Genomic DNA, 72,089 nt, shown 5'->3' with positions numbered 1-72,089 from the left:
CTCGTTTGTTTAATCTATCTCTTTTAAACAAAGTGCGCAGTAAACACGCATCGTGAACCGAATAAGGAGCTGCGAATAAGTAGCCAAACGAATCTGAAACTGCGAATAAGTAACCAACTTCAGCGTTGTCTCTGCGGCAACGTCCAACCTAGGCCGACCTCGCACTGGGCGGTTTTCCATGGTCCCCGATCCAGACCCTAAGCGTTCTACCACTTCACATATATTTCGACATACAACACTATTAACCTGCAAGATTACTTCACATCTAAGCAATATATAATCTGGCAATTCGCCAACCTCACAATCTCATTTGCCGTTTCTAGTAAAACGTCAGCCATGTCGCTGTGTGCTGCCCTCTCTGGATTTCACGGGAGGTACTGTAGTTGTAGCTCCACCTACTGTTCATTTACATGTATTTGCATGCTGGTGAAGTTGAAAACGAAAATGAAAAGTGGAAAAAGAAAATGAAAAGTGGAAAATGAAAAAGAAAATCACCAGCAGGTAGCGCCAATCCTCCTTTTTAATTTTCATTTTATATTTGTCACATATGACCTGTGCTCGAGTGAAAAATTAAATTGCAAATTAAGTGATTTCATTTTATTTTTAATTTTGTCATAATATTTTCACACATGTATGGAAAAAGAAATGGCAAAACGGTATTTTCATTTTCATTTTAGTGTTTTCATTTTAGTTTTATTATTGGCAGGAAATACCTCCCATACTCTGAAACGATATGTGGTAGTATAAAGAAACACTCCTCAAAAACAGGGGAATGAACATTTACTTGACGAATTTTAATGTTGCTTTGTGTTTCAGGTTTGAAAGTGCTGGAATTTAGGCTAAAGTACTTGGAAATGCTTGAAAGTGTAACTACTTCGTTTAACAACAAATAACTGTCTGACTGAACAGTTCTCTTGTATTACAGTAATTCCAGGACGATACATGAGAGAACGTGAAGACGTTAAGATTGGGCGTTTTGAAAATAAACCACCATTAAATAATGTGATTAAAACCCCGCGAATCGACAGCACTCAATGGACATGATGACATTTTCGGTCAAACAGCATTTGTGCAATATATTATACCACCCCTTGGAATTTTACTGTTAATTACTGTAAATACAACTGTACAACTGTTCATAGCATATTTATTACATATCTATTCTGTATATATCTCTTGTATAGTCTGTGTGTTGTCTTGTCGTCTAGTATGTGTCAAGTCTTACTTGTGGGCCAACACCAAGACAAATTCCTTGTATGTGCCACATACTTGGCGAAATAAAGTGATTCTGATTCATAACCAGAGGTGGGTAGGAACGCGTTACATTTACTCTGTTACATTTACTCAAGTAGCTTTTTGGACAAAAATGTGCTTGTAAGAGTAGTTTTAATATGAACGACTTCTACTTTTACTTGAGTAAATATGTGCTGAGAAAAACGCGACTTTTGCTCCGTTACAATCGGATTTGTGCCGCGCGCTACCGTTACTTTCGTTTTGTAAATAATTCGTCTTTTCAGTGAGAAGACTGACCAACGTCTCCGCACCGGAGTATGAGTGACCAATCAAATGAAGCCGGTCAGTCACGTGATCACATACGCAAACTTTCTCCACAGTAGCAAGACAGTATGGTGACAGAAAAACCTCCCGAGCATCCCTGACCTCATACAGCCAATGTTCACATTACAAACGTGTAAAGTTGTGTCTGCCAAATGTGTGGACATTTCAGCCTACAAGAACTCGACATCAAATTTGAGGAAACACGATGTGATAAGTTTGCCGAATGTATAATTTTGTGTAATGCTATATCTCTGAGGCATAACGCTTGTATGATGTAATTATTAAATGTAACGCAGTGCAATACTAAAAACCAGTTCACACTCCGAGTGTACACACTAGCAATATATGATGACTAAGTTTGCTACAAATTGATTCAGTTGGCGTCAATTTGTAGCTACACGTATTGGCTGACAGTCTCATCAGTTAGTGCCTTTGTGGAACACATTAAAGTTACACAGGTCTAATAATTAGGAACAAACAAAAATACATATTATTTATAATATTTTTTTTTATATATTATATTTATTTATAATACATTCTTTTTGTTATCATTAAGTCATTGTTTCCAGTAATTCAATTTCCCATGATGTAATTTATTGACACGAGACAGTACTCATGCATTTACTCACTACTTGAGTAGCTTTTAATCAAAGTACTTTTTTACTTTTACTCAAGTAAATTTTTGGATGCATACTTTTACCTTTACTTGAGTAACATTTGGTTCAAGTAACAGTACTTTTACTTGAGTAAAATTGTTGAATACTCTACCCACCTCTGTTCATAACCCGTCAACATGCTACCCATGCAATGTGCAAACTTTAGCGAATATGATTAGATTGTAACTGCAATTAATATTCTATTTAGTTATTTCTAACAGTGAATGTTTCTAAGGAAGCTGTAGGTTATCAAGAGGACAGAAAATCTGTATATGAACTTCTTAAATATGAAAACATCATGAAACAGGGTAATAGTGGTATTAATGTATATACTGCCACCTACAGGTAAGCCATGTTGAACTACATTGATATACTGTATACCAGACATGTCCAAAGTCGGGCCACGGGCCAAATATGTCCAGCGTTCAAGCTTCCACCATACCGCAGCCGGTGCCATAAAATCAGTAATATGCAGCCCGCCAGCACCCGCTATTTTCTAAATAAAATAATAAAAAAATAAAATACCTGCTATTTTATATTTCACCAGAAGATGGCAGTAGACCTGGTACACACAAGTAGACCTCGCCACAATGTCCCATTCACCCATATACCCATATACTGTACTGGAGCATTTACTTGATGTAACACATAGTACATATTTACTGTTTTCATATGTAAAAGGAAAGCATTATCCCCAGGTTTACAGAAAGTAGAAAATTGTGAGAATTTAATTCAACAACTGGTTTATATGTCACAGAAAGTCATATGGCTGGGTTGGTGTTTACTTGTGTCATGGGCAGAGTCACTTACAACATGCACAAACCACTGAGCTGTAATCAACGTCATAAGAAATACAGCAAATGTAAAGAAAAACACATGAAGGCAGGCACAGGGGCATCTTTTCACATCATCTGAAGTGATCGTTTACATCCACAACAGAAAGCAGCAGCAGCTTCCTTTAGCTGTGGTGAAAGGGAAACTACATCACATGAGGTCTTTGTGGCTGTCATCAGGTCTTCATGACCAACCTTACAAACCTGCACACTTGCACACATGCAAGCCAGGAGCAACATTGACTGTTTCAAAGGTTCCTGCTGATCTGGGTATAACAGATACAGGTAAGTCATGCTGTCATCCATAATAACATTATTTTTTATCCACTGCAACACTATGGGTGGTCAAGTAAAAAGATTTTTAAATATTGTTTTTACAATTTTTTGCACACTCTGCATGGCAGTATTCAAAAGGGACTTTAAAGTTGACTTGGACTAATAACAATGTACTATAGTTAAAGATGGAGTAGAAAAATGGAAGTGTAGTAAAAACTAGGTTTTGGACAGAGGTCCAAGAACTGTGCAGCTTTGCTTGATGAAGCATCTCTGGCTGAAATGTCCTGTTTAACAATGTTCCCAGGTGATAACACCTATTATATACAGGGCAACATCACATTAATTAATCTCAACAAAGAGGCACATTTAGTAACAACACGTCTAGGAGAGAAGTCACAAACTAGTTTATAATTGCCTGACATTCAGCCAATGAGAATTTCATTTAGAATCAGTAACAATTTGAGACCCCCTGTGTTCAAATCACAAACTGAACTCTCTATGAGGATTTTACAAGAAACATGAAGAGACATGTCATAAGAGAATGATGAACCACAGGAAGCCCAAACCACAGTAAAGTTTGCAAAGAGCTTTGATATGTGCACAATGTAAACACTGCAAAACACTCTCCACTAACACCACAAACAGCCCCTGATAACACTGCAAGCAGATAAAATTCAAAACTCTTTAAAACATCAAAGAAGGTGCAGAATCAGGACTGCATATTTCCATAACATCACCTACTGATTTATCTAGTAAAGTTTTGTCCATTTCCTGATATTCATGTACCTTTTTAAAATTATAGTACGCATTCACTCTCACACCCACATCCAAGCACTGCTCCCACTCATACCCTTCATATTTCAACTCTTAAAAAACAGTCTGCAGATCTACAGGAACAGGTTGACAGCATCAGAGAGAAGCTTCCTCTCACAGCTCACCTGCAGTGGTGCCACAGGGGGCCGCAGCATTCCACAGTTTACTGTTCATTCTTTAACACCTCTGATTAAGAAATCCTTTTGGAACCGAAGCAGGTGAATTGGAGCGTGTGTGTGAGGTGTGTGTGAGCATTCTTTTGGACCCTGACTGTAGGTGCGTTAAACATGTGCTGTGCATAACTCCCATTTTCTTCCTGCGTTTGGTGCTGTCCAGGATGGTGTCCATTCCTGAGCTCCTGCTCAGAACTTTAGAGGAGCTGCTCAGTAAGGACCTGAAGAGGTTTCGGTGGCATCTTCAGCACACTCAGCTTCCAGACTTTCCTCCCATACCCAAGGCTCGCCTGGAAAGCACAAGCTCTGAAAGTATCGTGGACACCATGTGTGAAAGCTACAGTGAAACAGGCGCTTTAGAAATGATGGTACACATTCTGACAAAAATGAACCAGAACAAACTTGCAGACCAACTAAGGAGCTCTGGGAAGTCCACAACCAGCATTTGCAAGGGAAAAGGTCTAAGTCTTCACAGCTGTGATGTAATTTAATGCTTGTTACTTGCAAATTTGCAACACCTGGGAATCACTTGATTAGAAACCCGAACGTTAGCTTACTCTGTCTTCTCCATCATAAATGACTTGTCAGCGTTATACCTATCAACTTAATCTGACATTTGTTGATATGTTTAAGCACTTGACCATCAAATAGATGTCATGTCAGTCTGTAATGACTAATTTATCAATTCTAACATACAAATTAAATGTACATTCTAAACAATTATGAGTTTAGCCTTTTTTACAATGAGGTACAAAAAATTTAATGAATATGATTTTTTTTTTGCTATTTCAGCTGCAGATCACAAGCGAGTCCGTGAGAAGTTAAAATCCTCACTCAAGATAAAACATGGCTTGATTCATGAAGAGCCCTCATTGGACAACCCTTCCTTATATCTGGATGACATTTACACAGATCTCTACATCATAAAGGGTGGCACTGGTGGGGTCTGCAATGAGCATGAAGTGAGACATATTCAATCAATGTATAGGGTCTCTGCCACAACACAGAGAGCCATCAAACACTGTGACATTTTCAAGGCACGTCCTGAAGACAGGACAGATATCAGAAAGGTGCTGACTCTGGGCATTGCTGGTGTGGGAAAGACCGTCTCTGTGGACAAGTTCGTCTTAGACTGGGCTGAGGGGAAGGCCAATCTGGACATTGATTACATATTCCCTCTCACCTTTCGCAAGCTAAACCTTCTGAGTGGCAAATACAGCCTGATGCAGCTGCTCCGTCACCTCTTTCTGGATGTGAAGTACACAAACACACTTCCCTTTGATGAAAGTAAGGTCCTTTTTATTCTTGATGGGCTTGATGAGAGCCACTTTCCTCTGAACTTCACCAAGAATGAGATTGTGAATGATGTTCAGCACCAAACGTCGTCCTAATTGCAGGAGAGCTCATTCCTGCTGCTCTGGTTTGGGTCACGTCTCGACCGTCTGCGATCAGTCGGGTTCCCCTTGAGTGTTTCAACCAGATCACAGAAATCCAGGGATTTTCCAATGAACAGAAGGAGGAGTACTTTAGGAAGAGGATCAGTGATCCACATGAAGCCAACAAAATCATTGCCCACATGAAGACATCCCAAAGCCTCCACATAATGTGCCACATACCTGTCTTTTGTAGGATCCTTGCAACTGTACTTCACGAAATGCTCAATCAACAAGATGATCAGGAGATCCCCTCGACATTGACTGGAATGTATACTCGCTTCTTGATCTTTCAGAACAAGCAGACTGAGAAGAAGTACCATGAAAAGAATAACGTAGTACTGAAACTGGGCCGGCTGGCATTTCTGCAGTTGCAGAAAGGTAATGTGATCTTTTATGAGGAGGACTTAAAGGCGTCTGGCATTGATGTCCAAGAAGCATCTGTGTATTCTGGCATCTGCACAGAAATGTTCAAGCTGGACTTTGAAATGCAGGAAAAGAAGTGTTTTAGCTTTGTGCATCTCAGCATTCAGGAGTTCCTTGCTGCTCTCTATGTGTTTTATGTGCACAGAAACAACAGCAGAAATCCAGTCCTGAGGAGGATTACTGAGAAGTTCAAATGGGTTGTCCATCACACGATTCTAGATCTGCACAAGAGTGTGATCAATGAGGCCCTGGAAAGTAAGACAGGCCGTCTGGACTTATTCCTACGCTTCCTGCTAGGGTTGTCAATCAAATCTAACGAGAAACAAATCAAGAAGCTCCTGCCAGAAATGAGAGTTTGTGACATGAACATCAATGACACCATAAAGCACCTTAAAGAGAAAATCAGGTCCAACCTCTCACCTGAGAGAAGCATTAATCTGTTTTACTGCCTGAATGAGCTGAGAGACAACTCCCTTGTGGAAGAAGTTCAGAGCTATGTGAAGTTTGGGACTCTTTCTTCTGAGGTACTGTCTCCCACACAATGGTCAGCCCTCGTCTTTCTGTTAATGACTTCAGAGGATACTCAGAAGCTGTTTGACTTGAAGAAATACACACAAACTGATGAAGGGCTGATGAGACTACTTCCTGTTGTGGGACATTCAAACCACTCTTTGTAAGTAAAATGTACTGTCAAATCATTCATTTTCTCATTATAAAAATAATTCATAAAAAAAAGAAAATACTGTAGCGCCTGCCAATGGGTGACCATTGGGCGGGGTCTGTGAGGCCCCAGATGGCAGCGTACAGTTAGTTAATGCCACCCTGAATGTGTGTTGTGTGTGTGAGTACTCCCCCTAGTGGGGGTGCTTCCTCTCTTTCCTCTTACACCTATTTGAGGTAAGCAAAGTTTCTTTAATAAAATAAACTCTTACTCTCTGTCCCATTCCTCACTGTTGCTACAATACATTTTGTATATAGTCTCCCTAAGAAAATTAGAAAAAATATCTTACATATATCAATATGAATAATTCAATAATTATTCTTTCATTTCATTTCATCGATATAAGCTCTTGAAAGTCACTTAAAGTGCATTTAACTGGTAAATAATGTGTCCATGTTTTTTTTCCCCTAAATGTACCCTGGATGACTAACTTCTGCATGCCAAAATTTAGAACTGCACTCTTAAATGTTTTAACCAGACTGGACAGGTGCAACCTCACTGAAGCAAGTTGTGAGGGACTTGCCTCTGTAATCTCCACCTCTTCATATCTGCGGCACCTGGACCTCACTAACAATGACCTGGGGGACTCAGGAGTAAAAAAGCTCTCTGATGGTCTCAAGAGCCCACAATGTAAATTAGAAATGCTGAGGTAAATACTACTGCAGTCTGAAAGATTATTTCATCTAGTAAAATATTATGAAGGAAATGTATTAATGAATTATTATTAGACACTTCAAGAGCCCACAGAGCTTTTATATTTTTGCAGGTTGTCTGGGTGTTTGATCACAGAAGAAGGCTGTTCTGCTTTGGCTGAAGCCCTAGTATCAAACCCCTCACATCTGAAAGAGCTTGATCTAAGTTACAATAACCCAGGAGAGTTTGGGGTGCAGTTGCTGAGTGCTAGGCAGCATGACCCAAATTGTAAACTTGAAAAGCTGAGGTGAGTAAAGCTGAAATTGCTGTGGTTTCTGTCATTTAGTAATTCCTTTACAAAATCTTTGAGATTTGTAATTCCATTATGTTTTAAGACAAGGGTGGCCAAGTCCAATTCTGGAGATCTGTGTCTTGTTTCATTCCTCGTTTAGTCTGTGTTTATAATCCCATTGTCAGTTATTGTAAGTTGATTTCCATGTTTGTCGGGGATCTCCCGCTACCTTGTGTTAAAGTTTATTTTGGAATTATTTTTCAGATGTACATCAAAACCATCAGGGTTCATAATCAGGATTATAAATTTGCTCAGCTCTCAGTGTTCCGTAGCCCAGCGCTGGGAGAACAGATTCACAACACATGGGTGTCAGGAAAGAGTACTAAAGTTTAATAATAATACATATAGTTAAATACAGAATAAAGATGTGTCTTAACACAATTGGGTAAGAATAATAAAACATATGTATGATTGGTGTTCTCCTTATCAGGACTGGATATAAGGGTTGTGGAAAAATACAGGGAGATAGATAGATAGATAGAGAGGTTCTAACTGAGGAGCACACACAGATAAGGGAGTGAATTGAATTTCATAGTGTTCTGACTGAGGGTCACAGACAGTAAATCACAAATTCCCTTACATCTTGTATTCCGTGTATGTTGTTGTTGTTGTTGTTTTCCCTGCGCTCTGTTCCCCCCACGAATCCAGTACCCTAGTAAATCCTATGTTTCTTGGTTAGTTTCATGTAAGTTCGCATGTTCTTTGATCTTGCTGTGTGTCTTGTGAATCCTGTTACTGGTTTGTTCTGTGTTAGTTATATCTGCCTGTCTTGGTTCTCGTTCCTTCACTGTCATGTTTCTGCTGGTTAGTGTAGGTATTTAAGTCTCGATCTAGACCGTTTGTTTTTCCCTCATGTTTGTTAGCCCTGGTTCATGTTAGGTTATCCCCAGTGTTGGGAACGTTACTTTAAAAAAGTAATTAGTTATAGTTACTCACTACTTGTTCAAAACTGAGTTAGTAACTGAATTACTCTATAATAAAAGTAACTCGTTACCAGGGAAAGTAACTATTTGCGTTACAGTTAAAAAAAAGTTATATGCCAATGAATAAGGATTTTTTTTTTGAAAAAGCAGTTTTTACAGTCAGTTGAAATGAGTAGATCAGGAAGGTGTTTAACGTTTGATATTTATTGCACATCCACAGACCAGTGCAGGACAGGGGCGGACTGGGGAGAAAAAGTGGCCCGGGAGTTCCTGACAGACTGGCCCACTATATATATATATATATATATATATATATATATATATATATATATATATATATATATATATATATATATATATAGCTTGAGCAAAATAAAATCCTGGTGAGAACTTTAGTGCTGTGAATTCCAGGTGCCGCGATTAAAAGTCCTCACCAGGATTTTACTTTGCTCAAGCTAATTAGCAATCCAGGTAAAATTAGTGGAATCAACACAATCCAGGAAGCCTGAGCAAAATCCTGGTGAGGACTTTTAATCGCGGCACCTGGAATTGACAGCACTTATATATATATATATATATAAGTGCTGTCAATATATATACAGCACTTATATATATATATATGAATCTATACATGGCACGTAGTGTATATGACGGCGTTTATTGTCATATGGACAATATTAATTCCAGCAATAATATGATTACAAAGCCACATAGTGGCTTTTAACTAGTCCATCATAAGACCACCAAACAAGTTGTTTTACGCAAAGTGCATCCTAAAGAACAACCTACAACTCTAACATGGGTATTTCTTCCTCTTACCTATTTGTGGTGGTTAGTGGTAATCTAAGAATTTCAATAGCTTTGAAAAAAAAAACAGTGCCTTTAAGACCGCCAATTGTGTCCGTGTTAACCGTGTTAAGGTAATTTGTAGATGGTGCCTTAGACGTTGCAGAGGCGACAGCAGTACGTTTAAAATAAAGTTATCTACAATTTAAACTGCTGTATGTTTTCTGGGACAAGTTGGTTTTTTTTCTGATCTCCGCTGCATACCATCAGCCCTCATCAGCTGGCCCAGTCCGCGGCCGCGGTCCAACTCGTTCATGTGTTTACAGGCCCAGTCCGCGGCCGCGCTGAGCAGGTTAGTCTGACTGGAGCGGGGGAGGTAATAGACACCGTTAAACAGCAGCGTGACTACGGGCCGGGGCCGCAGTGTGTGGCAGTGGCTCCTCCACGGGCTGAGTTAAACCACTGGCGGCCCACTAACCCATCGGAGGTAATAACACCGGGCTGAGTTAAACAGGCATGAAAATGGGTCAGGGGCTAAAAAGGTGAGAAGACCGGGGGGCGGGGCATGTGACGTCATGGAGATACGGGGCGTTAACATGTGACGTCATGGGTATATGGCGACGGGGGGGGGGGGGGGGGTTATTATTACTTTATATAAAGCCAGGTTTACCTTCCTTGGGCAGTCAGTTCGCGAACATCCCTGGGATCTGCTTGCTTTGCTGTGAAAAAATAAACTTTGTTGCCGCGTGTGAAAGGCGACATTAGTATCTCGTTCCCACGCGTTAGTAAGTCGTGGCCACGCGTTATTTTTTTTTTTACATGATGTCACCTTACGGGCTCCGTAAAATATAGTAAAATCCATTAAATTTTTTTTTTTGACTGTCTTGTCAATGGATTCAATGTATGGAGCCAGATCCTTAAACGCGAGAGGCCGCTTTCGCCATTCCAGATGGCTCAGTCAAAACCATTACGTCTTAATGAACCAATAAATACATCAGCAGCAAAAATGAGTGTAAAAATACCAGGTTCACGTGTTTTTATTTTCTAACATGGGCTAAAGCACAGGGTAGACTCAAACGACAAGAGTTTATAACTTCATCTTCAACCTTTTCAGCCCTGGCGTGAATGTTATCCTCACCCGTCCCTGGATTCACCAGTTACAACTACAGACACACTAGAAAAAAAATCTCGTTTCTTATTTTATGTCACCGTTAACTACACGGGGTTTACGCAAACTTAATAGGTCTATCTATCTACCTATTTATCACAAGAGCTTGTGGCTCTGACAGTATTCAACGCAGTAATGGCAGTAACTTTGTTTTACCGCAAAATATGAAAACGATTGAAACCATTAATAACCCAATTAAATCCACTGGGAAATGTACGATCTGGTAAATGTGGTAAATGTACGATCTGGTAAATGTAGTGGTAAATGTACGCTCTTCTGACTTGTCTGCGGTGTAGCACTAGGTCCTGCTTCTCGTCCCGCTTAGCAGTAAATGAATAACATGAATGAAGAGCGTTGGTATGATTGAAACGCTATTTGGCCTCTATGATGGTTCGGGGCGGAAACTGCTGGCCACTGTGTCATTGAAATTGCCGATTTCGGAAGTGCTCTGTTTGCTTATTAAGTCAATGATAATTAAAATATATACATATAATCTCCCGCACCCCCCCCCCCCCCCCCCCCCAACAAAAAACTCATCGGATCTACACGATTCATGCAGGCCACCCGTTTCAACTTCAAAACGGCGAATTTCGCCGAAAGGTGACAGATTTTCATGCCTGGTTAAACCACCGGCGGCCCACCGGCCCACTAACCCATCGGCCCACCGGGGAAATCCCCGGTAGCAATGTATGCCAGTCCGCCCCTGGTGCAGGATAAAATCCTTTAAAATCCCAAATCTTTGTAAAAAATAAAAGTAAAAGTAAACAGTTACACTATATAAAGTGCATTTACATCTATCAAATTAAATTAAATTCTCTCAACCTGAGACAACTGGTTTGTTCACAATAGAAGTAAACTTAACAATAAAGCCTCTATTCTTAATTAAATAAATCAAATACCCAGTCTGGTAGACATTCAGGAACTTCAAGTATTTTCTTAAATGTTTATATCACCTTGAAAATGTTAATTTTTCCTCGGCTTGCTCCTGACTTGCCATTTCTGCCTCTTCTCCGTTTGCGTGTGTAAAAACACTGGCTCTGATTGGCTACCATAACGCTGCATTAGCCAATCGCTTACTGACTTGTTAAGTTAAACAGGTGTTACACCGAGAACTGTGACCTATCGAGATCTGTTACTCCTCACTAGCCTGGGCAGCGGTGCGCTCGGATTACTGTTAGTATATCAATATAGTAACGCACCACTTCTAATGACCAGTAACGTCAACGGCGTTGTAACGACAGGAAAAGTAATTAATTATATTATCCCGTTACTGACAAAATGACGCCGTTATTTTTAACGGCATTATTCGCAACACTGGTTATCCCAGTCTCGTTTTATGTTTCTCCCTGCTTGGTTTATTGTTTGTTACCATTTTGTTAATTATCCTGATTAAAACCCAATTCTCCTGCATGTGCGTCTATTTTGCTTGTTCTGGTCATTACGAACCAGCTCTAATCTAACACACCTGACCAGGGCCGGCGCCAGAACATAATTTTCGGAACGTAAGTTGTTGAGCGGGGGGGGGGGGGGGGGGGGAGCCAACATAAGTTGTTGAGGGGGGGGGGGGTGCGTGTAACGATTGTCGAGTGGCCGAGGGGGCAACATGTAGCGATTGTTGTAAAATAAATGGGTCTTATTTTTTACATTGAAGTTATGAATATGTGAATTTAATCCTTTGAACTTAATGCATAATCTTGTATATACAAAAATATGTCGAAAGTCTGAAGTCTGTGTTTTGTGGAGACCTAGAGGCACACTCTTATAGCTCAGTCTCTCAGGTTGCCTTTATGGGCTCAGACAACAGTTCAGGTGCCAGTTCTCACTTCCAAAATGCTCATTAAGAGCAAATCCTTTTCCACAATGTGCCCTATACAGTCATTTCTGCACAGAATGTTTGAAGAACATGTTGACCAGGCTGATACATGGTCATGAGAAGAACAAGACATGATCTGAGATCTGATTCCTAGAACAAACAATGGTAATCCTGTTTTATATAGCTGGTCCTAGCCCGTCTAACCTGTGTGTTTTATATCGCTGGTCCTAGTGTGTTTTATATAGCTGGTTTTAGCCTGTCGCCTGTTCATAGTACTCTGTTGTACTAGCCTGTGTTCATCCTTAGCCTGTTTTCTCATGTGTTTTGTTGTTTCATAGTTTCTTGTTCATAGTTTTCATGGTCTGTTTATTATGTATTCTGGATCCGTGTCTGGAAATGTGTTGTCTCTGTGACCCTGGACTATTGTTATGACCCTGAGTCTGGATTATGCTCCTCTCAGCATTTATGAATATGGGTTTAGGGTCTTACGGTTAATACATCTCATGGATAATACATCTCAGATGTGCCACCAGGATTTATGTACTCTGCTCTGTGAACAAGTGCATAGCAAATGGATTTGTGTGCGAGTGCTGAACATACCAGGCCAGTTTGGGTATAATCCGTCTTACATTTCTGCATTATGCTCTTCATGAGCGTCCTCTCAAACATGACATTGGTGGGAAATCTGCTTGCTTATTCTTTTGAAGGATTCTCAGCTCACAGCTCTTTGTGTCCCATGTAATTGTACTATGCATTGCTGATGCCTTGTCTTAAAGCCTTTACTGTTTTTCCCCTCCTATGAATTCTAACATTCTTGTGAAGGGCAGGACCATAGCATCTTACTTGAACCACTACTGTGTCAGGCAAAAATTGAATCATGAGCCGGGCTCACTGAGGGGTGGCAGTAATGACGCCCACCCTTTGGAGGATATAATGTAAAACAATGCTTGACACTGAAATGTTGTGTTTTGTGTTACTTTAGTGGTTCACTAGCATTTTAAAGTCATTATATAAAACAAGTCACAATGCTGACTTTGAATGCAATCCCATTTCTGTTTGAACTTTTGAATGGTGAAGCAAGGTGTCAGTAATGCCACACAACGACTGGACATCAAATGTAACATAAATCCTACTTCATATAAATGTTCAAAACATTGCCAGAGAATGAGATGGAATCAGGGATCAGTAATTTCTGATGATGTTCTTATATATAGTTCATACACGACTGAAGCTGGACAAAGAATACAGCCAATTTTGAGCTACTTCATATTAACATCTATAATCCAGAGAAGAAAATAGTAATAGTAATACCTCAGGCTCTCTACGGAGTGCTGTTCTCTGTGTTGTTTCAGCAGATACATGCACTATTGCTGTTTTATATGTAGCAGTGATTTTCAGCCTGAGGGCTATTGCCCCCCAGTGGGCTGCAGTGGTACTGCTAGAGTGCTGTGAGCCAACACAAATGCGTGATTCCACACACAAATGACTGTTTGCTAATTGCTATGTATGCTAGCAACTTAATCATCTTACAACTGCACTTTTAGTAAATTTATTAACATGGGTAGGAAACATCTGATAAAGGTAAAAAAATGGTTAATGTTGATTAATATTCCATCCATCCATTTTCATCCGCTTTAGCCGGGTTCGGGTTGTGGGGGCAGTAGCCTAAGAAAAGAGGCCCAGGTTTCCTTCTCCCCAGCCACCTCTTCAAGCTCTTCTGGGAGGATACCGAGGCATTCCCAGGACAGTCGAGAGATATAATCTCTCCAGCATGTCCTGGGTCTTCCCCGGGGTCTCCTCCAAGTTGATCAGTACCCAGAGCTTGTGACTATAGGTAAGAGTCGAAACGTAGCTTGACCAGTAAATTGAGAGCTTTGCCTTTTGGCTCAGCTCTCTCTTCATAACAATGTTGCCAACAGGACCACATCACCCGCAAAAAGGAGACATGGAATCCTGAGGCCACCATTCCGAACCCCCTCTGCCACTTGGCTACGCTGAGAAATTCTGTCCATAAAAGTTATGAACAGAATCGGTGACAAAGGGCAGCCCTGGCAGAGTCCAATTCCCCCCGGGAACCAGTCTGACTTACTGCTGGCCATGTGAACCAAGCTCCTGCTCCGTTTGTACAGGGACTGGATAGTCCGTAGAAGCGTGCCCCATACCCTATACTCCCGGAGCACCCCCAAGAAGAATCCCTGAGGGACACGGTCGAATGCCTTCTCCAAATCCACAAAACACATGTGCACTTGTGTTTGCACCCTCCAGGACCCTCACAAGGGTGAAAAGCTGATCCAGTGTTCCACTACCAGGACAAAACCCACATTGTTCCTCTTGTAACTGAGACTCGACTATCGACCGGACTCTCTTCTCCAGTACCCCTGCATAGACTTTACCGGAGAGGCTGAGAAGTGTGATCCCCCGATAGTTGGAGCACACCCTCCGGTCCCCTTTCTTAAAAAGGGGAACCACCACCCCGGTTTGCCAGTCCAGAGGCACTGCCCCCGATGTACACGCGATGTTGCAAAGACGTGTCAGCCAGGACAGTCCCACAACATCCATAGCCTTAAGGAACTCAGGGCGGATCTCATCCACCTCTGGAGCCTTGCCTCCAAGGTGTTTCACAACTACCCTGGTCAGCTCATCCTGAGTGACAGGTAAACACCCGTCCGAGTCCCCTAGGTCTGCTTCCTCTATGGAAGACATGATTGTGGGATTGAGAAGATCCTCGAAGTATTCCTTCCACTACCTAATGACATCCCCATTCGAGGTGTTTCCGGCCTCCCTCGGGATGCAGTCAAAGCTCTGCCAGATGTGGGAGTTAAAGAGCTTTCTGACAGGTTCCTCTGCCAGACGTTCCCAGCAAATGATACGTATGGGTCTTCCAGATCTGTCCGGCATCCTCGCCCGCCATCTGATCTTATCGGTTGACAGCTCAGCTCCTCTATTCACCCGAGTGTCCAAGACACACGGTCGCAAGTACGATGACACAATTACAAAATTGATCATTGAGCTGCGACCTAAGGTGTCCTGGTGCCATGTGCTCTTATGGACACCTCTGTGCTTGAACATGATGTTCGGTATGGACAGATTGTGACAAGCACAGAAGTCCAATAACAAAACACCACTTGGGTTCAGATCGGAAAGGCCATTCCTCCCAATCACATCCTTCCAGGTCTTACTGTCATTGCCCACGTGAACATTGACGTCCCCCGCAGAACAATGGGATCCCCAGAGGGACACCTTCCAGTATCGCCTCCAAGGACTCCAAGAAGGCCGGGTACTCCGAACTGCCATTTGGTGCATAAGCACAAACAACAGTCAGAGCCCATTCCCCAACCTATTCTCCAAATTTTGTTTTGCAAAATTAATCTTATTATAGCAGGGTGACCTCACAGTTAGGTCTAGTTTCTTGAAGCTTCTGGAAGCTGCTTTGTTTGTCAGGTGAGAGTTTCTGGGTCCAACATTAATGGTATCAGTTGACCCAGTCAACTAATGTCATTTCTAACATTACTGTTGGTTTAAACTGATATCAGTGTAAAGACAGTTAAAGAAAAACAGTTAAATGGAGTATTGCTATGCGTAGAGCACACAGCATCATTAGGGACCCCTCCCACCCCAACCACAGCATCATTAGAGACCCCTCACACCCCACACAGCATCATTAGGGACCCCTCCCACCCCACACAGCATCATTAGAGACCCCTCCCACCCCACACAGCATCATTAGAGACCCCTCACACCCTACACACCATCATTAAAGACCCCTCCCACCCCACACAGCATCATTAGAGACCCCTCCCACCCCACACAGCATCATTAGGGACCCCTCCCACCACACACAGCATCATTAGAGACCCCTCCCACCCCACACAGCATCATTAGAGACCCCTCTCACCCCACACAGCATCATTAGGGACCCCTCCCACCCCACACAGCATCATTAGAGACCCCTCACACCCCACACAGCATCATTAGGGACCCCTCCCACCCCACACAGCATCATTAGGGACCCCTCCCACCCCACACAGCATCATTAGGGACCCCTCCCACCCCACACAGCATCATTAGAGACCCCTCCCACCCTACACAGCATCATTAGGGACCCCTCCCACCCCACACACCATCATTAGGGACCCCTCCCACCCCACACAGCATCATTAGAGACCCCTCTCACCCCACACACCATCATTAGGGACCCCTCCCACCCCACACAGCATCATTAGGGACCCCTCCCACCCCAACCACAAACTGTTCAACCTACTTCCATATCGGGAGGAGATATAGGAGCATCCGTGCCAGAACCAGTCGGCTCAGGTCCAGCTTCTTTCCCTCCTCAATCACTCTGCTGAACTCCACACCTCACCGATAACACTACCACTCTTACTGCACACCTCACCGATAACACTACCACTCATACTGCACACCTCACGGATAACACTACCACTCATACTGCACACCTCACCGATAACACTACCACTCATACTGCACACCTCACCGATAACACTACCACTCATACTGCACACCTCACCGATAACACTACCACTCATACTCCACACCTCACCGATAACACTACCACTCATACTGCACACCTCACCGATAACACTACCACTCATACTGCACACAGCGCACTACCAACTCTGCCTCCATACTACTCTCAGCAATCAGGGCTGTTGTTATTACAACTATTATTATTACCACCGCATAATTGTACATTCAGCTGACATGTAAATAACACATCACAATAGTTGATCAATACAGTTGCAATACAGTCTCCAACATGTTCATGTACATATCTACATACCCATATCCATAGTGAATCTATTTTTGTAATAGTAACTTATTCTATTCTTATCTATTCTTATCTATCTATCTATCTATCTATCTATCTATCTATCTATCTTTTTGTATATGGTTATTTAACGAGCTCCAGAACACACCATTCATAAACAAACATACAAATTTTATAAATTCAAAAAGTTGCGATTACTAATTTATAATGCCACCTGAACATAGTGTTTTAGAACATAAAATCTGACCTGTTTTCTTCAAACTTTATTTGTTTGGTAATCTGTTTACAAATATTCTTTTGAACAAGATAATGAAATTATTGTAAAATTTTTATGTTGACTATCAAGTTTAGTGTGTCTTCCATACTTATGCTAATTATTTATTTGATTAGAATGTTGCACAAGTCATAGCATAAGATTAGCATTTGGTTTGCATCATGACAACAGCCTCTTCTGTTTTATGTAATAGATATAAATTGATAACTAAAATTTTGAATAATTATTGATGTAATATAGCCACAGCATCATACATACACATGAAAAGGAAAATGAAACATCATGCATTCAGACTGAAATCTGGGTTGATTATTTAAATGCAGTGGATATACATGGAAGAACTGACAAAGGTAACATAGTACAAGTCACATCACTTCCCTGAACTTTGTGACATCAACATACTATCAACTTTTTTCTTGAGCAACGATCGCCATATCCTTCTGTACTCTTGTCTCACCTGGAAATCACAAAGGTTAAAGGTTAAAAAGATATTGAGGTCAGTGATGGACAATATAAAGTAATGAAATTATATATATATATATATATATATATATATATATATATATATATATATATATATATATATATATATATATATATATATATATATATAACTATATATGTATGTATGTATGTACGTATATGTATTGTGGAAATTTGTTTTAAAGGACGTCGTTCCTTGAGGGGGAAGTTGGTTTAGCCAGGGTCGGAGCTTTACGTATAAGACTCATCAGGTGTACGGAGGGAGATCCCTCCTCGCTCATGATGTGAACACTATGACCACCACCTGTGCCTGCTAAGAGGACTGTGGTTAACTGCAGGCAACCGTTGGTATTACTAAAGAGTAATGCATTGAGTAGATCATATGTTGGAAGTGTGATCTGGTGAAAGCTTAACGACCCTCATTTTGAAGTGTAACTTGTCTGATTTGTCCAAAAATGTAGTGAGTTAATAAAACACAGTGCACAGTAATGCTGGACTACCTTTTTAGTATCATCCACCTCTATAATCCACATCCACCCCTACAGTCTTGCTACCCGCCCATGTGTAATTCCCGGGGTATTGCCCTTGACTGCCCTTACTACGATAAAGAACTACGTTGTTTTATGTCATTTTAGTCAAATTTGCTTTCATTCATCTAGCCTTTTAAAGTTGTTTTACTTGCATTTCACTCAGTTAAATTAAAGTTGGAGTATGGTATTTAAATCAGGATGGTGCCCCATTTTATAATTCATAATTATTAATCAATATATCCACAGTCCATCAGGTTCCACAGAGCTGGAGAGAAGCCCAATATTCAAGCAGGGGCCAGTTCAGGTTCAGTCCAGTACCACTGCCACAGATTGGCAGCTGGAAGTGGACCTGGGCAAGCAGCTAAAGATTCCAGCAAGAATAACATTGATTCGCCTCCGACCAGATATGCTCATTGTGTCTGATTCCACCAAGCAGTTGATCATTCTGGAACTGACAGTGCCCTGGGAAGAACGCATGGAGGAGGCAAATGAAAGGAAGCGTGCCAAGTACCAGGAGCTGGTGGAGGAGTGTAGGAGCAAAGGCTGGAGGACATACTGTGAACCTCTGGAGGTGGGATGCCGAGGATTTGCAGGGCGGTCCCTTTGTAAAGTCCTCACCATGCTGGGCCTCACCAGTGAGGCAAAGAGGAAAGCCATCAGGTCTGCAACTGAAGCTGCAGAAAGAGCCACAAGATGGCTTTGGATCAAGAGGGCTGATCCGTGGACGAATGCTGCTGGGACACAGACCGGAGTCTGATCAACTCCGGTCGGGTCGCCTGGGTGAGGGTGTCTGATGTTGAAAGACCCGAAACACCCAGTGACCCCAGGATACATCACTGATGATGTGTCCCAGCGCATCAGCAAGATGTATCTTTCACCTGTCAATCTGGCTTAGCCAGTGACACTCAGGAACAGACTGGGTGACAACCAGGGAGAGTCTGGTGACAACTGGAGAGACAGTTGACAGCTCGGAAAGACGGCAAACAGGGCAGGGAGTGTTAGCACCCCAACCTGTGTCTCCCGTGAGGGAGGAACACAATTTCTGCTACGGATAAGCCTTCTGAGATATACCCCCAGGGGAGCCCGAGAGGGGGGAAGAATGAGAGCCAGTATCACACGGTATCGACATATGGCAATGGAAACTCAACTACGAATGTGCAATGCATCTGCAGAAGTGTGCAAGAACTTGCGTGGCCTCAAGATACATCTGGCCAGGATGAAATGTAGGGACCAGGGGAACTTATTGCAATGCACAGGATTTGATCCTGGTGAGATGCAGGAGGAGCTCGGCCAGGAAGCACCCCATAGTGCCCAGTCTCTCCAAGCAGTAGAGCCTCTAAACCCCTGCAAATCATTCCATCAGAAGCGGATCAAGTGGCCTTCAGCCATTAGCCGGGCAGTATGGGCACAGTTCGACACAGACGTAAGCCAGATCTTGGAAAACACCACGAAGGGAGAAGTGGACAGATGCCTTGAGACCATGACATCCATCATAGTCAGCTATGCAGCAGAGAGGTTTGGCCTCAGTGAGGGCAGGAACCCGAGGACCAAATTCACACTAAACCGTGATGCTGTTGAGATCCAAAAATTGCGGAAAGAACTGCAGATCCTTAAGAAGCAGTAAAAGATGGAAGGTAAAGAAGAACAACAACCCCTAGCAGACCTTAGAAACATTCTGAGGAAAAAGCTCATGATGCTGCGACGTGCAGAAGGGGACCGAAGGTGAAGAAAGGAGAGAGCAAGGAAGCGTGCTGCGTTCATCTCTAATCCCTTTATCTTCACCAAGAAACTGGGGATAAACAGAGTGGCAACCTTATGTGCTCAATGGCAGAGGTAAACATCTTTCTGCACAACACCCTCAGCGACCCAGAGAGGGAACAAGAGCTTGGACCACAGAGGTCCCTCATTAGCCTGCAGGCGCCAGCAGTGGAGTTTGTGATGAAGGAGCCCAGCTTGGCTGAGATACAGGAGGTTGTGAAGGGAGCCAGATCAGCATCAGCACCAGGCCCCAGCGATGTTTCATACACTGTGTATAAACGTTGTCCACAACTACAGCGATATTTGTGGAAGCTGTTGAGGGTGATCTGGCGCAGGGGACAAGTGGCAGGCCAATGGAGATGTGCAGAGGGTGTGTGGATCTCGAAGGAAGAGGACTCAAAGGACATCAGTCAGTTTAGGACGATTTCACTGTTAAGTGTCGAAGGCAAGATTTTCTTCAGCGTCTTGTCACGACGACTAACAGAGTTCCTTCTGAAGAACAGTTATATTGACACAACGGTTCAGAAGGGTGGGATTTCTGGAGTGCCTGGATGCCTGGAACATACAGGAGTGGTAACGCAACTCATCAGAGAGGCGCATGAAGGGAAAGGAGATTTGACCGTACTGTGGCTGGACCTAGCCAATGCGTATGGCTCCATACCTCACAAGCTTGTTGAGGTTACTCTCCTGCAACATCACGTTCCCACCAAAGTCATAGACCTTATCCTGGACTATTACAGCAATTTCAGGCTAAGAGTCACTGCTGTGTCGGGCACATCAGACTGGCATCGACTTGAAAAGGGCATCATAACGGGCTGCACAATCTTAGTCATCTTGTTCGCACTCGCCATGAACATGATCGTGAAGTCAGCAGAGGTGGAGTGCAGGGGACCCCTGACAAAATCTGGAGTACGTCAGCCCCCTATAAGAGCATTCATGGATGACCTAACTGTCACCACTACATCTGTCCCGGGCAGCAGATGGATTTTGCTAGGACTTGAGAAGCTCATCACATGGGCAAGGATGAGCTTTAAGCCAACAAAATCAAGATCTATGGTGCTCAAGAAAGGAAAGGTGACAGACAGGTACCGCTTCTCTCTGGCTGGAGCCACTATCCCATCCATTACAGAACAGCCAGTCAAGAGTCTTGGGAAGCTTTTTCATTGCAGCCTAAAAGACTCATCATCTATCCAGAGAACCAGCAAGGAGCTTGAGAGCTGGTTGAGATGTGTCAACAGATCTGGCTTGCCAGGGAGATTCAAGGCCTGGATGTACCAGCACTCCATCCTGCCTCGCATCCTGTGGCCTCTGCTAGTGTATGCAATACCTATTACAACTGTAGAGGCCATGGAGAGAAAGATCAGCAGCTACTTACGAAGATGGCTTGGCATACCCTGAAGCCTGAGCAGTGCTGCCTTGTATGGCAGTAGTAATATCTTGCAGCTTCCATTCAGGGGGCTCACTGAGGAGTTTATGGTGACCAGAACTCGAGAAGCTCTGCAGTACAGGGAATCTAGGGATGAGAAGGTGGCGTTAGCTGGCATCCAGGTGCGGACAGGCTGAAAATGGAGGGTGGACGAGGCTCTGGAAATGGCAGTCACGTCTGAGGCAGAAGGCGATGGTTGGGTCCATAGCATCAGGGCGTGCAGGTATTGGCTATTTCCCATCTATCAGGGTGGACAAGGCCCAGGGAAAACAGCGGCAACAGCTCATCCAGGAAGAAGTGAGGGCAGGCAAGGAGCCTGGACTAAACGGGAGAATGTTCTGCAAAGGAAGATCACCTGGTCCAACATTTGGAGAGCAGACTCCCTTAACATCAGGATCTTAGTCCAGGCGGTTGATGATGTCCTACCTAGTCCATCCAACCTCCATGTCTGGGGCAAAGTAGAGTCACCATCCTGCCCCCAGTGCCCAGGACGGGGATCCCTGGAACATCTCCTCAGTAGTTGCCCGAAAGCACTTGGAGAGGGGCATTATCGCTGGCGCCACGACCAGGTGCTAAAGGCGGTTGATGAGAGTATAGCCAAGGCCATTAAGAGCACCAAGGGACACTGCAAGCCCAAGTCCATCAGGTTTCACAGAGCTGGAGAGAAGCCCAATATTCAAGCAGGGGCCAGTTCAGGTCTCCTTACCACTGCCACAGATTGGCAGCTGGAAGTGGACCTGGGCAAACAGCTAAAGATTCCAGCAAGAATAACATCGATTCGCCTCCAACCAGATATGCTCATTGTGTCTGATTCCACCAAGCAGTTGATCATTCTGGAACTGACAGTGCCCTGGGAAGAACGCATGGAGGAGGCAAATGAAAGGAAGCGTGCCAAGTACCAGGAGCTGGTGGAGGAGTGTAGGAGCAAATGCTGGAGGACATACTGTGAACCTCTGGAGGTGGGATGCCGAGGATTTGCAGGGCGGTCCCTTTGTAAAGTCCTCACCATGCTGGGCCTCACCAGTGAGGCAAAGAGGAAAGCCATCAGGTCTGCAACTGAAGCTGCAGAAAGAGCCACAAGATGGCTTTGGATCAAGAGGGCTGATCCGTGGACGAATGCTGCTGGGACAGACCGGAGTCTGATCGATTCCGGTCGGGTCGCCTGGGCGAGGGTGTCTGATGTTGAAAGACCCGAAACACCCAGAGACCCCAGGATACATCACTGATGATGTATCCCAGCGCATCAGCAAGATATATCTTTCACCACACACAGAAAAAAAATGTTTTCATTATTTATTCAATAAAAGTAAAAAGTACAAAAGTATGTGAGCTTTTAGTTTGTAGCTTGTGGCACCTTGTTTTGCAGCCATTACTTCAACCAAATGTCTTCTGTAACTATGAAAAAGTGTCTCACACCTGCTTTTTGGGATTTTTGCCCGCTCCTCCTTGCAGATCTCAATCACCTGAGAGAGGTTAGAGGGACATCTGGCATGTACCCTAATACTCTAAATGTAAATGTACCGCCCACTTCAGATCTTGCCACAGTATTTCTATGGGATTGAAATCCAGACTTTGACTGGGCCAATCAAGAGTACAAATTCTCTTTCTCATAAGTCATTACTTGATAGTTTTGCTGGAATGCTGTGGGTCGTTGTCTTGTTGCATAATTCATTTCCATCACAGCTTCAACTGACTGATGGCATGTGGTTATGGTCAAGAATTTGTTCATATGCCTGGGAATTGATGGTTCCCTAGGCAATATGGAGTCATCCAGGTCTGGAGGCAGAAGAGTAGGCCCAGACTGTCACATTTCCACCAACTTGCTTCACTGATTGGAGGCTCTTCTCTTTATATCCATATCCATTTATCGTCCAAGTGCTCTCCGGCAAAGTTTAAATGAGCAACTTTGTTCTTTCTTGAGAGCAGAGAATTCATTCTAGCAGCTTTCCCATGAATGCAAAGTCATACCATTTTGTAGACTTGAAACTAGAAACTCATCCCTAATGACTCAACTCGACTCATCCAAAATAATTTGTGGATAACAATAAGTGAGTCCATTTTCCAGCCACTGTGTGCGAAAGTGATATTAAAATGCTATCTTTGTGTGTTTGTATCTATAATTCATTATTTTTGTTTCAGTGATTTGGAGCACAGTTCCTTTTCTTATCACAACGTCCATTGTGAGCAGGAATACAGAGAGAAGCATCAAATGTAAACAAACGAGGGTGGCATGGTTTTTATTTTTTTCTCCCTTTCTCCCTGTACAAAGTACAGTTACCAATACTTTCATTTCTATGCTCTCCTTATCAATCAGTATTCTGTTACACGTCAATCCACGCAAGCTGTTTAGTATTTTTTCTTCTCTCCTTAACCATCCCCCTTCTCCTCCTCCATCCTCTCTTACTTCTAAGGATTTTGTCACCTTGATTGCAGCATTCCATCAGTCCTTTTTCACTGTGCCCACTCTTCCTACCAGTATTTCTAGCCCAACTACCTGGCTTGTTTCTCCCCTCTCTCCTCAAACAAGATCAATCAACTGCTGACATCCAGAAATCCAACTACATGGCTGCATGATCCAATTCCTTCCACTGTGTTCCAGAAAATTTCAAGAGATCTCCTTGCCTTTATTTGGGCCATCATCAGCAATTCCTTAGTTTCAGTACCTACTGTTTTCAAGACAGCCAGGATGGTACCACTCTTGAATATGTCAACACTTCGACTACAGACCTGTTGTCACATTGGGGTCCCCCCACCTGTTAATCTTGTCTCGGGTTGTAAGTTTAGCTCCTCCTGTCTGTGTTTTATTTCCTTGTTTTGGTATTCTTTTTGTTTTGGTATGACATTTCGGATGTCATACTCTTGTCATTTGAATCTCCGCCCTTTGTCATTGTGTTCAGCTGTATATAGTTTAGTTCTTTGTTTTGTTAGGTATTTATACCCTGTGCTTTGTCCTCACAATTGCTTGTCATTGAAAGTAACCTTGATTTACTTCTACCTGCCTGAATTTTCCTGGTGTGTGTGTAAGTTCTCATTCAGTTTGTTTAAGCATTTCTTGTATTAATAACTCTTCTGTGCCTGATTGCCTGCCTGTTATGACCATGGACTGTTTAAAGGACTCTGATTATGGATTTACCCACAATAACCCTTGCCGATCTCTGTGAATACGTTCCCCTCTTTCTCATTCAAAGTCCCAGGCATTAAACTTTTACCATCTCTCTTTCTGTAAAAACTGGGACGAGCAGACTCTGGATAAAATGTAATGTAAAAATGATGGATGATAATGTAGTTCCACAGTAAGCTTTTAAATATGGATAAATTTGTTATTTTATTACATTTTATTAAATATTTTACTTAATATGATAGAATATAGTAAATTAAAATTACGATAAATATAAAGGCATAATTTAGTAGGCTATAATTTTCATAATGAGGCATATATTTACAAAAGGTAAACATCTAACAACTACTGATAAACAGTAGACCAGGTTGCCAGGTTGGATTCTTGCTCTGGCTAGGTTCAGGGTTGTTATCCGCACATTTTGGTGCTCACTCTGTGGGTCAGCAACAGTCTAGATTAGGTGAATGACTAAATGACAGTTGAAAAGTGAAAGCTAGTTCTGCTCATTGGCAGTTTGAGGGAAATGCTCTGCATGTTCTCACTGCAAATGTAGGTACACATCATAGAGCGCCCGTGCTCTCACAGATGAGAAGACCCCAACAGTAAAGACAAGTGAAAGCCGTCATATTGCCTCCTACATCCCTTCTACATCCACCAGTTTGCTACCCTGATTTGCCTTACAGGTTTACTAACCACCGGCCACACACGTCTGTGTTGTTGTGAACTGACTTGTGTTTTTTGTAGTGTGTTGGTTTTGACAGCCCTGTTCTTGTTATTTGGTTTCTTCATTGTGGTAACATTTATTCTGTGTTGTATTTTGTGATTGTCGTCTAAGTCTTTATTTGTTGGTTTTGTCTTTTTGTTGGACACCTCTCAAGGTATTCTCTCGGAACATTTATCTAACACTGATTATGGATTTGTGCATAAATAATAAATATTAATAAATCACACTCTTCTCACATCTATCTACACCGAAAGAACTCTGTAAAACTCACATTTTCAGCCTCTTCAGTGTGAAGTTACTGTGTTTATGCCAAGGTATCCTGGGTAACTTATTCCTGTTTTGTCCCCCTTCTATAGACTCTAGACTGGATCTAGTCTAGAGTCTATAGATTATTTACATTTATGGCATTTGGCAGACTATTATTAGACTCTACTATTTTCTTTACTTGTTTACCACTGTTGAAGCTGGACTGTGTTTGACCCTCTGCTTGCCCCAGTTCCAGTGTGATCTGGCTGACTTTCATTTTTGCTTCATAGCTTTTGGAGTAGCATACTACATGTTTGGTACACTTTCCTTGAATATTCTTTCTATGAAATGTTACACAGGTCTGCATTGGGAGGATGAGATTGGGAGGATATGGTTCATGTTCACTGATTTTTTTTCTGCTTGTTAGCACTATTTTAGATCTTGTAATAGTCTTTCAGAATACTGATACAATGGCCTCTGATTTAGTTGCCTAAATGTGAAGATTGTAATTTCCTTTGCTGAATAAATAAACCACGTGGTAAATGCCTTAGTTCACTGAAGTGATTTAGCTATGGGATGACTTTTATAAAAGGTAACCTCAGGTAAGTGTTTGATTATTTTGGCTTGGTGTTTGCTTACCTCTTGGTTGAAGACACAGTGGACCAGGAAGATGAAGGTGCCCTGCTGGGAGTTGAGAATCAAGAAGAGGATCTCCACCACTTTACTTCTGTCTGTGAAGAAACCCAGTATCCAGGAGCAACCAATAATATAAAACTGAGCCAAAGCTTTAAGGATGACATTTCTTAAATAATGCTGATTACTCATAGGCTCTTTGACTTTCAAAAAGTCACTTTTTATTCGTTTCAAAGTTGAGGTTAAGATGAGTAGAATGATGAAGAACAGGATCAGGTTTGACTGCAGATAAAAGGAAATTGCAATAATTGTGATTAACTATAGGCTACTTATTGACAAAGCAATATTATTTCCCAAATCTAAGAGTGTTGAACTTACTGCAAGAATTAAACTAACAGGACCCAGGAAGCTCCAAATAAAGCCTTTGTCCATCTTAAGCCAGCATCTACAGAGAAACATGAATGAAGAAACCAGACTTGCCATTGACTCCAGTATATTCACATACATACTGCACACTTGAGCCACACTTGTCAGCTCTACACTCACTGTTCACTGCCATATCCTTCAGGGACAAGTCCAGCAGACACGCTAACCACAATCATGGGAATAAGGTATCCAATGATACTCAGACATTTCCAGTTTAGCACCTCCACATGCTTTGATCTGATCTTTGTTAGGTTCTTCACAACGATGAAAATCAGACCAGCATCAATGAACATCCACACAAAAGAGGAGAGAAAGAGGAAGTGTAGGATACCTGCTATTATTGCACAAGCCGCCTGGTGAGAAACATAGAAAGGAAAAAGAAAAGAAAGGAAAAGAAAATAATCTTCATGTATTCTAACATGACACATACCATTATTTAATTGTTTTATTCTTTAATCTAAATAATACTCATTATTTTACTAGTTAGATATCTGGCTATCACCTGTTGGGACCAAATAGAGTAAAACCTAAAAAAAAAGTAAAGATGTGTGTAGCTCTATAAACTGACCTGAATAGGTTGGAGATACTGCAGGAATTGTTGTGTGAGCAGGAAGAGGAGATGCGCTAGCAGCAGGCTTACACACAAGTTGATCTGAGCTACATTTGTCACTCTCATGTTTCGCAGGCAAAGGGCAAAGGTTAGTAGATTCAAACTAAGGAACACCAGTCCCACTGTCATAGCCACTGTGTTTAATAGCAACAGAGGGCTACTCTGCAAAGCAAAAGAACATTTCACATCTTTGACAGTTAGATACATTAATTAATTAGATTCATTCTTAAACATTTGGACTGATTTACTTTATATGACCAGTACAGTTTGATAGGAGGAATAGTGGGTTTAAGTGCATTTATTAGAAAAATTGTTTGTGGTTAAAGGTTATACTTGGGTAAAGTTTATAATGTTTTGTATCTACATGTAATTAATCTTTAATTGACCTTACATTGTCTCCCATTGAAGGATTGGTCAGCATTAAGAGAGCGAAGGTTGACGGGTGAACATAGGAGCACACACTGTAACTGGAGTGGGACTCAATAATTGTACAACCATCTACCGTCCATCCAGTTTCTTTCCATTCCACACAGATGAGAGCACTATTAGGGGCGACGTTCTAAGGACATAAGAAGGGTGGTGATTTATTTGTTTCTTGAGAACGTTGGAGTTCATAGCATGCACTGTTAAAAGGCAGTAGGTCTGTTTGTTGAGACTAGGGTTGCAACGGTATGAGATTTTCACGGTATGATAACCATCTCAGAAAATACCGCGGTATCACGGTTATCACGGTATCACAGTTTGTTACATATATTATTAAAAGATACACTGAACCTTAAAGAAATGACAACAAAAGTTTTTTTTTTTGTTCAGTTAACTATTTATTGTAGAAACAGAAAACTATTTATTGTAAAAACAGTGAGAGTACAGTTGGAGTGGTAGAGCCACGCGTACAAACACAGTAACATACCTAACACAAAATAATAACGCGCAAAACAAAATGCGTACAAAGGAAAAACTCGACTGTGACAACACGGGAGGAAAGCCAATACAAAACAACGCGGAATAACACGTAAAAAGAAAAATCAACCGTAAGAGATGGGAGAAAAAATAACAAAGAAAACTCAGAGAACATGAAAAACTCAATGCGTAAAACAAAACAGAACTAAGAATGCCAGGGGAAGTAACCACTTTCCTCCTGTGTTGGCATTTTGTTGGAGTCAACCTCACCACCACCACAGACATTTACACCTCCAGATGCAGGAGGAGGGCCGCCTGCATCATGAAGGACCCCACCCACCCAGCACGCTCAATTTTTGTCCCGCTCCCCTCAGGCAGGAGGCTGCGGAGCATTAAGTGCAGAACTTCCCATCTGAGGAACAGCTTCATCCCGGAAGCTGTCAGACTCTCAAACTCTAAATGAGAACCAGCACTCAATTGGTCTCTCTGACAATGTGCACTTTACACAAGGACACTTTACCCACAGTCACTTTAAAAAATAACTTGAAAGTACTCAGATTTATTTATTTGTTACAGATTTATTTTTACTTCACTTATTCTATTTTATTTTTATTTTACTTATTTCTTTCTATTCTATTAATTTTTTTTATTATATTGCTGCTATTGGGGTAAAAACTGGGACCCTGGATTCTTAATTTCATTCCACCTCATGTACCACATGTGATGTGAATGACAATAGTGTAGGGGTTTCACCTACTAATCCTTTAAAGTAGATATAATTTGTTTTACCTTAATTATTAATCAGTCTCATTAATTTAGAATCAGTCTCATATTCTAATTATACCAGAACCACAAGTTTAGTTATCAACTAAAGGTAATTAATGGTTTGGTATCTGAAGGATATAACTATGAATTCTTTGGAGGTTTTGCTAACAACCACTTTTGAATGACATCAACACAGACAATTTGGTGAAAATAAATGATACATTTATTTAAAACCAACAGAACAAAGAGTAATGGCGCTGGCTAAATAACTAAAAATTAATGTGGTGTGTGAGAATGGGGAAGACTACAAGTTGTCCATTAATCAGATAAATAAACGATGGTGGCATGCACAGCAAAGAGAACTTTGTATATACAAATCTTGATGAAGACTATCTAAACAAAGTTGAACACAAAACACTGAGAAGGTTTTAGTTAAACTTAGATAAGTCTGCAGTTCAAATAACTTTGCCCTTTGATAAACTATGCCCAGCGGTAAGAGTCTCACATGTTGAGGGTTTGGGGTAGTGTCGTCGTCCTCCCTGAATTAGGAGGGAATTTCCACCACAGGCACCTCGTTGATAAAGCGATGTCGTCCAGGTGTGCTGGGAATCGTCCTTCTAGATATGAAGTCCAGGAATGAGAGTCTCGTTCACGGTTTAACAGGGAATTGATCGCCTTTGTTTCAGTCCGTGTGGCCGTGTCAGCAAGTAGGATTGAAGTCGTTTGGTGAATCTGTTGTCGCGGTAACGTTGATCAGTATGTTGGTAGATTACACCGTAACTCGGGCTCGTTAATTAAGTAGTACGACTTTCAGCTGTTTGCTGTTAGTCGTATCAAAGGTTGTGTGCTCTCAATAAAGAAAACCGGTGAGAGAGAAATGGCGGAGCCTCTCTTTAATATGTCTAACTAGAGGTGTGCCAAAAAATCGATTCATATATCAAAAATCGATTCTCATTTACTACGATTCAGAATCGATTTTAAGTCGCGTTACGTAATTACAAAATTACGCGAGACTTTACGCAGCAGGTTCTGGGACACACTGCGGAAAGGTTTCAAGACAGATGGAGGAAAGAGATATTCAACCTGTTCCGTCTTCATTTAAGGCAAAAATATGGGTTCATTTTGGTATTTACGAATGCTAGGGAAGACCGAACTTGACACAATGTAGCTCGTGTGCAAGGTGTGTGTAACGCGGTGAGCACGGGAACGTACACACAGCGTGAAATAATATAGAGAAGGGTGGACACGAGTGCCGGCTCGCAAAAGCAATACGTTTGACACACGTCACATGTATTAGCGAGAGGGAAACGCGCACAGCGATCCAGAACGAACAAACAAAACAACACGGGAGACTCAAAGCGCAAGCGAATAGAAATCAAAACCGTGAGGGCATGGAGCAAATAGAAACAAAAAAACAACGCGCAAAATACAACGCGGGAAAACTAACAGTTAACCGTAGTGAGACGGGAGAAAGAAACAAAATAACAACAGTAACTAAAAAACAGCGCGGATATATGCAACGCGAAAACGAAACCAAGGACACCAGAAGAAGTAATTGGCAAAAAACACCGCAGCAAAATAAAACCCTTCACAAAAATAAAGGCAAAACGGATAGGAAGAAATGCAGGATTGGGAAAACTTGAGATGGGTCAGGAAGCGACGCAGGAGATAGATACTCGAATAAGTAAAGAGAAAGCATAACAGAGAGGTGGTGAGACACCTTCAAACGAGAAGCAACCACAGAGAAAGCAGAGACTGGCTGAGAACGTATGGTTACGCCACCTATAGTCTGGGACTGACTCTGGTGCCCCTAGCCACGGCTGGGGGAACAGCATCCGAGCCAGCCCTGACAGCTTGTAAAATGAAGCTCAAGAATTTTGGTAACAACAAAAAGCATTTTATTTTACCAAAGCACATTATTTTTGTTGATTAAATGTGAAAGACACTTTGTTTTCTGTATTTGTCATTCTGTCTTGCAAAGCAGACTGTAGTAGATCATGCAGATTTTATAGACTTAAGCAGAAATTTTTATAAATCAAATCGTTTTTTGAATCGAAAATCGTTTTGAATCGAAAATCGATTTTGAATTGAATTGTGGCCCCCAAAATCGGAATCGAATCGAATCGTGAGATAGTAAACGATTCCCACCCCTAGGTCTAACCTATGTGTCGGTCAAACCAGAGCGAGAGAAATTATGGCTGTTCAGGGTATTTAAACACCTGGACTGTAGACACACCCTTACTTCCATCAAAGCAAGCTTGTTTAATGTGTTGCCAGTGGTACTGCCACCTGCTGGTTTAGCATGGTACCTACAATAGTCTCCTTGAATCCTTGAACTGGCTGAGGCCAACACCCTGTCAAACAAAAAACCCTTCCCAAAGTCAAAATATAACTGTGTAATGAGTAGCCACTCTTTGGGTCTTCCTCCTCCGTGTTTTTCTTTGTACATGCATTCGTTCTTGGTTTTCCACGCCTTTCATCTAATTTGTTTCATCTGTTATTGCTTTCAAATGTGTTGCATTTATTCCCTTGTTGCCCTTCTATTTAGTCCTCTCGCTTTTCCTACAGTTTGTCTGTCAATGCGTCTTGGCCATGTACGTGTGTAAAGGACCTTTAATTGAGGCAAGAGGTTTCTGCTTTTTAAAAGAAAGTGACTCCTGAGTAGTGATGGGCACAGCAGTTGTTTTAGATGAACTGAATCATTAGAATCAGTTCACTAAAAAGAATCGTTCAAAAGATTTGTTCACCTAATTGTTCCGTGCTTGGCAGGACTCCGACCCACCTAACTGATACACGGCTGAACGGTTCATGTTTCAGTTTAGTTCACGGCCTTGGTGACCAGGAGACGAAAAATAGATATATAAAAAATATACAACTAAATGTTGGGTTTATTATAGGAAATATAAATTACATTACAAATACAGTAATCCCCCGTTTATCGCATTCTGGAGACTCCAGAACCACCCGCAATAACCGAAAAAAAGTAGAAACGGTATATTTATTTAAGTATTTATACACTATATTAAGGCTTTATAAACCCTCCCTACACCTTTACGTTACATAAACATTTCCCATCCCTTAATAACCATTTCCACACTGTTCTGTGCATGTGTGCTTATCCAGCGAGCAACCAGTCGTGTTGTTTACAATCTCATGTAGGCAAGTAGCGTCTCAGGCAAGATGCTGCTTCTCGTTTCCGTGGGGAAATATGCACTATTTACTGTAATTCGTACTATTTTATTTTTTATAACATTCCTTTATTGTTAGAATTAATACTTATTTAATACTTATATAATATATTTTTATACATTTTGAAATTTTTTCATGTAAAAAAATATATATCATAAAATAAATGTTTTTCCCACCGATTGGAATCCACAGACAACCGGCGAAAAAGCGAAGACCTGCAAATTATTTTTCCCCATTAATATCTTATAAAAATCTGTCACGGTACGGCAGGCCCCCTACTGGTTACCTCCGTCCACAGCGCCAGCTGTCCGGTTGTTGTGTTGTTGTGTTCGTCCCTCAGGTGGGCAAAGCCCGCGATCCGTCTCACCTGAGGGTATATATGTCTTGTCTTTGTACCAGTTGACCGCTGGTCATTATATCCTTCATTTGGATCATGTCACGGGTTTTTGGTTTGCGCACTTTTCTATTAAACCTTCCATTTTCCCTGAGACTTGGCGTGATCGCTTTCATTTTATTTCTCACCCTGCCCATCACAAAATCCGCAAAAGAGTGAATTTGCAAAAGCTGAAGCGCGAAGTGACACGGGATCACTAACATAATACAAAAAATAAGTATGAACTAACAACTTTGAGTGCAAAATAAATATTAAATTAAGAGCAAAATTAAGATAAAACTGTACATTCAAATTAACGTCAACTTAAATGTGCAATCAAGTGTTCTTGTGGGTTATTCGTCTCTTTCCGCTACTACTGAGATTTTAACCCCTTGTGTGCAAAACCAAAGTAAGCTCTCTTTGCAAACATGTTAGTTTTTGCGAGTCTCAGACGTAACAAACTGATAGGAAGGATATAGCTGGGGAAAAACTTGATGGGCCAGGAAGCGGCGCAGGAGATAGGGATTCTAATAAGCAAAGACAAAAAGAGAAAGACCAAGAGAGAGGAAGGTGGCGAGACACCTTGTAACAGGCACATGATCAGAGAGTCCAGTCCTGACTCGGGAGCTCCCTCCTGTGGTGGCTGAAGGGGTGGCATCCCAGTCAGCCCTGACAGAACTAATGCTATTACCAAGTCTATTGGGACTGCAGACATGAGGCCGTATTCTGTTGTGAAAAACAAATGGTTTAAAAGTATGATTAAAGTGCTTGAGCCACTTTACAAAACCCCCTTGCGCGTACACAGTATGAAGATTTTTCTTTATGAACCTGAAAATACCAAAATTGTCAACGAATTATCCAAAAAATCTTCTGTCGACTTAACCACAGACAGCTGGACCTCCAGGGCAATAGAGAGCTACCTGACTGTGACTGCTCACTTCATCACAGTGGAGTGGGAGATGAGACGTTCAGTGCTAGAGACTGTAAATGTAATGTAAATGTGCCGTATTTTGTCAATTGTGATTTTTACACCGCAATCGAAATTTGTCCTCCGCTTTTAACCCATCTGTGCAGTTAGAACACACACACACACTCTAGTGATTACTAGGGGGCTGTGGATCACACGTGCCCAGAGCGGTGGGCAGCCCTAGCCCGGCGGCCGGGAAGCAGTTGGGGTTAGGTGCCTTGGTCAAGGGCACCTCAGTCATGGCCTCAGGTCTGGGAATCGAACCCACGATCCTCCAGTCACAAGACCAGTTCCCTACCACCAGGCCATGACTGCCCCAAGACTCACCCTCTATGATAGTCAAACAAGCATAAATCTACAGACACGCTCTTTCTATGATAGTTGCATGAGCATACATCTGGCGCAGGTACTGACAGGAGCAGTTGTGAAGTGGAAGCTAGAAATGTCCAATACAAATATCCCAGCCACCACAGATAATGGCAAAAACCAAGTAAATACAGTTATATAAGCTGGAATGGGGCCACGGATAGTTTGCTTTGCACTTTATTAATTTAGCATCACAGAGAGGAATCTTAGTGAACCAGATGGACTGCCTCCTTTGGAGCATCAGAAAACTCCACACAGAGCGGACCAGACCGAGAATCGAACCCAAACCACCTTGCTGTGAGGTGACAGTGCTAACCACCACATCATAGTAGCTAGTAGCTAATAGTAGTTAATGTACTACTATTGCTAATAATAATAACCAGTGGTTCTGCATGCTGCTATCACTTCAGCAATGTTACAATCACAAAAAGTGGTGTTTATATAAAACTGGTGTCTATAACGGTGTTTCAGGTTTTGATAATTCAAATGCATAAAAATAAAAAAATGAGGCATGAATTTTATGACATAAAACTCACTGTATTGTGACGCAGGGTGATGTTCACTGGTTCGGTGAACTGAGTGATGTTGGTTTTAGGGAGAGTAGCTGACACCACCGTGGATATGATGGTCTTCACTGTATTGTTACTTGTATTGAATAAGATGGAATTCAGCATGCTTGACATGTTGGTGTAGATCATGAAAGCCACAGCAGCTGATCCTGAAGTATGAAACATCAGTACATCAATTGAAATTATATAACTATGAGCAGAAATTCCTTCTCCAAACTGGCACTTAAATGCTGAATGTGATGATCAAATAGTTCCTTGAGTTCATGCAAAAGTGACAGAACTAGATTGCTGCACCTTTTATTTTCTACAGTCCTCAGTGACACAGCTACTGTATCCTCAAATGTTTCCACAGATGCTACATATATGAATGCTGTAACATAAAATAGGCCACTGTACATTACAGCTACTCTCAAACACATATACAGTGGGGAAAATAAGTATTTAGTCAGTCACCAATTGTGTAAGTTCTCCCACTTAAAAAGATGAGAGAGGTCTGTAATTGACATCATAGGTAGACCTCAACTATGAGAGACAAAATGTGAAAAAAAAAATTAAGAAAATCATTTTGTCTGACTTTTAAAGAATTTATTTGCAAATAATGGTGGAAAATAAGTATTTGGTCACCTACAAACAAACAAGATTTCTGGCTGTCACAGACCTGTAACTTCTTTTTTAAGAGGCTCCTCTTTCCCCCACTCATTACCTGTATTAATGGCACCTATTTGAAGTCGTTAACAGTATAAAAGACACCTGCCCACAACCTCAAACAGTCACACTCCAAACTCCACTATGGTGAAGACGAAAGAGCTGTCGGAGGGCACCAGAAACCGAATTGTAGGCTGGGAAGACTGAATCTGCAATAGGCAAGAAGCTTGGTGTGAAGAAATCTACTGTGGTAGCAATAATCAGAAAATGGAAGACCTACAAGACTACTACTAATCTCCCTCGATCTGGGGCTCCACGCAAGATCTCAGCCCGTGGGGTCAAAATGATCTCAAGAACGGTGAGGAAAAATCCCAGAACCACAAGGGGGGGTCTAGTGAATGACCTGCAGAAAGCTGGGACCAACGTTACACAGGCTACCATCAGCAACACACTACGACGTCAGGGACTCAGATCTTGCAGTGCCAGACGTGTCCCCCTGCTTAAGCCAGGCACGTCTGAAGTTTGCTAGAGAGCATTTGGATGTTCCAGAAGAGTATTGGGAGAATGTCATATGGTCAGATGAAACCAAAGTAGAACTATTTGGTAAAAACACAACTCGTCGTGTTTGGAGGACAGTGAATGCTGAGTTGCATTCAAAGAACACCATACCAACTGTGAAGCATGGGGGTGGCAACATCATGCTTTGGGGCTGTTTCTCTGCAAAGGGACCAGGACGACTGGTCCGTGTACATGAAAGAATGAATGGGGCCATGTATTGTGAGATTTTGGGTGCAAACCTCCTTCCATCAGCAAGGGCAATGAAGATGAAACATGAGGAGATCTGCATGGAGGAATGGGCAAACATACCAGCAACAGTGTGTGCCAACCTTGTGAAGACTTACAGAAAACGTTTGACCTCTGTCATTGCCAACAGAGGATATACAACAAAGTATTGAGATGAACTTTTGTTATTGACCAAATACTTATTTTCCACCATTATTTGCAAATAAATTCTTTAAAAGTCAGACAAAATGATTTTCTCAATTCTCAAAAAAAATTTTTTCACATTTTGTCTCTCATAGTTGGGGTCTACCTATGATGTCAATTACCGGCCTCTCTCATCTTTTTAAGTGGGAGAACTTGCACAATTGGTGACTGACTAAATACTTATTTTCCCCACTGTATATATGGCAAGCCTTTAGGCAAGGAAAAAACTATAAAAAACTATATATATAGAATGACTGCTAAGTCTGAATATATGGAATGAAGTCTGAATATATGGAATGAAAGTCTGAATATGGTGCGAGTCACAAAATGGTGCGAGTGCGTCGATGACATCAGGTTTCATTCCATATATTCAGGTTTTCATTCCATATATTCAGACTTTCATTCCATATATTCAGACTTTCATTCCATATATTCAGACTTTCGTTCCATATTCTCAGGTTTCATTCCATATATTCAGACTTAGCAGTCATTATATATATATATATATATATATATATATATATATATATATATATATATATATATATATATATATATATATATATATATAGTTTTTTCCTGAACGGCTTGCCATAATATATATATATATATATATATATATATATATATATATATATATATATATATATATATATATATATATATATATATATATATATATATGTGTATATAGAGTATAGCCCTGAAGGGTAACTGAATAATGACTGGATCAACTGCCCCTCCTGTCCAGTCTGATGCTGACCCAACCCTGGTGGATGGAAGCCTCAGAAGTCTGGTGTAAAGGTGAAAGGATTACAATGGTACCATTATTTTTTTGTGAAATCTTGATAAGGTCGATTTCCATCCAAGCGTTGTTGCTTCGTTCAAGATGAATGACTTCATTTATGGAGGTGTTTGGTCCAACTGCAAAAACCTGGATATCTGACAAGACAATAAGTGTAATAACAAGACAATAATTGTAATCTAGCCCCATGTTCCATCAGTGCTGTAGATATTAGACATATTTTTACATATTACAGTAAGTAGGAGGGGTTAACCTTTACCATGCATATCTGGTGAAATTTTTAAAGCAATACCTAAAGTAATGTTTCTTCTGTTTTGATATGTCTACTGAAATAAACTTCAGTTTGGTTTTGGGATGGATTTCTCTTATATAAATATATGATATAAGTATATTTAATGCTTGGTTTATGTATGTTGAAGATCTTAAGTTGACTTACAAAAGAAGCTTATGTTTTCAGTAATCTCGTCCTGGGTATAGTTGGCTACCGATGCAAGACTGCGCATTTGTTCTTGAATAATGGTTGAATAATTAAATGTGTTTTCAGTATACAGGGGTTTCTTGTGTTTATTTGTGGAAGGATGTTTCTATGTGGTTTGCGATTTAGATAACTAGAGAAGGCTTCAGTTGACACAATATAAAAGCAACTCTAGAACTGTAATCACTTAACAGCAATCCCAGAGAAAGCACTGTACCAAGCACCAAATAGTATCTGGAATGCTAAGTCACTTAATTGAATATATATTTACCTAAGCCATTGAGAGGGATGTACATGGAGTAGTTGGTTTCTGTTGTCTTCACCAGTGCAGATACCAGTTTAACTGTGACTTTCAGTATTGTGTTTCCATAGGTTATGAGAGCATCTGAATTATTAGTATACTGCAGGTTCTTTGTGATGTTGAACATCATATTGAGTTTTTGGCTCACAACCTGATCAGTAAGCAGAAGGGAAGATAAAGAACGTAAATGCACATCCATCCTGTGAACACAAGTATGACACTTCAAAGGTCACTTTCTTTCAGATTGTGCTTCTTCATTACCTACCTCCTTTGAGAGAGGTCCATCAGTGATATTCAGTAAAGTCTCTCCACATTTCACAGTGAAACTGACCTACAACAAGAAGTCAATTAAAAATCCATTTTTAAATTTTGTTAAGATTTCCTCTAAATATCTGATCATTAATGATATTAGTCAGTGATTCTCAACTGGTGGGTCGCGACAAGGTAGGTGCAAGGTAGAAATACCGATATCTGAGTTGTAGGTTGTTACTGTATTTAGGATGCATTTTGTGTAATAGACCTTGTTTTATGGTCTTATGACCGTTTAATGTAATGGTAGGAGGAGGCAGGCACAACTTCTGACAAACAACGTTTATTTGGTGCACAACGCATAAAGTGCGGCGCAGATAGCGCAAGCACTCAACATAGAACACTCACAACGGCACGAGCTTTAGACAAAGATGAGCACGAGATATTGCGCGAACGCACATTAAATAGTTGAATAACACATACCCTCGTGATCACGAGACAAGGCACAGGTGAGACTAACGAACATGCTCACAAACAACCCACACCCACGGAACTACAAACATGGACATAACGGCATGCAGACAACATAGGGCCACGCCCACAAGGAGGGGTTCAGAGTTGTCAGCGTGACATTTAAAAGCTATTGAAATGTTTAAACAAAAACTGACCACCACAAAGAGATAAGTAGATGTCACGTATGGCCTCGCCCCCTCCCTTGGCTGTCACTCCGAGTTCCCTTGTGTCTGTGCCTGTTTATCCCGCCCCACTCGTTTGTCTCCGTGATTCCTTGTTTGTTACCACGCCCCCGTGTCATTGCCGTTACCTGTCCCTAGTTTAGTTCTTTGTATATAAGTCCCAGTATTTCCCCAGTCTAGTTATCCGTGGTTTTGTCTATCTATTGGTTTGTGCTTTATGCGTCGTTATCCTGTTCTTGTGAGTACTTCCCGTTTGCTGCCCTGTTGCCCTGTGTTATTTGTTCGTTTCAGTCGTCTGCGTTTTCCCGTGTTTCATTTCCTAGTGTTCAGTATGTCGCTAAGTGTTTTATGTTCGGACTCCCTATCGGACTTGACCAATGCTTTTCTGTTTGACCCTGATTTCGGTCATCTCAGCAATTGTGTCCGTCCTCTCGCTCCGCTGCGCGAGCAGCGTTACAGTAGAGCTACCCATTCAAGAGTAGTAGGTTGTTGTTTAAGATGCACTTAATATGTAACAACTTGTTTTATGGTCTTTTGAAGGATCATTTAAAAACTATTGAAATATTTTGCAGAAAAACAGAGTGTGCAGTGCTCTGGGGCCTTTACGACCGCCACTTTCGTCCATAAGGTAATTTGTAGATGTTGACAGTAGTACATTTAAAATAACATATCTAATTCTGAATACGGGAATATGCAAACATGAAACCAACTTTACTGCAGTTACAAGGAAGAGAAAGACATCAGGCATGTTGGACGGCAGAGATCCTAAATAACAGATGGCCTGATGTATGTTGCAATGCTTATTAGTTTGTATATTATTATGGTGCCTAGAAAAAGTTATTGGTGCCTGATTTTTTTCTTTTAGGGTTTGAGTAATTGAGCAATTTTTGTCTGGAGCCCTGCATGCAAACCATTCTTGTTGCCATGGTAAGCACAATTGTTAACCCTTTTAACTTGTTATAATATGTGTATTGTATAAAAGTAGGTCGCGACATAATGTAAATTGTGACGTGTGGCGGACAGCGACGGACGAGACAGGAATCCGGCTCTCATTCCACACGTAACGTTTATTAACACCAGGGGTGCAATTACTTACTTTCTGAGATGTATGCAAACATACTATCGGCGCCCCCCGAACGAAAGTTGTTGACGGGGGGCGAACGTAAGATGGACACTAATTAAGTATTATATCTTATCAATTTGGCGCCCCCTCTAGTGCAGCGCCCCTATGCGTCGCATACGCTGCATTCCCCCTTTTTGCGCCACTGATTAACACAGAATTGCGCAGACGGCGCACGTATAACGAGAACACATAAAGTGACATGTAAGACTCAAATAACGACGAGCACAGGACACTTTGCGAGCGCACATTAAATAGACAAAAAACATAAACCCCAAGTGATGACGAGACGAGCCACAGGTGAGATGGATTAACACAAGACGTAACCGCACCCACGGAGATCTACAGACGCAGACGAGTAGACGCAGACGAGTAGACGCAGACAACGTAAACACATGCCCAATAGGGAGGGGTCGGGGACCGTAACGTGACATAAATGAGCAAGTGTGGGTTGAGAATCCCTGATATTAGTCATTGAGTAAGGACTGGTTATTGTCCCAATTATCTTTGTACATGTGTGAATTGTGAGACACCTGACATTCTGCAGACACTCTGGAATTCATATCTGAAACAGATGAATGATTAAGAAGATGGAGGCTACCATGTTTTGAAATTTGTTATTAATTTAAATTAAATACTTAAAATACAACAAATATGATTATAGTGCTAAACAGTAGTCTATAATTTCTGTTATAGTATTTAAACATTTTATAAAGAAAACCAGATGTGTGAATAAAATATCAAATCCATGAAATCAGGACTGTAATAATGTACCTGTATACTCAATAGTAGTAGAAGGAAGTGAAAGAGGTAAAGAAGAGAGTGCAGGCAGGGTGGGGTGGATGGCATAAAGTGTCTGACAGAAAATGATGTAGCAAGACAGAAACTACCAAGAAAGGAAGACGTACAATCTGAGGCCCCTTGAAATGATTTTGCTACTAATAATTGCTACTTATTATTTTGCTTATTATATGCTTCATATACCTGTAGTGGTAGATGTGATTCCTAAACAAACCAGCAACAGAAGTCAAGTCAGTGTCATGTAAAAGGTAGGCTTATGGGTTTAATGTGTTTAGTGGATATAGTATATTAGTAATAAACAACCAAGAGTAACCTGTAGTAGTAGTAGCTGGGGTAGTTGTTGTCTCAGCAGATGATGATGTTATCATGACTAAAACAACATAATGAAATTGCATAATGGTTAATAATATTCAGTGCTCCATCACCAGTAGAAAATATTCAACCCCACCCCCCACTAATAATTGCTACTTATTATTTTGCTTATTATATGCTTCATATACCTGTAGTGGTAGATGTGATTCCTAAACAAACCAGCAACAGAAGTCAAGTCAGTGTTATGTAAAAGGTAGGCTTATGGGTTTAATGTGTTTAGTGGATATAGTATATTAGTAATAAACAACCAAGAGTAACCTGTAGTAGTAGTAGCTGGGGTAGTTGTTGTCTCAGCAGATGATGATGTTATCATGACTAAAACAACATAATGAAATTGCATAATGGTTAATAATATTCAGTGCTCCATCACCAGTAGAAAATATTCAACCCCACCCCCCACCTCCCAACTACAGCTCTCACAACAGCAACTTATGAATGTACCTGCTGTACGGGTTGATGACAAACCACCCAGAGAAACAAGTAAATATGCAGGACTTGCACAAAACTTAGATTTTATATGCATTCATTTTCGAGATTTACAACATTAATATAGAAATATAAATTTGGACACTAGTAAAGTTGCTTTGTGACAACAACTGTTGTAAAAAGCACTATATAAATACATTTTGATTGATTGATTGAAATTCAGATTACGAGTTTTCTTATTAAAAAAAAAAACTTGGACATCAAAAATGTACAATTACTATACCTGCGTTCTTTGTAGGAGTAGTTGTACTTGTGATTCCTAAACAAGCCATCAACAGAGAAACGTCGGTGTCAAGGAAAGGCGGGCTTATGGGTTAGTTCACGGTTTATCAGTAATGACAAACAAGTACAGTAACCTGTAGTCGATGTTGGGGTAATTGTTGTCTCAGCAGAAGACATTTTCATGACTAAAACATCATAAAATGGTGTGCTAGTGCATCGTTCAGTGTTAAATCACCAGCAAAAAATGTTCAAAACTACCCACTGCACATTTGATAACAATTCATGAATGTACCTGCTGTACTGGTCGATGATAAACCACCTAGAGAAACAAGGAAATGTGTAGGACTTGTGGTATATGTAGAAAGAAATATTTCTGATTGACAGCACATAAATTAAACTATACAAATACCTTCAGACTGCCAGCTTTGTTATATTTACAAAAAAATGATGTAACAAGACAAAAACTAACAAAGAGAAATAGACCGTCTGAGGACTGTTTAAAACAAAATGACTACATACATACTGTATGTCTTATTATTGTATGTCTTATTATGTTATATTCATAAAAATGATGTAGCAAGACAGAAACTACCAAGAAAGGAAGACATACAATCTGAGGCCGCTTGAAATGATTTTGCTACTAATAATTGCTACTTATTATTTTGCTTATTATATGCTTCATATACCCGTAGTGGTAGAAGTGATTCCTAAACAAACCAGCAACAGAAGTCAAGTCAGTGTCATGTAAAAGGTAGGCTTATGGGTTTAATGTGTTTAGTGGATATAGTATATTAGTAATAAACAACCAAGAGTAACCTGTAGTAGTAGTAGCTGGGGTAGTTGTTGTCTCAGCAGATGATGATGTTATCATGACTAAAACAACATAATGAAATTGCATAATGGTTAATAATATTCAGTGCCCCATCACCAGTAGAAAATATTCAACCCCAGCCCCCACCTCCCAACTACAGCTCTCACAACAGCAACTTATGAATGTACCTGCTGTACGGTTTGATGACAAACCACCCAGAGGAACAAGTAAATATGCAGGACTTGCACAAAACTTAGATTTTATATGCATTCATTTTCCAGATTTACAACATTAATATAGAAATATAAATTTGGACACTAGTAAAGTTGCTTTGTGACAACAACTGTTGTAAAAAGCACTATATAAATACATTTTGATTGATTGATTGAAATTCAGATTACGAGTTTTCTTATTAAAAAAAAAACCTTGGACATCAAAAATGTACAATTACTATACCTGCGTTCTTTGTAGGAGTAGTTGTACTTGTGATTCCTAAACAAGCCATCAACAGAGAAACGTCAGTGTCAAGGAAAGGCGGGCTTATGGGTTAGTTCACGTTTTATCAGTAATGACAAACAAGTACAGTAACCTGTAGTCGATGTTGGGGTAATTGTTGTCTCAGCAGAAGACATTTTCATGACTAAAACATCATAAAATGGTGTGCTAGTGCATCGTTCAGTGTTAAATCACCAGCAAAAAATGTTCAAAACTACCCACTGCACATTTGATAACAATTCATGAATGTACCTGCTGTACTGGTCGATGATAAACCACCTAGAGAAACAAGGAAATGTGTAGGACTTGTGGTATATGTAGAAAGAAATATTTCTGATTGACAGCACATAAATTAAACTATACAAATACCTTCAGACTGCCAGCTTTGTTATATTTACAAAAAAATGATGTAACAAGACAAAAACTAACAAAGAGAAATAGACCGTCTGAGGACTGTTTAAAACAAAATGACTACATACATACTGTATGTCTTATTATTGTATGTCTTATTATGTTATATTCATAAAAATGATGTAGCAAGACAGAAACTACCAAGAAAGGAAGACATACAATCTGAGGCCGCTTGAAATGATTTTGCTACTAATAATTGCTACTTATTATTTTGCTTATTATATGCTTCATATACCCGTAGTGGTAGAAGTGATTCCTAAACAAACCAGCAACAGAAGTCAAGTCAGTGTCATGTAAAAGGTAGGCTTATGGGTTTAATGTGTTTAGTGGATATAGTATATTAGTAATAAACAACCAAGAGTAACCTGTAGTAGTAGTAGCTGGGGTAGTTGTTGTCTCAGCAGATGATGATGTTATCATGACTAAAACAACATAATGAAATTGCATAATGGTTAATAATATTCAGTGCTCCATCACCAGTAGAAAATATTCAACCCCAGCCCCCACCTCCCAACTACAGCTCTCACAACAGCAACTTATGAATGTACCTGCTGTACGGTTTGATGACAAACCACCCAGAGGAACAAGTAAATATGCAGGACTTGCACAAAACTTAGATTTTATATGCATTCATTTTCCAGATTTACAACATTAATATAGAAATATAAATTTGGACACTAGTAAAGTTGCTTTGTGACAACAACTGTTGTAAAAAGCACTATATAAATACATTTTGATTGATTGATTGAAATTCAGATTACGAGTTTTCTTATTAAAAAAAAAACCTTGGACATCAAAAATGTACAATTACTATACCTGCGTTCTTTGTAGGAGTAGTTGTACTTGTGATTCCTAAACAAGCCATCAACAGAGAAACGTCAGTGTCAAGGAAAGGCGGGCTTATGGGTTAGTTCACGTTTTATCAGTAATGACAAACAAGTACAGTAACCTGTAGTCGATGTTGGGGTAATTGTTGTCTCAGCAGAAGACATTTTCATGACTAAAACATCATAAAATGGTGTGCTAGTGCATCGTTCAGTGTTAAATCACCAGCAAAAAATGTTCAAAACTACCCACTGCACATTTGATAACAATTCATGAATGTACCTGCTGTACTGGTCGATGATAAACCACCTAGAGAAACAAGGAAATGTGTAGGACTTGTGGTATATGTAGAAAGAAATATTTCTGATTGACAGCACATAAATTAAACTATACAAATACCTTCAGACTGCCAGCTTTGTTATATTTACGAAAAAATGATGTAACAAGACAGAAACTAACAAAGAGAAACAGACCGTCTGAGGACTGTTTAAAACAAAATGACTACATACATACTGTATGTCTTATTATGTTATATTCATAAAAATGATGTAGCAAGACAGAAACTACCAAGAAAGGAAGACATACAATCTGAGGCCCCTTGAAATGATTTTGCTACTAATAATTGCTACTTATTATTTTGCTTATTATATGCTTCATATACCTGTAGTGGTAGATGTGATTCCTAAACAAACCAGCAACAGAAGTCAAGTCAGTGTCATGTAAAAGGTAGGCTTATGGGTTTAATGTGTTTAGTGGATATAGTATATTAGTAATAAACAACCAAGAGTAACCTGTAGTAGTAGTAGCTGGGGTAGTTGTTGTCTCAGCAGATGATGATGTTATCATGACTAAAACAACATAATGAAATTGCATAATGGTTAATAATATTCAGTGCTCCATCACCAGTAGAAAATATTCAACCCCACCCCCCACCTCCCAACTACAGCTCTCACAACAGCAACTTATGAATGTACCTGCTGTACGGTTTGATGACAAACCACCCAGAGGAACAAGTAAATATGCAGGACTTGCACAAAACTTAGATTTTATATGCATTCATTTTCGAGATTTACAACATTAATATAGAAATATAAATTTGGACACTAGTAAAGTTGCTTTGTGACAACAACTGTTGTAAAAAGCACTATATAAATACATTTTGATTGATTGATTGAAATTCAGATTACGAGTTTTCTTATTAAAAAAAAAAACTTGGACATCAAAAATGTACAATTACTATACCTGCGTTCTTTGTAGGAGTAGTTGTACTTGTGATTCCTAAACAAGCCATCAACAGAGAAACGTCGGTGTCAAGGAAAGGCGGGCTTATGGGTTAGTTCACGGTTTATCAGTAATGACAAACAAGTACAGTAACCTGTAGTCGATGTTGGGGTAATTGTTGTCTCAGCAGAAGACATTTTCATGACTAAAACATCATAAAATGGTGTGCTAGTGCATCGTTCAGTGTTAAATCACCAGCAAAAAATGTTCAAAACTACCCACTGCACATTTGATAACAATTCATGAATGTACCTGCTGTACTGGTCGATGATAAACCACCTAGAGAAACAAGGAAATGTGTAGGACTTGTGGTATATGTAGAAAGAAATATTTCTGATTGACAGCACATAAATTAAACTATACAAATACCTTCAGACTGCCAGCTTTGTTATATTTACAAAAAAATGATGTAACAAGACAAAAACTAACAAAGAGAAATAGACCGTCTGAGGACTGTTTAAAACAAAATGACTACATACATACTGTATGTCTTATTATTGTATGTCTTATTATGTTATATTCATAAAAATGATGTAGCAAGACAGAAACTACCAAGAAAGGAAGACATACAATCTGAGGCCGCTTGAAATGATTTTGCTACTAATAATTGCTACTTATTATTTTGCTTATTATATGCTTCATATACCCGTAGTGGTAGAAGTGATTCCTAAACAAACCAGCAACAGAAGTCAAGTCAGTGTCATGTAAAAGGTAGGCTTATGGGTTTAATGTGTTTAGTGGATATAGTATATTAGTAATAAACAACCAAGAGTAACCTGTAGTAGTAGTAGCTGGGGTAGTTGTTGTCTCAGCAGATGATGATGTTATCATGACTAAAACAACATAATGAAATTGCATAATGGTTAATAATATTCAGTGCTCCATCACCAGTAGAAAATATTCAACCCCAGCCCCCACCTCCCAACTACAGCTCTCACAACAGCAACTTATGAATGTACCTGCTGTACGGTTTGATGACAAACCACCCAGAGGAACAAGTAAATATGCAGGACTTGCACAAAACTTAGATTTTATATGCATTCATTTTCCAGATTTACAACATTAATATAGAAATATAAATTTGGACACTAGTAAAGTTGCTTTGTGACAACAACTGTTGTAAAAAGCACTATATAAATACATTTTGATTGATTGATTGAAATTCAGATTACGAGTTTTCTTATTAAAAAAAAAACCTTGGACATCAAAAATGTACAATTACTATACCTGCGTTCTTTGTAGGAGTAGTTGTACTTGTGATTCCTAAACAAGCCATCAACAGAGAAACGTCAGTGTCAAGGAAAGGCGGGCTTATGGGTTAGTTCACGTTTTATCAGTAATGACAAACAAGTACAGTAACCTGTAGTCGATGTTGGGGTAATTGTTGTCTCAGCAGAAGACATTTTCATGACTAAAACATCATAAAATGGTGTGCTAGTGCATCGTTCAGTGTTAAATCACCAGCAAAAAATGTTCAAAACTACCCACTGCACATTTGATAACAATTCATGAATGTACCTGCTGTACTGGTCGATGATAAACCACCTAGAGAAACAAGGAAATGTGTAGGACTTGTGGTATATGTAGAAAGAAATATTTCTGATTGACAGCACATAAATTAAACTATACAAATACCTTCAGACTGCCAGCTTTGTTATATTTACGAAAAAATGATGTAACAAGACAGAAACTAACAAAGAGAAACAGACCGTCTGAGGACTGTTTAAAACAAAATGACTACATACATACTGTATGTCTTATTATGTTATATTCATAAAAATGATGTAGCAAGACAGAAACTACCAAGAAAGGAAGACATACAATCTGAGGCCCCTTGAAATGATTTTGCTACTAATAATTGCTACTTATTATTTTGCTTATTATATGCTTCATATACCTGTAGTGGTAGATGTGATTCCTAAACAAACCAGCAACAGAAGTCAAGTCAGTGTCATGTAAAAGGTAGGCTTATGGGTTTAATGTGTTTAGTGGATATAGTATATTAGTAATAAACAACCAAGAGTAACCTGTAGTAGTAGTAGCTGGGGTAGTTGTTGTCTCAGCAGATGATGATCTTATCATGACTAAAACAACATAATGAAATTGCATAATGGTTAATAATATTCAGTGCTCCATCACCAGTAGAAAATATTCAACCCCACCCCCCACCTCCCAACTACAGCTCTCACAACAGCAACTTATGAATGTACCTGCTGTACGGGTTGATGACAAACCACCCAGAGAAACAAGTAAATATGCAGGACTTGCACAAAACTTAGATTTTATATGCATTCATTTTCCAGATTTACAACAGTAATATAGAAATATAAATATGGACACTAGTAAAGTTGCTTTGTGACAACAACTGTTGTAAAAAGCACTATATAAATACATTTTGATTGATTGATTGAAATTCAGATTACGAGTTTTCTTATTAAAAAAAAAACCTTGGACATCAAAAATGTACAATTACTATACCTGCGTTCTTTGTAGGAGTAGTTGTACTTGTGATTCCTAAACAAGCCATCAACAGAGAAACGTCAGTGTCAAGGAAAGGCGGGCTTATGGGTTAGTTCACGTTTTATCAGTAATGACAAACAAGTACAGTAACCTGTAGTCGATGTTGGGGTAATTGTTGTCTCAGCAGAAGACATTTTCATGACTAAAACATCATAAAATGGTGTGCTAGTGCATCGTTCAGTGTTAAATCACCAGCAAAAAATGTTCAAAACTACCCACTGCACATTTGATAACAATTCATGAATGTACCTGCTGTACTGGTCGATGATAAACCACCTAGAGAAACAAGGAAATGTGTAGGACTTGTGGTATATGTAGAAAGAAATATTTCTGATTGACAGCACATAAATTAAACTATACAAATACCTTCAGACTGCCAGCTTTGTTATATTTACGAAAAAATGATGTAACAAGACAGAAACTAACAAAGAGAAACAGACCGTCTGAGGACTGTTTAAAACAAAATGACTACATACATACTGTATGTCTTATTATGTTATATTCATAAAAATGATGTAGCAAGACAGAAACTACCAAGAAAGGAAGACATACAATCTGAGGCCCCTTGAAATGATTTTGCTACTAATAATTGCTACTTATTATTTTGCTTATTATATGCTTCATATACCTGTAGTGGTAGATGTGATTCCTAAACAAACCAGCAACAGAAGTCAAGTCAGTGTCATGTAAAAGGTAGGCTTATGGGTTTAATGTGTTTAGTGGATATAGTATATTAGTAATAAACAACCAAGAGTAACCTGTAGTAGTAGTAGCTGGGGTGGTTGTTGTCTCAGCAGATGATGATGTTATCATGACTAAAACAACATAATGAAATTGCATAATGGTTAATAATATTCAGTGCTCCATCACCAGTAGAAAATATTCAACCCCACCCCCCACCTCCCAACTACAGCTCTCACAACAGCAACTTATGAATGTACCTGCTGTACGGTTTGATGACAAACCACCCAGAGGAACAAGTAAATATGCAGGACTTGCACAAGACTTAGATTTTATATGCATTCATTTTCCAGATTTACAACATTAATATAGAAATATAAATTTGGACACTAGTAAAGTTGCTTTGTGACAACAACTGTTGTAAAAAGCACTATATAAATACATTTTGATTGATTGATTGAAATTCAGATTACGAGTTTTCTTATTAGAAAAAACCTTGGACATCAAAAATGTACAATTACTATACCTGTGTTCTTTGTAGGAGTAGTTGTACTTGTGATTCCTAAACAAGCCATCAACAGAGAAACGTCAGTGTCAAGGAAAGGCGGGCTTATGGGTTAGTTCACGGCTTATCAGTAATGACAAACAAGTACAGTAACCTGTAGTCGATGTTGGGGTAATTGTTGTCTCAGCAGAAGACATTTTCATGACTAAAACATCATAAAATGGTGTGCTAGTGCATCGTTCAGTGTTAAATCACCAGCAAAAAATGTTCAAAACTACCCACTGCACATTTGATAACAATTCATGAATGTACCTGCTGTACTGGTCGATGATAAACCACCTAGAGAAACAAGGAAAGGTGTAGGACTTGTGGTATATGTAGAAAGAAATATTTCAGGGGTGGGTTTCCCGAAACGTTCGTAGCGCTAAGTACTTCGTAACCTCGTATGAAACGTACGAGGTTAAGAAGTACTTAGCGCTACGAACGTTTCGGGAAACCCACCCCTGATTGACAGCACATAAATTAAACTATACAAATACCTTCAGACTGCCAGCTTTGTTATATTTACAAAAAAATAATGTAACAAGACAGAAACTAACAAAGAGAAACAGACCGACTGAGGACTGTTTAAAACAAAATGACTACATACATACTGTATGTCTTATTATTGTATGTCTTAGTATGTTATATTCATAAAAATGATGTAGCAAGACAGAAACTACCAAGAAAGGAAGACATACAATCTGAGGCCCCTTGAAATGATTTTGCAACTAATAATTATTATTTTGCTTAATATATGCTTCATATACCTGTAGTGGTAGATGTGATTCCTGAACAAACCAGCAATAAAAGTCAAGTCAGTGTCATGTAAAAGGTAGGCTTATGGATTTAATGTGTTTATTGGATATAGTATATTAGTATTAAACAACCAAGAGTAACCTGTAGTAGTAGTAGCTGGGGTAGTTGTTGTCTGAGCAGATGATGATGTTATCATGACTAAAACAACATAATGAAATTGCATAATGGTTAATAATATTCAGTGCTCCATCACCAGTAGAAAATATTCAACCCCACCCCCCACCTCCCAACTACAGCTCTCACAACAGCAACTTATGAATGTACCTGCTGTACGGGTTGATGACAAACCTCCCAGAGAAACAAGTAAATATGCAGGACTTGCACAAAACTTAGATTTTATATGCATTCATTTTCCAGATTTACAACATTAATATCGAAATATAAATTTGGACACTAGTAAAGTTGCTTTGTGACAACAACTGTTGTAAAAAGCACTATATAAATACATTTTGATTGATTGAAATTCAGATTACGAGTTTTCTTATTAGAAAAAACCTTGGACATCAAAAATGTACAATTACTATACCTGTGTTCTTTGTAGGAGTAGTTGTACTTGTGATTCCTAAACAAGCCATCAACAGAGAAACGTCAGTGTCAAGGAAAGGCGGGCTTATGGGTTAGTTCACGGTTTATCAGTAATGACAAACAAGTACAGTAACCTGTAGTCGATGTTGGGGTAATTGTTGTCTCAGCAGAAGACATTTTCATGACTAAAACATCATAAAATGGTGTGCTAGTGCATCATTCAGTGTTAAATCACCAGCAAAAAATGTTCAAAACTATCCACTGCACATTTGATAACAATTCATGAATGTACCTGCTGTACTGGTCGATGATAAACCACCTAGAGAAACAAGGAAAGGTGTAGGACTTGTGGTATATGTAGAAAGAAATATTTCAGGGGTGGGTTTCCCGAAACGTTCGTAGCGCTAAGCAGAGGTGGGACCAAGTCAGTGTTTTGCAAGTCTCAAGTAAGTCCAAGTCTTTATCCTCAAGTCCCGAGTCAAGTCTCAAGCAAAGACAGTCAAGTCAAGTCAAGTCTCGAGTCAAGACAGGCAACAGTCAAGTCAAGTCCCAAGTCTGAAACTTGGAATTTCAAGTCCTTTCGAGTCTTTTTTTTTTTAACCAATGTTGCAGGTATATTTTTAATGTAAATAATAGACGTGTTCTTTTTAAAATCTGCATTCTCCTCAAATCTTGATAAAACATGTGCAACTGAAAACACGAAGTATAAAAAAAATTTTAATTACACCTTTATTACACAGTTCAATTTGTTAAAATTAGCTGCAATTTTCACAGTACAATACAAAGAACCATAACAGCATTTTTCCCTCTCTTCTCTTATCTGGTTTCTTGGAGAACATGTGTGAGTGACACAAGACAAACAAATATAAGAACTGAACAATTAACAGGAATCAGGAATGCAACTTTAGACATTTCAATAAACTATTCTGCATTGCATTTGCAAAAGACCAAACTGGCCAAAAGTCTGTAGGCTATGTCATTTGTGCACGATGAGGCCGTAGAATGATGTCCCCATAGCTGAAAACTCGCTCCACTTTTGTCAATATATTTTTTCTCGATGTAGATATCTTCAATTACACAATCCATGCTGAGATAGAACTGGATATGATGGTGACAGAGAGAGGCTCTCTTCCCTGAGTTCAGATACAGAACCCAGGGTTGCCAACTCTCACGCATTGAGCGTGAGACACACGCATTTGACCGTCTTCACACGCTCTCACGCCACACATCCGATTTCTCACGCCGAAAAAAAAAAATCTAGTTTATTTACCTCTGATCCTTATCTATGATTCAATGAGTTACTAGTTCGCTCTGACACCAACCACTGGCGATCGATCGATCGCGATATAATACTTAATTTGTGTCCATTTTACACCCCGCCCGGTAACAATTCACGTTCGCTGACCCCCCCGGTCTGCGTCAGAAGGACGGAAATGAAATTGATGGGGCGCACTTTATAAATATTAATATGCGTTTTAAAATTTAGATTTGGGGTAAAAAAAAATCAAGTCTTTGCAAGTAAACAGGTTCAAGTCCAATTCAAGTCCCAAGTTACTGGTATAAAAGTCCAAGTCAAGTCTAAGTCTCTGAATATTTTTCAAGTCAAGTCAAAAGTCTTAATATTAATGACTCGAGTCTGACTCGAGTCCAAGTCATGTGACTCGAGTCCCCACCTCTGGCGCTAAGTACTTCGTAACCTCGTATGAAACGTACGAGGTTAAGAAGTACTTAGCGCTACGAACGTTTCGGGAAACCCACCCCTGATTGACAGCACATAAATTAAACTATACAAATACCTTCAGACTGCCAGCTTTGTTATATTTACAAAAAAATAATGTAACAAGACAGAAACTAACAAAGAGAAACAGACCGTCTGAGGACTGTTTAAAACAAAATGACTACATACATACTGTATGTCTTATTATGTTATATTCATAAAAATGATGTAGCAAGACAGAAACTACCAAGAAAGGAAGACATACAATCTGAGGCCCCTTGAAATGATTTTGCAACTAATAATTGCTACTTATTATTTTGCTTAATATATGCTTCATATACCTGTAGTGGTAGATGTGATTCCTGAACAAACCAGCAACAGAAGTCAAGTCAGTGTCATGTAAAAGGTAGGCTTATGGATTTAATGTGTTTATTGGATATAGTATATTAGTAATAAACAACCAAGAGTAACCTGTAGTAGTAGTAGCTGGGGTAGTTGTTGTCTCAGCAGATGATGATGTTATCATGACTAAAACAACATAATGAAATTGCATAATGGTTAATAATATTCAGTGCTCCATCACCAGTAGAAAATATTCAACCCCACCCCCCACCTCCCAACTACAGCTCTCACAACAGCAACTTATGAATGTACCTGCTGTACGGGTTGATGACAAACCACCCAGAGGAACAAGTAAATATGCAGGACTTGCACAAAACTTAGATTTTATATGCATTCATTTTCCAGATTTACAACATTAATATAGAAATATAAATTTGGACACTAGTAAAGTTGCTTTGTGACAACAACTGTTGTAAAAAGCACTATATAAATACATTTTGATTGATTGATTGAAATTCAGATTACGAGTTTTCTTATTAGAAAAAACCTTGGACATCAAAAATGTACAATTACTATACCTGTGTTCTTTGTAGGAGTAGTTGTACTTGTGATTCCTAAACAAGCCATCAACAGAGAAACGTCAGTGTCAAGGAAAGGTGGGCTTATGGGTTAGTTCACGGTTTATCAGTAATGACAAACAAGTACAGTAACCTGTAGTCGATGTTGGGGTAATTGTTGTCTCAGCAGAAGACATTTTCATGACTAAAACATCATAAAATGGTGTGCTAGTGCATCGTTCAGTGTTAAATCACCAGCAAAAAAAGTTCAAAACTACCAACTGCACATTTGATAACAATTCATGAATGTACCTGCTGTACTGGTCGATGATAAACCACCTAGAGAAACAAGGAAATGTGTAGGACTTGTATATGTAGAAAGAAATATTTCTGATTGACAGCACATAAATTAAACTATACAAATACCTTCAGACTGCCAGCTTTGTTATATTTACGAAAAAATGATGTAACAAGACAGAAACTAACAAAGAGAAACAGACCGTCTGAGGACTGTTTAAAACAAAATCACTACATACATACTGTATGTCTTATTATTGTAGACAGAAACTACCAAGAAAGGAAGACATACAATCTGAGGCCCCTTGAAATGATTTTGCTACTAATAATTGCTACTTATTATTTTGCTTATTATATGCTTCATATACCTGTAGTGGTAGATGTGATTCCTGAACAAACCAGCAACAGAAGTCAAGTCAGTGTCATGTAAAAGGTAGGCTTATGGATTTAATGTGTTTAGTGGATATAGTATATTAGTAATAAACAACCAAGAGTAACCTGTAGTAGTAGTAGCTGGGGTAGTTGTTGTCTCAGCAGATGATGATGTTATCATGACTAAAACAACATAATGAAATTGCATAATGGTTAATAATATTCAGTGCTCCATCACCAGTAGAAAATATTCAACCCCACCCCCCACCTCCCAACTACAGCTCTCACAACAGCAACTTAAGAATGTACCTGCTGTACGGGTTGATGACAAACCACCCAGAGAAACAAGTAAATATGCAGGACTTGCACAAAACTTAGATTTTATATGCATTCATTTTCCAGATTTACAACATTAATATAGAAATATAAATTTGGACACTAGTAAAGTTGCTTTGTGACAACAACTGTTGTAAAAAGCACTATATAAATACATTTTGATTGATTGATTGAAATTCAGATTACGAGTTTTCTTATTAGAAAAAACCTTGGACATCAAAAATGTACAATTACTATACCTGTGTTCTTTGTAGGAGTAGTTGTACTTGTGATTCCTAAACAAGCCATCAACAGAGAAACGTCAGTGTCAAGGAAAGGCGGGCTTATGGGTTAGTTCACGGTTTATCAGTAATGACAAACAAGTACAGTAACCTGTAGTCGATGTTGGGGTAATTGTTGTCTCAGCAGAAGACATTTTCATGACTAAAACATCATAAAATGGTGTGCTAGTGCATCGTTCAGTGTTAAATCACCAGCAAAAAAAAGTTCAAAACTACCAACTGCACATTTGATAACAATTCATGAATGTACCTGCTGTACTGGTCGATGATAAACCACCTAGAGAAACAAGGAAATGTGTAGGACTTGTATATGTAGAAAGAAATATTTCTGATTGACAGCACATAAATTAAACTATACAAATACCTTCAGACTGCCAGCTTTGTTATATTTACGAAAAAATGATGTAACAAGACAGAAACTAACAAAGAGAAACAGACCGTCTGAGGACTGTTTAAAACAAAATGACTACATACATACTGTATGTCTTATTATTGTAGACAGAAACTACCAAGAAAGGAAGACATACAATCTGAGGCCCCTTGAAATGATTTTGCTACTAATAATTGCTACTTATTATTTTGCTTATTATATGCTTCATATACCTGTAGTGGTAGATGTGATTCCTGAACAAACCAGCAATAGAAGTCAAGTCAGTGTCATGTAAAAGGTAGGCTTATGGATTTAATGGGTTTATTGGATATAGTATATTAGTAATAAACAACCAAGAGTAACCTGTAGTAGTAGTAGCTGGGGTAGTTGTTGTCTCAGCAGATGATGATGTTATCATGACTAAAACAACATAATGAAATTGCATAATGGTTAATAATATTCAGTGCTCCATCACCAGTAGAAAATATTCAACCCCACCCCCCACCTCCCAACTACAGCTCTCACAACAGCAACTTATGAATGTACCTGCTGTACGGGTTGATGACAAACCACCCAGAGAAACAAGTAAATATGCAGGACTTGCACAAAACTTAGATTTTATATGCATTCATTTTCCAGATTTACAACATTAATATAGAAATATAAATTTGGACACTAGTAAAGTTGCTTTGTGACAACAACTGTTGTAAAAAGCACTATATAAATACATTTTGATTGATTGATTGAAATTCAGATTACGAGTTTTCTTATTAGAAAAAACCTTGGACATCAAAAATGTACAATTACTATACCTGTGTTCTTTGTAGGAGTAGTTGTACTTGTGATTCCTAAACAAGCCATCAACAGAGAAACGTCAGTGTCAAGGAAAGGCGGGCTTATGGGTTAGTTCACGGTTTATCAGTAATGACAAACAAGTACAGTAACCTGTAGTCGATGTTGGGGTAATTGTTGTCTCAGCAGAAGACATTTTCATGACTAAAACATCATAAAATGGTGTGCTAGTGCATCGTTCAGTGTTAAATCACCAGCAAAAAAAGTTCAAAACTACCCACTGCACATTTGATAACAATTCATGAATGTACCTGCTGTACTGGTCGATGATAAACCACCTAGAGAAACAAGGAAATGTGTAGGACTTGTATATGTAGAAAGAAATATTTCTGATTGACAGCACATAAATTAAACTATACAAATACCTTCAGACTGCCAGCTTTGTTATATTTACGAAAAAATGATGTAACAAGACAGAAACTAACAAAGAGAAACAGACCGTCTGAGGACTGTTTAAAACAAAATGACTACATACATACTGTATGTCTTATTATGTTATATTCATAAAAATGATGTAGCAAGACAGAAACTACCAAGAAAGGAAGACATACAATCTGAGGCCCCTTGAAATGATTTTGCTACTAATAATTGCTACTTATTATTTTGCTTATTATATGCTTCATATACCTGTAGTGGTAGATGTGATTCCTAAACAAACCAGCAACAGAAGTCAAGTCAGTGTCATGTAAAAGGTAGGCTTATGGATTTAATGGGTTTATTGGATATAGTATATTAGTAATAAACAACCAAGAGTAACCTGTAGTAGTAGTAGCTGGGGTAGTTGTTGTCTCAGCAGATGATGATGTTATCATGACTAAAACAACATAATGAAATTGCATAATGGTTAATAATATTCAGTGCTCCATCACCAGTAGAAAATATTCAACCCCACCCCCCACCTCCCAACTACAGCTCTCACAACAGCAACTTATGAATGTACCTGCTGTATGGGTTGATGACAAACCACCCAGAGAAACAAGTAAATATGCAGTACTTGCACAAAACTTAGATTTTATATGCATTCATTTTCCAGATTTACAACATTAATATAGAAATATAAATTTGGACACTAGTAAAGTTGCTTTGTGACAACAACTGTTGTAAAAAGCACTATATAAATACATTTTGATTGATTGATTGAAATTCAGATTACGAGTTTTCTTATTAGAAAAAACCTTGGACATCAAAAATGTACAATTACTATACCTGTGTTCTTTGTAGGAGTAGTTGTACTTGTGATTCCTAAACAAGCCATCAACAGAGAAACGTCAGTGTCAAGGAAAGGCGGGCTTATGGGTTAGTTCACGGTTTATCAGTAATGACAAACAAGTACAGTAACCTGTAGTCGATGTTGGGGTAATTGTTGTCTCAGCAGAAGACATTTTCATGACTAAAACATCATAAAATGGTGTGCTAGTGCATCGTTCAGTGTTAAATCACCAGCAAAAAATGTTCAAAACTATCCACTGCACATTTGATAACAATTCATGAATGTACCTGCTGTACTGGTCGATGATAAACCACCTAGAGAAACAAGGAAAGGTGTAGGACTTGTGGTATATGTAGAAAGAAATATTTCAGGGGTGGGTTTCCCGAAACGTTCGTAGCGCTAAGTACTTCGTAACCTCGTATGAAACGTACGAGGTTAAGAAGTACTTAGCGCTACGAACGTTTCGGGAAACCCACCCCTGATTGACAGCACATAAATTAAACTATACAAATACCTTCAGACTGCCAGCTTTGTTATATTTACAAAAAAATAATGTAACAAGACAGAAACTAACAAAGAGAAACAGACCGTCTGAGGACTGTTTAAAACAAAATGACTACATACATACTGTATGTCTTATTATGTTATATTCATAAAAATGATGTAGCAAGACAGAAACTACCAAGAAAGGAAGACATACAATCTGAGGCCCCTTGAAATGATTTTGCTACTAATAATTGCTACTTATTATTTTGCTTATTATATGCTTCATATACCTGTAGTGGTAGATGTGATTCCTAAACAAACCAGCAACAGAAGTCAAGTCAGTGTCATGTAAAAGGTAGGCTTATGGGTTTAATGTGTTTAGTGGATATAGTATATTAGTAATAAACAACCAAGAGTAACCTGTAGTAGTAGTAGCTGGGGTAGTTGTTGTCTCAGCAGATGATGATGTTATCATGACTAAAACAACATAATGAAATTGCATAATGGTTAATAATATTCAGTGCTCCATCACCAGTAGAAAATATTCAACCCCACCCCCCACCTCCCAACTACAGCTCTCACAACAGCAACTTATGAATGTACCTGCTGTATGGGTTGATGACAAACCACCCAGAGAAACAAGTAAATATGCAGTACTTGCACAAAACTTAGATTTTATATGCATTCATTTTCCAGATTTACAACATTAATATAGAAATATAAATTTGGACACTAGTAAAGTTGCTTTGTGACAACAACTGTTGTAAAAAGCACTATATAAATACATTTTGATTGATTGATTGAAATTCAGATTACGAGTTTTCTTATTAGAAAAAACCTTGGACATCAAAAATGTACAATTACTATACCTGTGTTCTTTGTAGGAGTAGTTGTACTTGTGATTCCTAAACAAGCCATCAACAGAGAAACGTCAGTGTCAAGGAAAGGCGGGCTTATGGGTTAGTTCACGGTTTATCAGTAATGACAAACAAGTACAGTAACCTGTAGTCGATGTTGGGGTAATTGTTGTCTCAGCAGAAGACATTTTCATGACTAAAACATCATAAAATGGTGTGCTAGTGCATCGTTCAGTGTTAAATCACCAGCAAAAAATGTTCAAAACTATCCACTGCACATTTGATAACAATTCATGAATGTACCTGCTGTACTGGTCGATGATAAACCACCTAGAGAAACAAGGAAAGGTGTAGGACTTGTGGTATATGTAGAAAGAAATATTTCAGGGGTGGGTTTCCCGAAACGTTCGTAGCGCTAAGTACTTCGTAACCTCGTATGAAACGTACGAGGTTAAGAAGTACTTAGCGCTACGAACGTTTCGGGAAACCCACCCCTGATTGACAGCACATAAATTAAACTATACAAATACCTTCAGACTGCCAGCTTTGTTATATTTACAAAAAAATAATGTAACAAGACAGAAACTAACAAAGAGAAACAGACCGTCTGAGGACTGTTTAAAACAAAATGACTACATACATACTGTATGTCTTATTATGTTATATTCATAAAAATGATGTAGCAAGACAGAAACTACCAAGAAAGGAAGACATACAATCTGAGGCCCCTTGAAATGATTTTGCAACTAATAATTGCTACTTATTATTTTGCTTAATATATGCTTCATATACCTGTAGTGGTAGATGTGATTCCTGAACAAACCAGCAATAGAAGTCAAGTCAGTGTCATGTAAAAGGTAGGCTTATGGATTTAATGTGTTTATTGGATATAGTATATTAGTAATAAACAACCAAGAGTAACCTGTAGTAGTAGTAGCTGGGGTAGTTGTTGTCTCAGCAGATGATGATGTTATCATGACTAAAACAACATAATGAAATTGCATAATGGTTAATAATATTCAGTGCTCCATCACCAGTAGAAAATATTCAACCCCACCCCCCACCTCCCAACTACAGCTCTCACAACAGCAACTTATGAATGTACCTGCTGTATGGGTTGATGACAAACCACCCAGAGAAACAAGTAAATATGCAGTACTTGCACAAAACTTAGATTTTATATGCATTCATTTTCCAGATTTACAACATTAATATAGAAATATAAATTTGGACACTAGTAAAGTTGCTTTGTGACAACAACTGTTGTAAAAAGCACTATATAAATACATTTTGATTGATTGATTGAAATTCAGATTACGAGTTTTCTTATTAGAAAAAACCTTGGACATCAAAAATGTACAATTACTATACCTGTGTTCTTTGTAGGAGTAGTTGTACTTGTGATTCCTAAACAAGCCATCAACAGAGAAACGTCAGTGTCAAGGAAAGGCGGGCTTATGGGTTAGTTCACGGTTTATCAGTAATGACAAACAAGTACAGTAACCTGTAGTCGATGTTGGGGTAATTGTTGTCTCAGCAGAAGACATTTTCATGACTAAAACATCATAAAATGGTGTGCTAGTGCATCGTTCAGTGTTAAATCACCAGCAAAAAAAGTTCAAAACTACCCACTGCACATTTGATAACAATTCATGAATGTACCTGCTGTACTGGTCGATGATAAACCACCTAGAGAAACAAGGAAATGTGTAGGACTTGTATATGTAGAAAGAAATATTTCTGATTGACAGCACATAAATTAAACTATACAAATACCTTCAGACTGCCAGCTTTGTTATATTTACGAAAAAATGATGTAACAAGACAGAAACTAACAAAGAGAAACAGACCGTCTGAGGACTGTTTAAAACAAAATGACTACATACATACTGTATGTCTTATTATGTTATATTCATAAAAATGATGTAGCAAGACAGAAACTACCAAGAAAGGAAGACATACAATCTGAGGCCCCTTGAAATGATTTTGCTACTAATAATTGCTACTTATTATTTTGCTTATTATATGCTTCATATACCTGTAGTGGTAGATGTGATTCCTAAACAAACCAGCAACAGAAGTCAAGTCAGTGTCATGTAAAAGGTAGGCTTATGGATTTAATGGGTTTATTGGATATAGTATATTAGTAATAAACAACCAAGAGTAACCTGTAGTAGTAGTAGCTGGGGTAGTTGTTGTCTCAGCAGATGATGATGTTATCATGACTAAAACAACATAATGAAATTGCATAATGGTTAATAATATTCAGTGCTCCATCACCAGTAGAAAATATTCAACCCCACCCCCCACCTCCCAACTACAGCTCTCACAACAGCAACTTATGAATGTACCTGCTGTATGGGTTGATGACAAACCACCCAGAGAAACAAGTAAATATGCAGTACTTGCACAAAACTTAGATTTTATATGCATTCATTTTCCAGATTTACAACATTAATATAGAAATATAAATTTGGACACTAGTAAAGTTGCTTTGTGACAACAACTGTTGTAAAAAGCACTATATAAATACATTTTGATTGATTGATTGAAATTCAGATTACGAGTTTTCTTATTAGAAAAAACCTTGGACATCAAAAATGTACAATTACTATACCTGTGTTCTTTGTAGGAGTAGTTGTACTTGTGATTCCTAAACAAGCCATCAACAGAGAAACGTCAGTGTCAAGGAAAGGCGGGCTTATGGGTTAGTTCACGGTTTATCAGTAATGACAAACAAGTACAGTAACCTGTAGTCGATGTTGGGGTAATTGTTGTCTCAGCAGAAGACATTTTCATGACTAAAACATCATAAAATGGTGTGCTAGTGCATCGTTCAGTGTTAAATCACCAGCAAAAAATGTTCAAAACTATCCACTGCACATTTGATAACAATTCATGAATGTACCTGCTGTACTGGTCGATGATAAACCACCTAGAGAAACAAGGAAAGGTGTAGGACTTGTGGTATATGTAGAAAGAAATATTTCAGGGGTGGGTTTCCCGAAACGTTCGTAGCGCTAAGTACTTCGTAACCTCGTATGAAACGTACGAGGTTAAGAAGTACTTAGCGCTACGAACGTTTCGGGAAACCCACCCCTGATTGACAGCACATAAATTAAACTATACAAATACCTTCAGACTGCCAGCTTTGTTATATTTACAAAAAAATAATGTAACAAGACAGAAACTAACAAAGAGAAACAGACCGTCTGAGGACTGTTTAAAACAAAATGACTACATACATACTGTATGTCTTATTATGTTATATTCATAAAAATGATGTAGCAAGACAGAAACTACCAAGAAAGGAAGACATACAATCTGAGGCCCCTTGAAATGATTTTGCAACTAATAATTGCTACTTATTATTTTGCTTAATATATGCTTCATATACCTGTAGTGGTAGATGTGATTCCTGAACAAACCAGCAATAGAAGTCAAGTCAGTGTCATGTAAAAGGTAGGCTTATGGATTTAATGTGTTTATTGGATATAGTATATTAGTAATAAACAACCAAGAGTAACCTGTAGTAGTAGTAGCTGGGGTAGTTGTTGTCTCAGCAGATGATGATGTTATCATGACTAAAACAACATAATGAAATTGCATAATGGTTAATAATATTCAGTGCTCCATCACCAGTAGAAAATATTCAACCCCACCCCCCACCTCCCAACTACAGCTCTCACAACAGCAACTTATGAATGTACCTGCTGTATGGGTTGATGACAAACCACCCAGAGAAACAAGTAAATATGCAGTACTTGCACAAAACTTAGATTTTATATGCATTCATTTTCCAGATTTACAACATTAATATAGAAATATAAATTTGGACACTAGTAAAGTTGCTTTGTGACAACAACTGTTGTAAAAAGCACTATATAAATACATTTTGATTGATTGATTGAAATTCAGATTACGAGTTTTCTTATTAGAAAAAACCTTGGACATCAAAAATGTACAATTACTATACCTGTGTTCTTTGTAGGAGTAGTTGTACTTGTGATTCCTAAACAAGCCATCAACAGAGAAACGTCAGTGTCAAGGAAAGGCGGGCTTATGGGTTAGTTCACGGTTTATCAGTAATGACAAACAAGTACAGTAACCTGTAGTCGATGTTGGGGTAATTGTTGTCTCAGCAGAAGACATTTTCATGACTAAAACATCATAAAATGGTGTGCTAGTGCATCGTTCAGTGTTAAATCACCAGCAAAAAAAGTTCAAAACTACCCACTGCACATTTGATAACAATTCATGAATGTACCTGCTGTACTGGTCGATGATAAACCACCTAGAGAAACAAGGAAATGTGTAGGACTTGTATATGTAGAAAGAAATATTTCTGATTGACAGCACATAAATTAAACTATACAAATACCTTCAGACTGCCAGCTTTGTTATATTTACGAAAAAATGATGTAACAAGACAGAAACTAACAAAGAGAAACAGACCGTCTGAGGACTGTTTAAAACAAAATCACTACATACATACTGTATGTCTTATTATTGTAGACAGAAACTACCAAGAAAGGAAGACATACAATCTGAGGCCCCTTGAAATGATTTTGCTACTAATAATTGCTACTTATTATTTTGCTTATTATATGCTTCATATACCTGTAGTGGTAGATGTGATTCCTGAACAAACCAGCAACAGAAGTCAAGTCAGTGTCATGTAAAAGGTAGGCTTATGGATTTAATGTGTTTAGTGGATATAGTATATTAGTAATAAACAACCAAGAGTAACCTGTAGTAGTAGTAGCTGGGGTAGTTGTTGTCTCAGCAGATGATGATGTTATCATGACTAAAACAACATAATGAAATTGCATAATGGTTAATATTATTCAGTGCTCCATCACCAGTAGAAAATATTCAACCCCACCCCCCACCTCCCAACTACAGCTCTCACAACAGCAAATAAGAATGTACCTGCTGTACGGGTTGATGACAAACCACCCAGAGAAACAAGTAAATATGCAGGACTTGCACAAAACTTAGATTTTATATGCATTCATTTTCCAGATTTACAACATTAATATAGAAATATAAATTTGGACACTAGTAAAGTTGCTTTGTGACAACAACTGTTGTAAAAAGCACTATATAAATACATTTTGATTGATTGATTGAAATTCAGATTACGAGTTTTCTTATTAGAAAAAACCTTGGACATCAAAAATGTACAATTACTATACCTGTGTTCTTTGTAGGAGTAGTTGTACTTGTGATTCCTAAACAAGCCATCAACAGAGAAACGTCAGTGTCAAGGAAAGGCGGGCTTATGGGTTAGTTCACGGTTTATCAGTAATGACAAACAAGTACAGTAACCTGTAGTCGATGTTGGGGTAATTGTTGTCTCAGCAGAAGACATTTTCATGACTAAAACATCATAAAATGGTGTGCTAGTGCATCGTTCAGTGTTAAATCACCAGCAAAAAAAGTTCAAAACTACCCACTGCACATTTGATAACAATTCATGAATGTACCTGCTGTACTGGTCGATGATAAACCACCTAGAGAAACAAGGAAATGTGTAGGACTTGTATATGTAGAAAGAAATATTTCTGATTGACAGCACATAAATTAAACTATACAAATACCTTCAGACTGCCAGCTTTGTTATATTTACGAAAAAATGATGTAACAAGACAGAAACTAACAAAGAGAAACAGACCGTCTGAGGACTGTTTAAAACAAAATGACTACATACATACTGTATGTCTTATTATTGTAGACAGAAACTACCAAGAAAGGAAGACATACAATCTGAGGCCCCTTGAAATGATTTTGCTACTAATAATTGCTACTTATTATTTTGCTTATTATATGCTTCATATACCTGTAGTGGTAGATGTGATTCCTGAACAAACCAGCAATAGAAGTCAAGTCAGTGTCATGTAAAAGGTAGGCTTATGGATTTAATGGGTTTATTGGATATAGTATATTAGTAATAAACAACCAAGAGTAACCTGTAGTAGTAGTAGCTGGGGTAGTTGTTGTCTCAGCAGATGATGATGTTATCATGACTAAAACAACATAATGAAATTGCATAATGGTTAATAATATTCAGTGCTCCATCACCAGTAGAAAATATTCAACCCCACCCCCCACCTCCCAACTACAGCTCTCACAACAGCAACTTATGAATGTACCTGCTGTATGGGTTGATGACAAACCACCCAGAGAAACAAGTAAATATGCAGTACTTGCACAAAACTTAGATTTTATATGCATTCATTTTCCAGATTTACAACATTAATATAGAAATATAAATTTGGACACTAGTAAAGTTGCTTTGTGACAACAACTGTTGTAAAAAGCACTATATAAATACATTTTGATTGATTGATTGAAATTCAGATTACGAGTTTTCTTATTAGAAAAAACCTTGGACATCAAAAATGTACAATTACTATACCTGTGTTCTTTGTAGGAGTAGTTGTACTTGTGATTCCTAAACAAGCCATCAACAGAGAAACGTCAGTGTCAAGGAAAGGCGGGCTTATGGGTTAGTTCACGGTTTATCAGTAATGACAAACAAGTACAGTAACCTGTAGTCGATGTTGGGGTAATTGTTGTCTTAGCAGAAGACATTTTCATGACTAAAACATCATAAAATGGTGTGCTAGTGCATCGTTCAGTGTTAAATCACCAGCAAAAAAAGTTCAAAACTACCCACTGCACATTTGATAACAATTCATGAATGTACCTGCTGTACTGGTCGATGATAAACCACCTAGAGAAACAAGGAAATGTGTAGGACTTGTATATGTAGAAAGAAATATTTCTGATTGACAGCACATAAATTAAACTATACAAATACCTTCAGACTGCCAGCTTTGTTATATTTACGAAAAAATGATGTAACAAGACAGAAACTAACAAAGAGAAACAGACCGTCTGAGGACTGTTTAAAACAAAATCACTACATACATACTGTATGTCTTATTATGTTATATTCATAAAAATGATGTAGCAAGACAGAAACTACCAAGAAAGGAAGACATACAATCTGAGGCCCCTTGAAATGATTTTGCAACTAATAATTGCTACTTATTATTTTGCTTAATATATGCTTCATATACTTGTAGTGGTAGATGTGATTCCTGAACAAACCAGCAATAGAAGTCAAGTCAGTGTCATGTAAAAGGTAGGCTTATGGATTTAATGTGTTTATTGGATATAGTATATTAGTAATAAACAACCAAGAGTAACCTGTAGTAGTAGTAGCTGGGGTAGTTGTTGTCTCAGCAGATGATGATGTTATCATGACTAAAACAACATAATGAAATTGCATAATGGTTAATAATATTCAGTGCTCCATCACCAGTAGAAAATATTCAACCCCACCCCCCACCTCCCAACTACAGCTCTCACAACAGCAACTTATGAATGTACCTGCTGTATGGGTTGATGACAAACCACCCAGAGAAACAAGTAAATATGCAGTACTTGCACAAAACTTAGATTTTATATGCATTCATTTTCCAGATTTACAACATTAATATAGAAATATAAATTTGGACACTAGTAAAGTTGCTTTGTGACAACAACTGTTGTAAAAAGCACTATATAAATACATTTTGATTGATTGATTGAAATTCAGATTACGAGTTTTCTTATTAGAAAAAACCTTGGACATCAAAAATGTACAATTACTATACCTGTGTTCTTTGTAGGAGTAGTTGTACTTGTGATTCCTAAACAAGCCATCAACAGAGAAACGTCAGTGTCAAGGAAAGGCGGGCTTATGGGTTAGTTCACGGTTTATCAGTAATGACAAACAAGTACAGTAACCTGTAGTCGATGTTGGGGTAATTGTTGTCTCAGCAGAAGACAATTTCATGACTAAAACATCATAAAATGGTGTGCTAGTGCATCGTTCAGTGTTAAATCACCAGCAAAAAAAGTTCAAAACTACCCACTGCACATTTGATAGCAATTCATGAATGTACCTGCTGTACTGGTCGATGATAAACCACCTAAAGAAACAAGGAAATGTGTAGGACTTGTATATGTAGAAAGAAATATTTCTGATTGACAGCACATAAATTAAACTATACAAATACCTTCAGACTGCCAGCTTTGTTATATTTACGAAAAAATGATGTAACAAGACAGAAACTAACAAAGAGAAACAGACCGTCTGAGGACTGTTTAAAACAAAATGACTACATACATACTGTATGTCTTATTATGTTATATTCATAAAAATGATGTAGCAAGACAGAAACTACCAAGAAAGGAAGACATACAATCTGAGGCCCCTTGAAATGATTTTGCTACTAATAATTGCTACTTATTATTTTGCTTATTATATGCTTCATATACCTGTAGTGGTAGATGTGATTCCTGAACAAACCAGCAATAGAAGTCAAGTCAGTGTCATGTAAAAGGTAGGCTTATGGATTTAATGTGTTTAGTGGATATAGTATATTAGTAATAAACAACCAAGAGTAACCTGTAGTAGTAGTAGCTGGGGTAGTTGTTGTCTCAGCAGATGATGATGTTATCATGACTAAAACAACATAATGAAATTGCATAATGGTTAATATTATTCAGTGCTCCATCACCAGTAGAAAATATTCAACCCCACCCCCCACCTCCCAACTACAGCTCTCACAACAGCAACTTAAGAATGTACCTGCTGTACGGGTTGATGACAAACCACCCAGAGAAACAAGTAAATATGCAGGACTTGCACAAAACTTAGATTTTATATGCATTCATTTTCCAGATTTACAACATTAATATAGAAATATAAATTTGGACACTAGTAAAGTTGCTTTGTGACAACAACTGTTGTAAAAAGCACTATATAAATACATTTTGATTGATTGATTGAAATTCAGATTACGAGTTTTCTTATTAGAAAAAACCTTGGACATCAAAAATGTACAATTACTATACCTGTGTTCTTTGTAGGAGTAGTTGTACTTGTGATTCCTAAACAAGCCATCAACAGAGAAACGTCAGTGTCAAGGAAAGGCGGGCTTATGGGTTAGTTCACGGTTTATCAGTAATGACAAACAAGTACAGTAACCTGTAGTCGATGTTGGGGTAATTGTTGTCTCAGCAGAAGACATTTTCATGACTAAAACATCATAAAATGGTGTGCTAGTGCATCGTTCAGTGTTAAATCACCAGCAAAAAATGTTCAAAACTATCCACTGCACATTTGATAACAATTCATGAATGTACCTGCTGTACTGGTCGATGATAAACCACCTAGAGAAACAAGGAAAGGTGTAGGACTTGTGGTATATGTAGAAAGAAATATTTCAGGGGTGGGTTTCCCGAAACGTTCGTAGCGCTAAGTACTTCGTAACCTCGTATGAAACGTACGAGGTTAAGAAGTACTTAGCGCTACGAACGTTTCGGGAAACCCACCCCTGATTGACAGCACATAAATTAAACTATACAAATACCTTCAGACTGCCAGCTTTGTTATATTTACAAAAAAATAATGTAACAAGACAGAAACTAACAAAGAGAAACAGACCGTCTGAGGACTGTTTAAAACAAAATGACTACATACATACTGTATGTCTTATTATGTTATATTCATAAAAATGATGTAGCAAGACAGAAACTACCAAGAAAGGAAGACATACAATCTGAGGCCCCTTGAAATGATTTTGCAACTAATAATTGCTACTTATTATTTTGCTTAATATATGCTTCATATACCTGTAGTGGTAGATGTGATTCCTGAACAAACCAGCAATAGAAGTCAAGTCAGTGTCATGTAAAAGGTAGGCTTATGGATTTAATGTGTTTATTGGATATAGTATATTAGTAATAAACAACCAAGAGTAACCTGTAGTAGTAGTAGCTGGGGTAGTTGTTGTCTCAGCAGATGATGATGTTATCATGACTAAAACAACATAATGAAATTGCATAATGGTTAATAATATTCAGTGCTCCATCACCAGTAGAAAATATTCAACCCCACCCCCCACCTCCCAACTACAGCTCTCACAACAGCAACTTATGAATGTACCTGCTGTACGGGTTGATGACAAACCACCCAGAGAAACAAGTAAATATGCAGTACTTGCACAAAACTTAGATTTTATATGCATTCATTTTCCAGATTTACAACATTAATATAGAAATATAAATTTGGACACTAGTAAAGTTGCTTTGTGACAACAACTGTTGTAAAAAGCACTATATAAATACATTTTGATTGATTGATTGAAATTCAGATTACGAGTTTTCTTATTAGAAAAAACCTTGGACATCAAAAATGTACAATTACTATACCTGTGTTCTTTGTAGGAGTAGTTGTACTTGTGATTCCTAAACAAGCCATCAACAGAGAAACGTCAGTGTCAAGGAAAGGCGGGCTTATGGGTTAGTTCACGGTTTATCAGTAATGACAAACAAGTACAGTAACCTGTAGTCGATGTTGGGGTAATTGTTGTCTCAGCAGAAGACATTTTCATGACTAAAACATCATAAAATGGTGTGCTAGTGCATCGTTCAGTGTTAAATCACCAGCAAAAAAAGTTCAAAACTACCAACTGCACATTTGATAACAATTCATGAATGTACCTGCTGTACTGGTCGATGATAAACCACCTAGAGAAACAAGGAAATGTGTAGGACTTGTATATGTAGAAAGAAATATTTCTGATTGACAGCACATAAATTAAACTATACAAATACCTTCAGACTGCCAGCTTTGTTATATTTACGAAAAAATGATGTAACAAGACAGAAACTAACAAAGAGAAACAGACCGTCTGAGGACTGTTTAAAGCAAAATGACTACATACATACTGTATGTCTTATTATTGTATGTCTTAGTATGTTATATTCATAAAAATGATGTAGCAAGACAGAAACTATCAAGAAAGGAAGACATACAATCTGAGGCCCATTGAAATGATTTTGCTACTAATAATTGCTACTTATTATTTTGCTTATTATATGCTTCATATACCTGTAGTGGTAGATGTGATTCCTAAACAAACCAGCAACAGAAGTCAAGTAAGTGTCATGTAAAAGGTAGGCTTATGGGTTTAATGTGTTTAGTGGATATAGTATATTAGTAATAAACAACCAAGAGTAACCTGTAGTAGTAGTAGCTGGGGTAGTTGTTGTCTGAGCAGATGATGATGTTATCATGACTAAAACAACATAATGAAATTGCATAATGGTTAATAATATTCAGTGCTCCATCACCAGTAGAAAATATTCAACCCCACCCCCCACCTCCCAACTACAGCTCTCACAACAGCAACTTATGAATGTACCTGCTGTACGGGTTGATGACAAACCACCCAGAGAAACAAGTAAATATGCAGGACTTGCACAAAACTTAGATTTTATATGCATTCATTTTCCAGATTTACAACATTAATATAGAAATATAAATTTGGACACTAGTAAAGTTGCTTTGTGACAACAACTGTTGTAAAAAGCACTATATAAATACATTTTGATTGATTGAAATTCAGATTACGAGTTTTCTTATTAGAAAAAACCTTGGACATCAAAAATGTACAATTACTATACCTGTGTTCTTTGTAGGAGTAGTTGTACTTGTGATTCCTAAACAAGCCATCAACAGAGAAACGTCAGTGTCAAGGAAAGGCGGGCTTATGGGTTAGTTCACGGTTTATCAGTAATGACAAACAAGTACAGTAACCTGTAGTCGATGTTGGGGTAATTGTTGTCTCAGCAGAAGACATTTTCATGACTAAAACATCATAAAATGGTGTGCTAGTGCATCGTTCAGTGTTAAATCACCAGCAAAAAATGTTCAAAACTATCCACTGCACATTTGATAACAATTCATGAATGTACCTGCTGTACTGGTCGATGATAAACCACCTAGAGAAACAAGGAAAGGTGTAGGACTTGTGGTATATGTAGAAAGAAATATTTCAGGGGTGGGTTTCCCGAAACGTTCGTAGCGCTAAGTACTTCGTAACCTCGTATGAAACGTACGAGGTTAAGAAGTACTTAGCGCTACGAACGTTTCGGGAAACCCACCCCTGATTGACAGCACATAAATTAAACTATACAAATACCTTCAGACTGCCAGCTTTGTTATATTTACAAAAAAATAATGTAACAAGACAGAAACTAACAAAGAGAAACATACCGTCTGAGGACTGTTTAAAACAAAATGACTACATACATACTGTATGTCTTATTATGTTATATTCATAAAAATGATGTAGCAAGACAGAAACTACCAAGAAAGGAAGACATACAATCTGAGGCCCCTTGAAATGATTTTGCAACTAATAATTGCTACTTATTATTTTGCTTAATATATGCTTCATATACCTGTAGTGGTAGATGTGATTCCTGAACAAACCAGCAATAGAAGTCAAGTCAGTGTCATGTAAAAGGTAGGCTTATGGATTTAATGTGTTTATTGGATATAGTATATTAGTAATAAACAACCAAGAGTAACCTGTAGTAGTAGTAGCTGGGGTAGTTGTTGTCTCAGCAGATGATGATGTTATCATGACTAAAACAACATAATGAAATTGCATAATGGTTAATAATATTCAGTGCTCCATCACCAGTAGAAAATATTCAACCCCACCCCCCACCTCCCAACTACAGCTCTCACAACAGCAACTTATGAATGTACCTGCTGTACGGGTTGATGACAAACCACCCAGAGAAACAAGTAAATATGCAGTACTTGCACAAAACTTAGATTTTATATGCATTCATTTTCCAGATTTACAACATTAATATAGAAATATAAATTTGGACACTAGTAAAGTTGCTTTGTGACAACAACTGTTGTAAAAAGCACTATATAAATACATTTTGATTGATTGATTGAAATTCAGATTACGAGTTTTCTTATTAGAAAAAACCTTGGACATCAAAAATGTACAATTACTATACCTGTGTTCTTTGTAGGAGTAGTTGTACTTGTGATTCCTAAACAAGCCATCAACAGAGAAACGTCAGTGTCAAGGAAAGGCGGGCTTATGGGTTAGTTCACGGTTTATCAGTAATGACAAACAAGTACAGTAACCTGTAGTCGATGTTGGGGTAATTGTTGTCTCAGCAGAAGACATTTTCATGACTAAAACATCATAAAATGGTGTGCTAGTGCATCGTTCAGTGTTAAATCACCAGCAAAAAAAGTTCAAAACTACCAACTGCACATTTGATAACAATTCATGAATGTACCTGCTGTACTGGTCGATGATAAACCACCTAGAGAAACAAGGAAATGTGTAGGACTTGTATATGTAGAAAGAAATATTTCTGATTGACAGCACATAAATTAAACTATACAAATACCTTCAGACTGCCAGCTTTGTTATATTTACGAAAAAATGATGTAACAAGACAGAAACTAACAAAGAGAAACAGACCGTCTGAGGACTGTTTAAAGCAAAATGACTACATACATACTGTATGTCTTATTATTGTATGTCTTAGTATGTTATATTCATAAAAATGATGTAGCAAGACAGAAACTATCAAGAAAGGAAGACATACAATCTGAGGCCCATTGAAATGATTTTGCTACTAATAATTGCTACTTATTATTTTGCTTATTATATGCTTCATATACCTGTAGTGGTAGATGTGATTCCTAAACAAACCAGCAACAGAAGTCAAGTCAGTGTCATGTAAA

The 72,089-nt window shown here is 38.7% G+C and overlaps 1 protein-coding gene, 1 long non-coding RNA gene and 1 pseudogene across 2 annotated transcripts; 1 reads left to right on the top strand and 2 right to left on the bottom strand.

The window, feature by feature from the left end:
* Positions 1–3,199: 3,199 nt before the first annotated feature.
* LOC143500427 (protein NLRC3-like) lies at positions 3,200–8,772 on the top strand (annotated as a pseudogene).
* Positions 8,773–16,819: 8,047 nt separating this feature from the next.
* Positions 16,820–40,548, bottom strand: LOC143500425 (adhesion G protein-coupled receptor E3-like). The gene is made up of 12 exons (XM_076994545.1): positions 40,520–40,548; positions 38,188–38,253; positions 37,893–38,073; positions 37,167–37,283; positions 34,677–34,858; positions 27,972–28,139; positions 27,539–27,742; positions 27,091–27,323; positions 26,923–26,989; positions 26,733–26,826; positions 26,551–26,642; positions 16,820–18,083 (listed from the first exon to the last, which is right to left on the bottom strand). The coding sequence occupies exons 3-12, from the start codon at positions 38,050–38,052 to the stop codon at positions 17,997–17,999; spliced, it is 1,404 nt and encodes a 467-aa protein (XP_076850660.1). The 5' UTR covers positions 38,053–38,073; positions 38,188–38,253; positions 40,520–40,548; the 3' UTR covers positions 16,820–17,996.
* A 5,768-nt stretch (positions 40,549–46,316) lies between these two features.
* LOC143500420 (uncharacterized) lies at positions 46,317–47,164 on the bottom strand. Its single transcript, XR_013126791.1, has 3 exons — positions 46,918–47,164; positions 46,467–46,523; positions 46,317–46,357 (listed from the first exon to the last, which is right to left on the bottom strand). It is a non-coding gene; the product is annotated as an uncharacterized LOC143500420 (long non-coding RNA).
* Positions 47,165–72,089: the final 24,925 nt, after the last annotated feature.

Source organism: Brachyhypopomus gauderio, unplaced genomic scaffold (genome assembly GCF_052324685.1).
Source record: "Brachyhypopomus gauderio isolate BG-103 unplaced genomic scaffold, BGAUD_0.2 sc149, whole genome shotgun sequence".
In the NCBI taxonomy this organism is placed as follows: domain Eukaryota; kingdom Metazoa; phylum Chordata; class Actinopteri; order Gymnotiformes; family Hypopomidae; genus Brachyhypopomus; species Brachyhypopomus gauderio.
This window is presented reverse-complemented; position numbering and strand designations above follow the sequence as displayed.

Bases quoted from the DNA above. Each gene is read 5' to 3' on its own strand.
- LOC143500425 (XM_076994545.1), bottom strand. From the start codon at position 38,052: ATGATGTTCAACATCACAAAGAACCTGCAGTATACTAATAATTCAGAT. The intron at 37,284-37,892 runs GTAAATATATAT...TTGTCTTGTCAG, and splicing joins CATCCCTCTCAATGGCTTAG to ATATCCAGGTTTTTGCAGTT. The intron at 26,990-27,090 runs GTGAGTGTAGAG...GTTTCTCTGTAG, and splicing joins GAAGGATATGGCAGTGAACA to ATGCTGGCTTAAGATGGACA.